Genomic DNA, 72,089 nt, shown 5'->3' with positions numbered 1-72,089 from the left:
GGCTGGATTAGTCAGGGTTCCCTGGAGGAGCAGAACTGATAGAATGAACTTATATATACTAAAAGGGGATTTATCAGAGTGGCGTACAGGCTGTGGTGGTTCAGCTAGTCTCAAAATGACTGCCTCCCAACAGAAAGGCTGAGAGTCCAGTGGTTGTTCAGGTCACAAGAGTGGATGTCTCAGGAGTCTTCAGTCTTTGTTGGAACCCGGAAGAATCAGGGTCTAACACTAGTGAAGGAACAGCTCAGCATCAGGATAAATGAACTTGTCCGTGAGACTAAGGGCAAGCAGGCCAAAGCAAAACCTTTTCTCTTCACGTCCTTTTATATAGGCTGCCATCAGAAAGCGTGGCCCAGAGTTAGGGTGGGTCTTCTTACCTCAAAAGATTCAGTCAAGGAAATCCTCCACAGGTAGTTTGAGGGGGTTGGGTTTCAGTTGATTCCAGATGCAGTCATGTTGACAAGCGAGATTAGCCACCACAGGGATATATATGCCAAACCCTCTGAGGACAGGGCCTGGAAGCAGATTTGAAATCTTAGTTAAGGGTTTCTGAGGATCCAGGTGGGATGATCCACCTTTACCCCTAAAGCACAAGTGAGCCAAAGTAGGGCCCAAGGCAGGTGTCCTTTGGGGCTCCGGTCTGAGGTAATCATTCTATATTTCCTATATACAAATAGACGGGGTGCTGGGACACTGTTTTTTGAACATCAAAGTGCAGTCAGAATATCTTAAAAAAGCTGCAGAGAAACTCTGTCTCGAAAAACCAAAAAAAAAAAAAAAAAAAAAAAAAAAAAAATATCTAGGAACTTTTTAAGAAAGGATCTCCAACCCTAAGACCCAACTAGAAGGGCAACCAGGGGTGGGAAGAAGGACACAGTAAGAATTACAGGCAGAGAGAGCTTCAGCAAGGTCCTAGCAGTTAAGGGAGCATTTCTGGGTGGAGACCACAGTGAGGCTGAGAGGAACTTGATAGGCACGGGATGGGGGCGGGGTAGTATTAAGAAACCTCTGCCTGCCAGGTGCTGGGATTAAAGGTGTGCACTACCACCTGGTCTAAAGTATTTATTTCAAAAGTACAAGGACCTGAATTTGATCCCCAGAACTCATGTGGGAAAAACAAAAACAAAGAAGCCAGGCACAGTGATGATCTTGTGATCCCAGCACTAGGGAGACAGGTGAATTCCTGGGGCTCATTGGCCAACCTGCTTAGATTACCTGCTGTGTTAAAGGCCAATGGGAAGGCATGCTTCAAAAACCAAACAACAGGGGAAATAATACCTGAAGTTGTCTTCTGGCACACACATGCACACACACACACACACACACACACACACTCATACACATATACACATACACACCACATATACACACATACATACACCATATCCATACACACACATACCCATACACACATACACACACACCACACACACACCACACACATATCACATAACATGTGCACACACCACATACATACTACACATACACACCAGACACACATACCATACACACACACCACACACACATATCCATACACACATACACACACACACACCATACACATACATCACATAACATATACATACCACACACACCATACACACACACTGCACATACACACTAGACACACATACCACACACACATATACACACATTATACAAACATACCACACAACAAATACACATATCATATACATAAAATGCATGCACACACACCTCACACATTCGCAACATGTACGCACACTGCACATACCACACCCACACCAGACACACACATCACACACATATGCATATACACCACACACACCTACACACACATAGCAATCCCCCCAAAATCTCCATCCATACACACACGTACACCCTGCACATGAAAACATGTATGCATACACAAATGATAGTGAAAGACTTTTGAGTCACATTGTGTTATTCTAACCATGCTCTTCAAACAAATCATCTGCAACAACAAAGAGGTTTGTGGATGGATCTGATCACTGTTGCCTGAGATCGTTCATGCCTGCGAGTTGAAGTCAGAGTCTTGCTATTTGAGCACCATTTTGCTGTGTATGTTTGTAAATATATCTCCCTAGCATATTTTATGCTTCAGTTAATTTGGTTGACATCTAATTTAGTTGACATATAAAAATAAAATCAATTTTCAGGCAAAATACCCATAAAATAAGTGAAATGGTATAATAGGTTTCAAGAAATTAAAATGTAATATATTTAGGCTTCTAGTCTAAAGCAATTTCATCTAGAATAGTAGATACTGTAGCTGTAATTTAAAAGAAAAATCCCTGTCAGTTGCACAATAACAAATGTTGCTACACATTCAAAAATTTATAGCTTGGAGTACTTTGTTGTAAAAAATGAAAATTTTTGTTCAAGTCAAATGTCAAAAAGCCTAAACAGGAATGCTTGGTGCCTTGATGCGCAGGCTGTGATTAAGCTGTGACAATGATTATTACTTTGGATATAAACACTATCACATTTCACTGGGTGAGTTCTTTAATTAATGTCGGGTTCTGTTCTGTTTATTACCCTGTGTGCTTATGCTTCCTGTCATTTTCCAGTTGTCTGCTTGAATCCCGTTTTTAAATAGTGATTTAGCAACTGATAATGTGTATTGATTTCCGTGTTCCCTCTCATTTACATTTTTATCACTTTGCTTGGCATATTCGGGTTTAATCATTTTATTTTTATAAACAGTCATACAGTGTGCTAATTTAGCTGCATGATTAAGTTTAGTTTCCAAAGAGAGTTTGTCTTAGAAACTGGTCCCCAAAGCGACTCGGAGCTGGGCATTTTGTACGAGCGAAAGGGCCTGCTCTCCTGCTGATAACTGGGAACATAATTCTCAATTTTCAAAAGTGCTTCTGTCCTCTGAGGCTTACAGCACCCTGTGTTCCAGCAGGGGGTGCAATGTGATTTAAAGCCAGGGATGAGATTTCAATGTGTCTTCTCAGCAGCAGACAGAGGTCTCTCTAAGGAAAGCTAGTCCGAAGGTTCCATCCTGCTGATTACCGCCCTGGGGAAGTGAGGGGAGAAACCAGAGAGGGCTAGAAAAACCAGAGGATCTGCTAGAGGTCACGTGCTGGGAGAACATTTGCTCATGTGCTTCAAGTCCATGATGCCTTAGAGTATTCACTTTCATGCTTGCAGGATGGCGTGGATGGGGTGCTCAGTGCAGCATATTTTGAAGAGTCAATTGTTTACTTTCTTACTTTCCTTTTTGAGTTTTTGGTTTTTTGAGACAGGGTGTCTCTATGTAGCCCTGGCTGTCCTGGAACTCGTTCTGTAAACCAAGCTAACCTTGAACTCGGACATCCACCTGCCTCTTAGAGGCCACCACCCCCTGTACTGGGATTAAAGGCCTGTACCACCAGTGCCGGACTTCGTTTTCCTTCCTTGCAAGCATTTGTGTAATCTGTGGCCATACAGGATGCCTAAGCGGAGGGACAGCTCTGGGGTAGTCTGCCTGAGAAGGAGCTTGCTACAGCTCTAGGTAGCTGCTTCCTTTCCAGTATCCAAAGCTCCCACATAATGAGCACATAGGCAATGCATTTAGAGCATGGCGGGCACATAACAAGTGCTGTATGTGTGTGTGTGTGTGTGTGTGTGTGTGTGTGTGTACGTGTGTGCAGAGGCCAGAAGAGGATGTCAGGAGTTCTGCTCTCTTATTCTCCACTTTATTTGAGGCAGGCAGGGTCTCTGATTGAACTCAGAGCTAGGCAGGCAGCTGGCAAGACGCAACCGTTCTTTTAACTTCGCTTCCAAGAGTTCTGGTGCTGCTGACACGCCCCACTATTTCTGACTTTTTATGTATGTATTGGGATCTGAACTCAGGTCCCATTCTTTTTTTTATTATTATTATTATTTTATTTTTTTTATTTTTTTTGGTTTTTCGAGACAGGGTTTCTCTGCAGCTTTTAGAGCCTGTCCTGGAGCTAGCTCTTGTAGACCAGGCTGGTCTCGAACTCACAGAGATCCGCCTGCCTCTGCCTCCCGAGTGCTGGGATCAAAGGCGTGCGCCACCACCGCCCGGCAACTCAGGTCCCATTCTTGTGTAGCAAGCACTCTTAACTACCGAGCCATTTCTCCAGCCCCAACACAATATTTCAAAAGGTAAAACAGACAGATGTGGAGGTCAGAGCTATGCAGAGAGGCCCTGTCTCCAAAAAGCCAATAAATAAAATAAAATAAGTAAAAGAGGGCTGGAAATGGCTCAGTGAGTGAAGTGCTTGCCCTGCAAGTATGAGGACCAGAGTTTGAAGCTGGAGCACCCAGAAATGCCAGGCAGCAAGGTGGCTCACCTGTAATCCCAGATCTTTGGAGCAAGTAGGCTAGCTCAATAAGCCTAAGTGGGGAGTCCTGGCCTGAACTGAGAGACCCTGTCAATATATAAGGTGGGACTCTGTAGAAACACAGATCCTATGCTTCTCCTGCCATTTGCTATCACAGCTTTTAAATGTCATCCTGTCTTTTAAAGCCATTCAAGCCACTTTAGTCACCTTTAATGGGTAATTTAGTAGCGTTAAGTACATCCACGGTGTCATGAAATTATCTGCTGTTATCCACTTCTAGAAGTTTCTCACCGTCCCGAAGTGAAATTCTGCCCATGAAACACAAGTTCCCTGGCTCCCCTATCCCATCCCCAGTTCTATTTTCTGTCTCCATGAATATGGCTGTACTAATGGCCTCAGGGAAGTGGAACTAGACAATATCTGTGCCCTTGTGACTGGTTTATTTAGGGCGTGTCAGAGGGCATTCCTCTTTCTGTGTGTGTGTGTGTGTGTGCGCGCGCCTGTGTGTGAAGCTCCAGAGGCTAACATAGGGTGCCTTCCTCAATCATTTTTTTTGATAGGGATTCTAAGTGAACCTGAAACTTGCTGTTCCAGCTAGCCTAATGAGTTCCCAGGGACCACCTGTCTCCACCACTTAGCAACGAGGTTATAGGTGTGTGCTACTGTGCTGAGCTTTTTACGTGGGTGCCCATGCTTGCGCAGAAGCACTTTACTGACTTGGCTTCTTTATAAGACTGGATAATATTCCATCAGTGGACAGGCCATACTTTGTTGATCCAGTTCCTTGCCATTTGACATTTAGGTTTCTCTGTCTGTGGCTATTGTGAAGATGTTACATGCCCCTGCTTTCAATTCTTTCAGGCAGGGATTTCTTGATTTATCTGTTGTTTTTGTTTCTTTGGTTTTAAATCTTCCAGACATGGCATGTTAGTCAAGAAAGAATGTGACCTGGAGTCAGCCTCTTTCCTTTTATCCACAGAGGCCCAATTCCCACCCAACATTGGTACCAAGCCCATTTTATTAGGATCATTAAAAATATGGGTTCTATCTGAGGTTTGTGTTTTGAACCTGTTTTTTCTTGACCATGCACTGCTTTTTGCTGGAGTTTTCCAGCATCAGCTATCACGTGCTAGGTCTGTGTGCCACCAGATCTCATGTGCTGTCTCTATGTGTCACCAGATCTCATGTGGGGGCTCTGTGTGTCACCAGATCTCATGTGGGGGCTCTGTGTGTCACCAGATCTTATGTGCTGACTCTATGTGTCACCAGATCTCATGTGCTGGCTCTGTGTGTCACCAGATCTCACGTGGGGGTTCTGTGTGTCACCAGGTATCATGTGCTGGCCCTGTGTGTCACCAGGTATCATGTGCCAACTCTGCATATCATAAGTACTTTTCCTTCAACACTGAGCTCCATGTTTAAGAACAACAAGTTCAGGTCAATCAGACAAGGTAGTTTGTAGTGGCATTTCAACTGGATTTTAATAAATAAAGACTGCCTGAAGATCTGAGAGTAAAACAGTCCCACTGGTCAGCCTTACAGACCAGATTATGGTAACACACACCTTTAATCCCAGTAGCCACAATGACACGCACCTTAATCTCAGTAGCCACACTAGTTGCCATAGAAACTGGGCGATGCATGCCTTTAATGCTTTTAATTAAAGGTGGTGCCCACCTTTAATCCCAGCTGTAGAGAGGAATATAAGACAGGGAGAACGGAGAGATAGCTCTCAAACATGCAGTCTCGTAGGATCACCATTTCGGACTGAGGTCAAGGTAAGAGCCAGGGGCTTGCTGTTTTGCTTTTTGGATCTTCAGGCTGAGCTCCAATTCCTGAGTTTTTATTAATCACGTTTCAGAAGTTCTTTTCCTGCTTCTCATGTTGTCTTGTTTTCTTCTCCCCACCGCCTCCAACACAGAATTCTGCCATGTACCCTCACCATGTCAGTGGGTACTCCTTTGTATGGCTGAAATTCTGTCCTCTTCTCCATTGTCCCAAGATGTCCTCTTTTATTTTTTTTTAGATTTATTTCTTTCATTTTATGTATATGAGTATTTGCTTGTATGTATGTATGTATGTATGTATGTATGTATGTATGTATGTGTACAACATGCATGCCTGGTGACCTTGAATGTCAGAAAATGGTATTAGATCCTCTAGAACTAGAGTTACAGATGATTGTCAATCACCATCTGGTGCTGGGAACTAAACCTGAGTCCTCTGCAAGAGTAACAGGTGCTCTTAACCTCTGAGCCATCTCTGCAGCTCAAGATGCCCCTTCTTTTTGATGTTCACCACATCACATCTTTGTTGCATCAAATACACCTTTCAATGACTTTCCAAGAAAAATAATGTACACTGGAGATCAATATTTTGATGTCTCAATTATATTAAATGTATTTAGTCACTATTTTAGAAGGTTTTACGACTGAGAATAGAACTGAATGGACAGATCACTCTATTTAGGACACTGTGAGGGAATATTTTATTTCCCCCCTTGGTCAGTCTAGAGATTGAACTTGGGAGTTAGCACACTCCAAGCCTATGTTCTGCCTCCAAATCATATCCCCAGCCCCTCTTGCTCTTAGTTCTCAATGTTGCTGGTGAGAAATCTTATGGAACTCTTGGTTTCTGTTTTATTTCATGATATTACAAACCTACAAAAACCAACCAAACAAACAAAGGGCACCTGAAAAGCACACACGTGACTCATTACACACATGTGACCCGTTACTGTCACCATCTTGTTAGGCACACCCTCTGTGTTTTCTTCTCTCTTTCCGTCTTGTCTGTTTCTATCTGCTATGTGATTACTGTCTGTCCTAGTTTGCTTTTTGTTACTGATTAAAAAAAACTGACCCAAAGCAGCTAAGGGCAAGAAAGGGTTTGCTTCATCTTACAGCTTATGGTCTACCGTCAAGAGAAATCAAGGCAAGAACTGAAGAAGAGACACCACAGAGGAATGCTGCTTACTGGCTTGCTCCTCGTGTCTTGTTTAGTCTTCTTCCTTATACACCCCTGTACAGTGCCACCTGCCCAAGGGTTCAACTGCCCACAGTGGGCTGCGCCCTCCCACATCAACCATTAATTAAAAAAAGCCCAACAGGTTTGCCCACCAGCCAATCTGTTGGATGCATTTTCTCAGTTGAGGTTCCCTCTTCCCAGATGACCTGAGCTTGTGTCAAGTTGATAAAAAAACTAACCAGCACACTGTCTATGAACAAGCTCTTTGCTCATCTGTTGAGCATTTGAAAGGAGCACCCATTGTCATGCCCATCCTGAATACTTCTGTATGGCTTTTTGAAGGAAAAGGACATTCTCTTACATTTACACAATATTATCACCATGGTAAGACACTGAAACAGACACATAGAGCCCAGCATAAAGTCTGTAATTCAGAGTTCCCACATGAGCTCAAATCACCTTCATTCAGTGCCTTTATTCTTTTTCTGACTCCCGATTGAGGGTAGCTCTCAAGGCACATATGATGGCTGAAAAGGATGCTGTGTCCTGCCCAGAGCTTGGTTCTCCTAAGTGTGCATGCCAATATGCAGTCGTCAGCATTGACAGGCCAGTGTCCCAGGCCTCATTTCTCCTCGTATGGAAGCAGTTTGCCTGGCCAGAGTTAACTTTGAGAACTCCCTCCTCCACTGCCCTTGGCTCTACTGCAGGGGAATAGAAGCTGTGCCTTGGCCACCCTGCAGTAGATTGTCAAGCAGCCCTCTGCTGCACTCTGCTGGGTCCCACACTCCTCCCTTGGTTTTTGTGTCTCCAGGTCTCAGTTCATGTCACCTGGCTAATGTCCTCTTGGCATCTGGGATGTAGCTGCTGCCCTTTGCGATACAGCTGCTGTTTCTCTTGGTTCTCTTGGTTCTTGTGGGTCCACATCAGCAGTTCTTGACCTGTGAGTTGTGGCTCCTTTTGGGGGGGGGTCCTATACCCTTTCAAAGGGGAAAATATATCAGATATTGACAACAGTAACACAATTGCAGTTATGAAGTAGCAACAAAATAATTTTATGGCTGGGGTCACCACACATGAGGAACTGTATTAGAGGGCTGTAACATTAGGAAGCATGAGAACTACTCTGCTCTACATCTTTCAAAACTCCCTTTCTGGAGGACTTTCAGAAGCAACTAGAAGAGACACAGCCATCTTGCCAAGAATTTCTCTGTGGTATTTCTTTTTACTCGTGCCGGGGATTAAACCCAGGGCCTTGCACAAGCTAGTTAAGTGCTCTATCACCGAGTCACAGCCCTGCCCCTCTTTCTTTTCTAACCCTGAGAGAAGGTCTTGAACTTGAACTCACTGTGTGGCCCAGGCTGAACTTGTGGTCTTTTCCTCTCTCTCTCCTCTCTCTCTCTCTCTCTCTCTCTCTCTCTCTCTCTCTCTCTCTCTCTCTCTCTCTCTCTCTCTCTCTCCAGAGTAATTGAATAGCAGGCCTGCACCCCCAGTCCCTGCATCTGTGGCTTATTTTGAATGGACAGGCATTACGCACTCAGGACTACTGAGAAGCTGCCATCCATCAGGCCACTGAGATGTGATGCACTAATGTGATGCACTGAGATGGTGGGCACTAATCTAAGGATGGCCTTTGCTTTATGGAGATCACTGTCTGGAGTATGTGTGTGTGCACGCATGTGTGTGTGTGTGTGTTTGTGTGTGTGTCTGTGTCTGTATGTGCATGCATGCATGTGTGTGTCTGTGTGTTTATTCATGTCTCATTGCAAACTGTGGTAGAGGATGGTACTAGTTTCTCTGCTTAATTGGGAGAACTGACCTAGTCCAGAGGAACAGAAAGATGACGGGGAGTGGAGCAGGCGAAAGAGTGCTATGGGCTTTGGGAATCAGTGGAACGATGCAGAGGCTGTGTGGTGGCAGAGGGTGTGGGGCATGGAGAAAGCACAGAGTAGGAGGGTTGATGGTGTGAGGAGACATGGGCCATGCTCCAAATTAAGGGCTGTGTCTTAGTACTCAGGGCTACCCAGGCCATTGAAGAGATCTGAAAGCATCAGCAGAATCTTCTTCATGTTCTTCAACAACTATGGGGTAAAGAGTGGCTTTGTGGACCTAGGGACCCAGGGAGGAGGCAGTCTTTGATTTGATAAATAGGGGTGACTTCCAAGATATAGCAGGACTTGGGGAGTGGGCGAAGCAGGCACCATGAGGTTGATGCCTATGCCTTTGGTACATGGAACTGGACAGATAATGAGTGAAGGGATAGAAAATTCTGGACAATAACTAGGTTCAAGAACTACCAGAAATGATATTCATCCAGTTGGTGCATACCTGTAATCCCAGCATTTAGGAGGTGGGAGCAGGAGGAGCAGGAGTTTAAGGCCACCCTCAGTAACTTAGTAAGCTTAAGGCTGGCCTGGAATATTTGAGACCCTGTATCAAAACAAAACAACATTTAAAAAAGACCAGATTTCTCCGTCAACAGAAGAAATAATGTCAGGTAGGCTATGATGGAAGGGACAGCAAAGGCTGTGAGGAGCCACACAGACCAGGAAGAACTTGATCATGAGTCTGGAGGATAGGCTAGGGGTCCAAAACCACAGAGCTTCTGATCAGCCAAAGGTGCAGCTGTTAAAAACCCAATTCCAGTCTTGAGAGAACAGTGTAGAGGAGGCAGCCCTTGTGGGTGTTTCTCCTTTGCAAACTGGGAACTACTGTTTGCAAGGTAAGCTGTCTGCATAGCTGCATCATCCAGGATGACCACACGGGGGTGCTGAGTTGGTGTTCAATACTGGCTTGAGAACTAGGTGAATACAATTAATGTATGGCTATGCAGGGCTGGCTGACTGCTAAACAAAGGTAAGCCATTGGCTTTCGTAAGATTCAGCTAGTCAGGGGCTGTGCTGTAAGCAGGGCTCCTAGGTACCTGTCAAGAACCCCACATCTCCAGCCCATATTGCAGCCTTACCCTCTGTTTGTGGAGCTGCAGATGGGAAATAAAGAGCTTGACCAGATGGCTTCAGGAAAACGTTTTCATGGAGCAATGATTCGGGGAGATATGGGCAGGTTATGAGACCATGTGCATGGCAAGGCTCTGCCACTATTCCTGGGACTACAGGACAGGGAGGGAGCTCAGTGGAAACCAGAACCCAGAGAAGAAGTAAAAGAAAACAACCATCTAGAGAGATGCTACCATATCAAAGAGGAAGCAGAAAAAAAAATCCTAGTTTCTTTCCCAGTTTGTTTCAGCCTGTGGAACGGTACTACCCACATTTAGGGTGTTTCTTTCCACCTCAATTAACCCAGTCTAGATCCTGTCATATTGCCGATCAGTGTTAACTATTACGACTTCTAAACTGCTCTTTTCATCTTCTGCTGCTCTTGCTGCTACCTGGGAAAGATTTTCCTCGAGTCCAGCCTGCATCTGGGGCTCTGCTCAGCCCTCTCCTAGCATATGCACACGGATCTCCCATCCTCAGAACAAGCACAGAAACTTCTCCTAAGGCCAAATACAAATGGCTTTTGGATTCCCCACCATTTGGCTGGATTATCTGCACCATTGCTTCTGTCCGTCACTGAGGAGAGCCAGGAGGTGTCTGGACTGTCCTTGGTTTTCCAGGATGACCTTGTGTAGAGCTGATTACAGTGTGTGTGTGTGTGTGTGTGTGTGTGTGTGTGTGCTCACAAAGCTGTGTGACTGTCATTTCTTTGTTCCCTCTGGTTCTGCAAAACTTAATCTTTGCCTTATGACTGGACCCCTGAACTGAAGAGGCTTCTATTGCTCGTGGGCTTTCTCACTCCAAAGGGAGTAAGTGGACCCTGACAGTAAAAGACTGAGCACATGCTATGAACTCCAGGGAGATCTCTGTCTGGACGAGGAGGAGGGAAGAGCAGAGGCTCACTGTACCAGGTGGAGGAAAAGCCCAAAGAATGGGACAGAGGGGATGTCATGGAGGCCTGGGGCATTTTGAATGAAGTTCAAGTCAGAGTAGGCTGCTTGGTCCCACCAGGACCAGGGAGCTGGAATCCTAGCCTTTTGCTTGTTCCCACAGGAGCGTAGGTCTCCACAAGCACTGTGGAGAGTAAGGGCTGAGACTCTTACTCTCAGCCTTGGAGAGGCAACAGCAAAGGTGGCCAAGGGCCGATTTGTGCTCAGCCATGGTGGACAGACAGGCCTGGAAAAGCCACACTGGAGGAGAGACAAGTGTCCCTGGCTTTGAAGGCTTCAGTCAGATTTCTATTAGGGCTTTTTGATGCTGGAGGGTCCCTCCCCGCCCCGGACTCTCTCTACTCGTCATCAGTGAGGCCTCACCTTCTTTCTTTCCCAGCTTCCCTTTGGATCCTCATTCTTTTTTATCTCTTCCTTCCTTCCTTCCTTCCTTCCTTCCTTCCTTCCTTCCTTCCTTCCTTCCTTCCTTCCTTCTTTCCTTTCTTTCTTTTTCTTTTTTGACAAGGAAATATCACAGGTGGGAAGGCAGCAGAACCAGCCTGTGTGGGTTCAGATTCAAATCTGTCAGTGAGGACTGAGGTTCTCACTCTGCTCGAGTAAGAATTCCAGAGCCGGGTTTGATCCATGTGTTCATGCTAGACCCCACCATCCTTCCCAGAACAAGGTGATGCTCTGATGGGTTGGTGTTGGAGCGAGGAGTAGAGCTGCCTCCGCCTAGACAATACAGAGCGACAGTGGGGTGATTGCTGGAAGGACAAGGAAGGCGATGATCTCAGAACTCCAAGGCCCAGGTATCCCTCTCTATAGCCTCAAGTCCGTCTACTTTAACTTCACAATTACTTCATTATATTAAGATCTGGTCACTGGCACCTCCCCTTTAAGGAGGAATCATTTAGGATGCTTATTTACTCCTGGACACTCAAAGAATAAGGCCAGTAGGCTTTTCAGAACTCAAGGGAGATACACACATTCAATCTTCAGTGGACACTATCTGTCTATCTTTGGGGAGTCTGATTCTTTTTTTTTTTTTTTTTTTGATTTTTCAAGACAGGGTTTCTCTGTGGCTTTAGAGCCTGTCCTGGAACTAGCTCTTGTAGACCAGGCTGGCCTCGAACTCACAGAGATCCGCCTGCCTCTGCCTCCCGAGTGCTGGGATTAGAGCGGCGTGCACCACCACCGCCCGGCTTGGGGAGTCTGATTCTTGAGAATGAAAATTTAGAAAGTTTCACAGTTGTATTCAGAGAAACACATGAAGACAACCTAGACGGTCTCGGCTTCCTGCTTACAGATCTCACTGGGGATTTCCTGGAACTCAGCTCTTATTCTTCACTGTCAGACTCCAAGGCTTCCCGCTTCCAAGTCTGGTATAGGGCCAAGTATCAAGCCTTAGCAGATCGGACGCTACGCAACTTCACTTTCCATAATGCAAGACTTAATTAAAGCGGCCCCCTAGGAGCTGATGGGAGAACTGCTCTGCCTGCCATAAGGGTGGATGGCAATGGTTCCCTGAAAATGTGGACCCATCCCTCAGGCTGTGAGCCCTTGAGAATAGGAGCTCTTTAGCACTGAATGCAATTTGGTGTGTCATCTGTAGGTAGCCCTACCTCTGATCTGGCATCCACTGTAGCTTCCTCCCACTCTGGCCTGGTTCCTGAGTGACTGAAAGACATTAACCATACCACGGTTTGCTATGTTTTCTTTAAAAAAAAAATCCTTAGATTTTGCTTCCGGCCACAAATAACAATATATGTTCATTATAGAAATTTGAAAAAAAAAAACCCCAATGCAGTTAAAAAGAAACAATTATAAAATATTTATGTAATTTCCACTAACCTATGCACATAACCTTTTTAATGAGATCATTGTGTAGAAATATCTATCTTTCTCTTTAATTATGTTTTCTGTACCATTCTTTCATATTTTTCAGGATTTACTATCCTCCTTTCAGTTGCATTTAAATTATGACACATTTTTTTCTCCCGTACTATAATGAGTATTGTATACTTAGGGAGAAATCTGTGGGAGTGCACGGCTGTTTTCTTGGGATACATTCTCAGAGGTAGAACTGCTGGACTACAAAATCTGGGTATTTGTACAGCCTTGGAGGGCTTACTTACTCTTTGATGCCAACAGTAGTTTCTTAATTCTTGGTTCTGGTACGAAGACTGGCAGCACCACTTAACACTGGGTGGCACTGGGGAATGCCCATACCAGCACCAGCCCTGACAGAGCAGACTCTTTGTTCCTTACAAACAAACATGCCTTCTAGGGCTCAGTTCTTCCCACTGCTTGTCCAATTATCTCGTGTGTGCATGTTTGTGTGTGCACACATGCGTGCACCTGCACAGATGTCCATGTGTGGAGGCCAGAGGAAGACACCTTGTGTCTGCTTATCCCCTTTTCTTCCTTATTCGTCTGAGATGGTCTATCACTGACTAGCTCATGGTTTCATCTAGGCTTGCCCTACGGGTCCATTTGTAACAACCCCATTCAATGCTGGGGTTACAGGCATATATAACCAGTATTTTATGTGGGTGCTGGGGATTCAAACTCAGGTTCTCATGAATGCACCCCAAGCAAGCACTCTTTTCTATTGAGCCATCTGTTCAGTCCCTAAACATCTCTGTTAACATTGAGGTGAATATGGTCTCCACCATTTTTGTATGTGTGTATGTTTGTGTGTGTGAGGGTGTACCGTGTGTGTGTGTGTGTGTGTGTGTGTATGTGCATGTGGAAGACAGAGGTCAGCCTCTATGCCTTTCTTTCCTTAAGTACCATTCATTATTTTTTTCTCCTTTTGGAATCAGGGTCTTTTGCTGGCCTAGAACTCACTGAGTAGGCTGGGCTGGCTGGCCAGTGAGCCCCATTCTAGGATTCTAAGCATGTACCATTATGCCTGGGATTTTTTTTTTCATATATGTTCCAGAGACTGAACTAAGCCATGTCCGCAGTCCCCTAGCCCCCCACCTTGAGACCCTGATGTCTGAAACTCGTGGTGTTTTGTGTCTTTGTTTCATGGCTCAGCTTTTGTTCTGAGTCTGTTAGGGAGGGGCTGCAGGTCAGAACAGCCGTTCTTGAGAGAAAGTCCATCTCTCCAGGCTTTGCCATTTGGATCTATTCCAACCAGGAGGGTTAGTTCACCTTGACAGCAGCCTGGTCTCTGGGATGGCCATAGGGAATTTCCTGGGAAGTGATCTGAGGTGCTTGAGCAGGACATTTTTATTTTATTTTATTTTTAAAAAAAGAGAGCTGACTATTCTTTGTGGCCTTTTCAGATGTCAGTGATAACTGGCCAAAGAAGGAGATACTTGCTGGAACATTCCCTGGGCTAGCCAGGCGAAAGTCACAGCTGTTCTGGCCAATGGGAACAAGAGCTAATTTGCTCCAAGGCCCTAATTGGCTGATGGTGTAATTACGTGCCTACTATTTTAAGGCTGTGTTTCTAGCCCCAGCTTGGCAGGCTGTCTTGAGGCATCTGGCGGCAATGATCAACGCCTCTTTTTTTCAAGGAGGCTCACAATCGATTCATCTACAGACCCACAAGGACAGACTCATTTAGTAGGGCCAACATGTTTCAAAGAAAAGTATATTTTCATTAACTAGCCTCAAAGCGGTAATTATATGTTCAGAGAACACAGTAAAATTTTATTTCTAAATATTTGGCAGAGAGAAGGTTGAAGGCAGTGTGCGTGTGTGTGTCCAACATGCCGCATGTGTTTTAAATAAGCCCAGCATCTTCCCCTCCAAAAGGAAGCAGGATATACAATCACATAGACATCTGAAATTTAATTTTTAGCAACAGGATGTGTTTCTAAATACCACTAACATATCAAAAAGAGAGTGTGTAAAGGCTTTAAAATTGTTATCAAAGCAATTGCAAAGCAAATGAGGCACCTTTCATTTTTTTTCCTCTCCTGTCTTTTTTTCCCCCTCTTTTCTCTGAACACAAAACCAATCTCCACTGAGAATCAAAAGCAACATTGGTGTCTTTGCCCGAGATCCTGCTGAACTTGGACGCTCCCCCTGATCGGATTCACAGTTTATAATCACAGTTATCACAGAACCATTAAAAGCCTATTAACTTGAATTCCCACAATTCCTTGAGGGCAAGGGCAAAGAGAGAGACAGAGAAAGAGGGAGAGGGAGGAAAGAGAGTGAGTGTGCGAGCAAAATAACTTGAATGTAAATGTAACACAACACTCGAAAGGAGAGAAGCTCTTAATTATGCCACCCAAGGAAGAAGTCTCATGGATGTCTCTATACAAGCAGATGGCTGAATGAAAAAAAAAAAAAGCCACACGAAGACTTAGGCACAGGGGTTGCCACAAAAATGCTTTTTCTGGGAAGAGACTGGTGTAGTACTGTAGTGGGGGCGGGGCGTGCAATGTCCAGACTTCTCGGGAGGAGGATGCAGGGATCTGTAAGAATGCATAGCTACTGGTTAGCTTGGCTGAACAAACATATTTTGGTGGCTGATGGGATCAGCCTGAAAAGAATGTTCACCATATTTGGTGGGAGCAAAAACCCAGAAGAGATTCGAGCTATTGTCATGTAAGAAATTTGATTTCTTGTTTCTCCACCCTCCAGTGCCTTCGCTGACATTCCCTCTAACAATGCTATTATGGGCCACTCCGTAAGACAGTGCAGTCAATAAGGTGTCTTGTGACTCAAGATGAAACAGAGTCCTTATCTCACCAGGAACAATTAGACACATCAAATTACTTTCTAAAAATCATACCGCAGTGAGCCTCGTGCATACCAACGGCAGAGCCTGATCCCCAATATCCCAGCTGCTCATGCGAGGCAAAGATGCTCACCCTGCTGGGTCCCCACACTCCCAGTAATTTGGCCTCAGCCCCCATCTTGTGTTCTTAAAGGAATATTGGCGTCATTTGAGGAGGGGCTGCACATTCTCGCTGCTGTCTGAAATACTGAAGGCCAATCAATCCACCCTCACCTTAAATGAGTCCTTCCTGCATGGATTACCCACACTCACTGCCCAGCTTGATCTCATTTCTGCAGTGGATGAAGCAAATGACTCAGCTCAGAGGGAGTGAGTTATTGACTAAGTGCTTAATTGGGCACACAACCCTGATGTGGTCATTCTTGTACACTCAGAACGACTGGACCACGGTGTGGCGAAATCATGACTCTGGCTAACTCTCATTTGCTCGAGCCACAGTGGAATCAATGGGGCAGCAATCTAAATTAAACATTAACACAGCAACACTTCAGCTTGTTTACGTAACTGCAACGAAGCAGCATGTATCATAGGACACTCTGGGAAAGCATGGTACTGACGTTCTGATGTGCCCATCGGGCACCCTGGAAGGTGGCTACGGTGCAATCCAGAAATGTTGTTTCATTTATTTGTTTGTTTGTTCAGGAATCTTGTTTGACACAAGCTCTAATTGAGGTATAGAGCATGGCCAAGAACCTGTGCTTCTGATGAACTCCGAATAATTTCAATGTTCCTGGGCCAATCTCCACCATAGGCACCAGAGGCCTAAGTGGAGAGTTCCCTCCCCCAGCCCACTCAAAACATCAGAAGGAAGTTGGGTAACCCTCACAGCTGACAGTTCAGTGGCAGGACATGTTGGGAACCAGCATGGGAGGCCATGTCTGGGTCTTCTTCATTGTTTTCTGAACTGAGTATCAGGTGGCTCAAGTGTAGAGACCTGTGCAATAGGACTTAGCACCCTGTCCACTCCCTGTCAGTCTTGGAAGGCTCACTCTCCAGGCCAAAAAAAAATCTTGGAATGTGAAGAAAGAGCAAAGACAAGAAAGGACAAATTTGTGGTCATCCACACGATTAACTCAGTTGATGAACCCTGTGTCCCCATGGAGCTGCAGAGCAAGGCTGAGAGCCAGGACTCTCAGCCCAAGTCTGTCTTTTATGACTTTGTCTTATTGTCTTTGTAACAAGGCTCTTTTATTAGCTCACGATTTCCTGCCAACTTGATGAAATCTCCATTATGCTTTATAGTTGGAAATAAGAGGGTAAGGTGATTTTTTAAAAAGTCTTCTGTTTAGAGACCCTGCTTCCCCTGCTTCTCCCTCTGTGTCTCTGCAGGGGTGGAACTGAACTCCTTGCCACGTTCCAAGCCACTGTTTATTTTCTCTTTAGCTGAAAATAGATATTTATTTTGTTGGTTTGTTTCAAAATTCTAGGGCTGCTGTTCTCCATCTTAGAGTGTCGTTTTGAGTCACACGTGTAATTACTGCTGTCATTTATTCTGGGTTTTTGGACAGCTATCCCGTTCGATCTATGAAGACAAAAACAGCGGTCATAGCGGCACGTGCCTGTAATCCTGGCACTTAGAAGGAAGAGACAGGCCGGCTTAGAAGTTCAAAGTCATCCCTAGCTGTAGAGAAAGTGTGAGGCAAGCCTGGAATACACGAGTCCGTATCTAAACAAAATCAACCAACCAGCCAACCAAACAATTAACCAACTAATCCAACAGACAAGCGTCTGTCTTTCTAGAGGTGAAGCAAGCTGGAGCAGGATGCTCCATTCAAACTCATCCAACACTGAACCAGAGAAGCAGAGGGGTGATGGAAATGAACTAGACATTCCCACCTGCTGCATTTTAGGGTAAGGTTTCTTTCTCTCCATAGGAGATGTTTTTCATCTTGGGCCTGGCTCAATGGGTTAAGGGTTCGATGACCTGAGTTCATATCCCCAGTATTCACATAAAAGTCAGGAGTGGTGACCCACATATATAGCCCCAGTACCGGAGGAAGGGGTGGAAACAGGATTATACTTGGTACTCCCGGCAAGCCAGTCTAGCTGAAATGGTAAGCTCCAAGTTCAGTAAGAGACCCTGACTCAGAACACAAGGTGGGGAGGGACAGGAGATTCTGGAAGTAGACCCTACTTCTCCAGCCCCCACACATGTGTACATACATGTACCCCAATATGTTCATATACATGCACACATACTTCCCCACACATATGCATACCGACACGCACGTGTTCACACCAAACACACACGCACACCCCACGTGTGCATACACAGGCATACACACAAGTACATGCACATAGACGTGAAAAATATTCCCTTGAGAAACTAAAGCTTGGTTTGTTGCCGCCCATTCTTTTCTGTTTGTGTGTGTATGTTTTCATGGGAGGGTACACGTGTGTGTGGATATTCAAGAATATGTGTGCTCATGCATGAGGAGGCTTGGGGACAACCTTGGGAGCCACTCTTCAGTCATGATTTGCCTTATTTGGAGTCAGGGTCTCTCCCTGACCTGAAGCTTATTTGCTGGATATAGCTGACTAGTCATCGAGAGCCAGGGATGTTCTCTCTAGTTCCTAGGTACTGGGATCGTAAGCATGCCAGCACTCACGGCCTTTGAAAATGTGGGTTCTGGAAATGATTTCTGATTTTCCTATTTGTAAGGCAACTGCTTTACAGACTGAGTCGTCTCTCCAGTCCATCTCACTGATTCTGGAGCCTCTGCCTCCCGTTGACCAGCAGATCATGGTCACAGAGGTCTAGGTGCCTGTTTGTTGCTATCAAGGCTGCCTGGACGACCTACCTCTTTGCTCTCCCATCCAGCCTCCGCTCCAACCCATGCCTGGCCTTCTCCAAAGTGTCCAAGCTACCCTGTCCTTTTAAAGAACAGCTCTTCTGCTCTTTAGTGAGAAAACTCCTCTGGATATCAGGCCTCCAGCAGGCTGTCCATCTGCCTGGACTGTTTTCCCCCTCTTTCCTGAGCTCACTGAAGTCATTCTTTATTCTTTTTAATTACCTTCCAGATTCAGGCTTCTCTGCCAGATAGTTCCAGGAACCTGTACCTCTCATGGTTATAACCAGCTACCTGTGTAGCAAAGCCTGTCTCTCTATCAGTGAGAACCGAGACAGCATCTACAGCATTTATCACGGCATTTGGTATACAACAGCTCCCAGCCAAACCCTCTCTGGAAAGCTCTTAAAAAGTGTAGACTGCCAGGCATGGTCCACATGTTTGTGACTCCAGAACTGGGAGGTGGAGAGGATCAAATCATCCTCTAAAACAAGGGACAGCCTCTGGCACTAGAAACACATGGCAGAGATGGGCATGCGGGCCTTCTATAGACCCTTGGCTGCTCTGGGCAGAGACTGCCTGAACTTCAAAGTCATCTATGAAGAAACGCGGGGTGAAACCATTTGCTGTAAATGTTGAAGACAGTTCAATGAAAACAATGTGGATCACTCAGAGATTAGGGACCCTGCTCCTTGGATGTGCTGCTGAAGCCACGTTTGCTGTCTAATGAGGGCTGGTGCTGGTGACTGCAATGGTGCCGGCCCACAGTGGGTTTGCAGTACTATTTGTGGAAGTATCATTTTTTTTTTTTAAAAAAAGTTAAGACATATTCTCATGGATGCACCATCTTTCTGTCTAAGCACGTGGAGGACTGCAACTGAGCGGTCCTGCTTGATGCTTCCATGCAAAGTGGCTTTAGCACATCTGGTCCAGTGGGATTCTATTACACATAGCAGCCGTGTGCCCATGCTGAGTCACTCCCCTCCCTTGCCAATGGAGATAATTACTAGTACCTGCTTCGGTTTCTGTCAATGTCTCACTGAGGAGACTGATGCATTCCAGCACAGAGGAGGCAGGGATGTGAAGATGGCTCAGTGAGTAGCGCTTGCTGAGCAAGCGTGAGGACCCGAGTTCAGATGCAGAGCATCCGGGTACAAATCTGGCACTGTGCTGTGCATTCATAACTCCAGCTCTGGGGAGGCGGACACAGGCAAATCCTAGAGACTTTCTGGCCAGCTAGTCCAGCCAAAAACACAAGGAGCTTCAGGTTCAGTGAGAGACCTTATCTCAAAAACAAAAAACAAACAAACAAAAAACAAGGTAGCAAGTGATAGAGGAAGACATCCAACATTGGCCGCCAACCTTCATATGTGCACACACATGTGTATATACACACATGTGTATATACACACATGTGCACACAGATAGAGACAAAGAGGAGAAAGGGGATGAGGGATGGAAAACAGACACAGCTTACTGAAGTCTCTTCTAAGAGCTGTGGACAGCATCACAGGAACTGACAAAGAAAATACAGCTCCTGGGAGCAGCAGTTGCAGGAGGCTTGGTGCACCCTGAAACCAAAGGGTACCTTTAAACAGGGAGAGCTGTGGTTGTGGGGACAGAGCCATGGATGCAGGTAGAGATGCTTAGTTGCTTCCAAAACAAGACTTTTTGGGGAAGGAACCTGGAAGCTCAGCAATTTGACTCAGAAGTATATTAGAGACTATCATATATAGCTCTTCCCTATCCTGTGCTCAGTGATATTAGTGTCTTGAAACCCACCAGCAGAAGCCCTCACACCGTAGAAATGAACAAATCCCACCACAGATCAGGCTGATAACCTCCCAGAGAGCTGAGTACCACCTGCCAGAGGAGCACAACCCTCCTGCACCTTCTGCCTCTGGCCTTTCCAGTCCCCATCAGTGCTTCCCTTCTGGATGAATTAAGCCTGAGACAAACACTAGGGAATAGATTATGCAGTTTTTACACATCAAACCCCTGGGTGCACAGCAGGATGGGATGGAAAATGAATTGGCAGTGGGTTAGCACACGTAAGTGGAAAATAACCAGCATAGCTCTTAGGGGTGATGTGGAAGTCATTTAAGTAACAGCTAACATGGAAGCACTTAGCACACATTGAAGTACATTCATTGTGTCCGTTCTTAATTTTCCAGTGTGTGCTTTTGAGTTACTAATGTTTCCTAGGGTCCTCTGACCATAATGACCCCAGGAAGAGATGGCAAACTTCTTCCGTTTCTGCCACACTTGTACTATAAAGAATGAGTCTGCTGGTCAGTGGTGGCACATGCCTTTAATCCCTACACTAGAGGCAGAGACAGGTATATCTCCGTGAGTTCAAGGCCAGCCTGGTCTACAGAGTGAGCTCCAAGACAGTCAAGGCTATACACAGAAAAACCCCGTCTCAAAAAAAAAAATCAATCAATAAATGAGTAAATAAAATAAAAGCAAAAAATGACAGTACCCTTTTCTCCATTAGAATCTAGAGAACCTGGAAATTCAAGATCAATCAGGGTGGCATAGCTGACTGACCTTGGGTCTTGGTTCTGTCTCTTCCATTCTGATAAAACTTTGAGCTAAACAATGTTACAGCACCACTCTGCCTGACTCAGTCCCCTGTGTAAAAAAGTGTGGTCATGTCTTTCATCTCTGGGCCATAAGAGAAAGCATTGTAATGGTGGCTTCCAGGGACTTTTTTTAGATCACTGAGACCATGACAGATGTGAGCTAGGACTGATCTAGTATAACACATGGGTCCCCCAGTTCCTTCTTCTCATCCTGCATTGTGATGCTGGAGTCAGATGCCAAATACAAGGACCAGGAGAAAACAGCTGCTTTCTGAGTCTGGTCTGCTGGTGACAGGCAGGAGGGAGCCCCAGTATCCCAGTACCCAACTTCAGCACAGCTACCATGCTGAGCCAGTATTCAGCTTTGGATGTGAAAATCCCATGTTTGTGTCACAGCTGCTGCAGGACTGCGGAACCTCAGGCATCACACCCAGGAACTCATGTTGAGAAACCTTCAGTACTGGCAGAGGGTAAGGTGGCTTGCCACTACCATGGCAACTCTAGTTAGAACCAGAGATGAGATGATTTGAGAAGGTGGGAGACAAAGACACAATTTCTTAACGCGAAGAATAGCTGGAGTCAACCTCCTGTAGATGTCCACTCTCATCGGCACGTGGAATTGTCAAGAGAATTGTCTGGGTGACATCCAACAAAGGAGACAGACAAGCAGGAAGAACATCACGGAGAGGGAGAGAGGCAGTTCTGTGTCCTGGCCCAGGGAAAGATTTCAGGAGCAGCCTTGGCAGCTGAAGAGTGGTAGCAGTCCTTGGGGGTGCTCATGATTTCTTTCTTTCTTTCTTTCTTTTTTTTTTTTTTTGTTTTTCGAGACAGGGTTTCCCTGTAGTTTCTAGAGCCTGTCCTGGAACTAGCTCTTGTAGACCAGGCTGGCCTCGAACTCAGAGATCCGCCTGCCTCTGCCTCCCAAGTGCTGGGATTAAAGGCGTGCGCCACCACCGCCCGGCTTGGTGCTCATGATTTCTACAGGGAACCCATGACCCCGCTTTGCCCTCTAGTGCCCTATCATTGATAACATGACCCTCATGGAAAATAAAGTAAAAACACAGAAAAGAGTTTATTTCAGAATAGCATCTGGTACATAGTTGTGTACAAATGTTATCTCCCTGTGGCTTCTATGCTGTGCCAGGCAGGTGAGTGAGTGAGCCTAGGAGTGTGTGTGCCATGATTAGGTCTGAGCTGGGGAACAGAGAACACCATGGCAGGAGATACTGGCTGCTTTGGTTCTGGTGCAGCAGCATTGCTGATGTGAACAAGGTCAACTCCAGCCCAGGTAGGTCTCAGTTTTCTGAAAACTAGAGATTGAAACAGATGGTTGCTTTGAGGACATTAATGAAAATATTGGTTCTAGGAAGGTGCAAAATGCTTGCCATGTTCCCAGCATCGTCTTGTCCTTACCTTTCTGGCTGCTTTCTGGGAGTTTTTCAGCCGGGCTTGGGCTCGGGTGGTTGGAACCCTGGACGTGCTTAGGGAACCTGATGCAAGGAACAAGTGGCAAGAACCCTCCCTCAGGGCTTAGAAGGCTCCGCCCATTGTGACATGAGCTCCGCCTCTATGACAGCAGTGGGCATTCTCCTCCACCTCCCTGACCGGGCAGCAACTGAGAAGATCAGAGACAGGGGGTGGAGGGCTTTCCAGATGTGTCAAGCTTGTGAGGCCATGGAGAGGTGAGGAAGCCAACCTCAGTACATTCAGCTCTTTGGAGAGAATGACCAAAGGGAGGCGGTTCAACCCGCCTTTGGACAAGGTTGGAAGATGGGTAAGGAAGATGGCCTCCCTAGAAGCTTCCTCATGGAATGTGGCTGTCACTGAGGGCGCAGAACTGATCAGATTCCCTTCTACTACCTATGGGAGCATAGCCTTTGACGAGTGCCTTCCTTTGGCCTTGGTTTCTCTACCTGTCAAATGGGAAGCTCAGCATTCTTTTGAGGACTGAATGAATGCACGCGAATCTGGGGGAGGCTGCCCAAATCTGTAATCCTAATACTTGGGAAGCTGAAGCAGGAGGATTGGGATCTTCTAAGACATCCCAGGTTGCTTAATAAGACAGAGTTTCAGAAAATAAAACTAAAAAAGACAGAGGAAGGACACGGAGAGAGAAGAGAGGCATGGGGAAACAGAAGGGAGGGAAGGATGTGGGAATGAAGAAAGAAGGAAGGAAGGAGAATGAAGAGTGGAAAGGAGAAAAGAAGAGGAGAGAAGGAAGGAGGAAAAGCCAGAAGGAGGAAGGAAGAAAAGGGGAAGGAAAAAGGAAGAAAGGGGAAAGAAAGGAAATGCTTGGCATAGTGTGGGCTCTTGCGAGTGCTCGTCGGGCAGCAACTGTCACCTACGCAGGCGTTCCCATTTCTGAACACCTGTCTTGTAGTACTACATCCCTCCCTACATTGTGAGCTGTTTCTTCCTCCTAGAGAACCAACTCCATGGGGCCTTTGTCACTTTTCCTCAATGGCGTTCCATCAGTACCTAGGGTAGGATCTGGTGCAGAAGGCACACTCATTATTTGTTGAATGAAGAATTCTTAAACTCCCAAGTCCTGTCCGATTTCCATCACCAGACGATGAAATGGACAGAGCCTAGGAGCGTGTCCTTGATCACAACTGGAATCTCCGGACTTGAGCTATCCTGGCACGACCCCTGTCTATTGACATCGCAGACAGCCCAGTTTAGGCGTGCTGTTGTTCTAGGGTCGTCTAAAAACATTTGCAACTGTCTCCAGTGTGAGGTCTTTTCTTTGTGGCCCAAGGACTTTTTAATATGTACATTCCATGCATTCTCAGTTTCCCAGGTCCAACTTCCTCAACTTGTTCAGAAAAGGGGAATTCCTGGGTCCCCTTCCACTTTCACAACCAGAGGCAGATTCTGAGAGAAGATGGGTGTTCAAATCACTTAATCAATAGCATGGGGGGAGATTTGTGAAGTTCTTTTTTTTTTCATGTGTATGTGAGTAGTGTATGAGTGTGTTCACATGTGTGGGCATGTGTCTGTGCACACGTGTTTGTGGGGGGCCCAAGGCTGATGTCAAGCATCGCCCTAAACAGCTCTTCCCCTTGTACACTGAGGCAGAGTGTCTCACACTCCAGAGTGCTCTGGAGATTCCGTGTCTGCTTCTTGAGGGCTGGGTAACAGGTGAGCTCCCGCTCCAGTCTGGCTTTTATGTGGGTGTTAGGGATCTAGTCCTCAAGCCTGCACAGCCAGAGCCAAGCTCTTTAATCAGTCATCTCTAGTTCCCAAATGGAAATTTTTGTTTGTTTAAAAGAAAAAGATAAAGGGAAAAGATGTTGGCAAATTTGGGTCTTTAGAATTTACAACACCGATCACACTCTCTTCAGACTAAGGCAAACAAGTTTTGTCTAATCTTGGCTTTTTAAAATGGAAAATGAAATATACCAAAATTAGAGCGCTGCCGTGAGACTAATTCATTCTGAAGGGCAGAGGTAGGCAAAATAGCCAATCAGCACTTCCTAACTGTAGTGTATCTGTATCTCATATTCATGTATTCACACATACACATACACACACACGCATTCACGCATGCACACACACATGCACGCACACACACGCACGCATGAGCACACACACCGTGAAATTTCCTTAATTCTATTAAGATCAAAAGTAATATGTGGGGTATATAAAATAAAACAGAAAAGTCTAACTAAAATAAAATTTAATAGCAGTATAAATATAAGTTAGAATAAGAGGCTGAGACTGAGCAAAAAATTTAATCTGGGTTCCCTGGGAGCCAAACTCAAACGGGAAGTAGTATCAGCCACATTTTAATTTTGTTCTATTTTAGTTTAGTTTAGTTATTTATCTTTTGAGATAGGGTTTTACTATGTAGCTCTGACTGGCCTGGAACTCACTATGTAGTCCAGGCTGCTTCAAACTCACAGAGACTTGCCCGCCTCCGCCTGTGTCAGCCCCATCGTCATAATGGCCCATGCTGAGAAAAACATTTCTTGGATTAAATGGCTACCCTTTTCTGTCATCTAAATATCAGTTAGGTTTGCGTTTGACTGACTACAGGAATGGAGATGTAGCCCATCTATATATAATATATAGCCTGTGTCATATATTAGCATGTGCAAGGCCCTAGGTTTGGGCTCTGGTCACCAGCATGGTGGGGATGAGACCGATAGTATCTTAATCAGACACAGATTTGTGTTCCTTGTTAAATAACAGCAAAGTTGGGTACATGTCGTTGTGGCATGAGTGAGCATCTTTTGGGTATATACCCAAAAGTGATATTGCTGGGTCCTGAGGTAGACTGTGTCCTAATTTTCTGAGAAATTGCCATACTGAAATCCAAAGCAGCTGTACCAGCTTGCACTCCCACTAGCAATGTAGGAGTGTTCCCCTTACCCCACATCCTCTCCAGCATAAGCTGTCATCAGTGTTTTTGATCTTGGCCATTTTTACAGGTGTAAGATGGAATCTCAGAGTTGTTTTGATTCACATTTCTCTGATGGCTAAAGATGCTATGCATTTCCTTAAGTGTCTTTCAGCCATTTGAGATTCATCTGTTGAGAGTTCTCTGTTTAGGTCTGTACCCCATTTTTTAAATTGGATTTTTTTTGATGTCAAGTTTCTTGAGTTCTTTGTATGGATATCAGTCCTCTGTCTGATGTGGGGTTGGTGAAGATTTTTTTTCCCATTCTGTAGGATGCCATTTTGTCTTGTTGACCACATCCTTTGCTTTACAGAAGCTTTTCAGTTTCAGGAGGTCCCATTTATTAATTGTTTCTCTCAGTGTCTGTGCTACTGGGGTTGTATTTAGGAAGTGGTCTCCTGTGCCAATTCATTCAAGTGTACATTCCATGTTTTCTTTTATGAGGTTCACTGTGATTGGTTTTGTGTTGAGGTTTTTGAACCATTTAGGCTTGTGCTTTGTGCATGGTGATATGGATTTATTTTACATGTTAATATCCATTTATGTCAGCACCATTTGTTGAATATTCTTTCAATATATTCAAACATATGTTGAATATGTTTTTCTATTTTATATTTTTAGCCTCTTTGTCAAAAATCAGGTGTTCATAGGTGTGTGGATTAATACCAGGGTCTTTGATTTGATTCCATTGGTCCTCCTGTCTGTTTTATGTCAATACCAGGCTATTTTCATTATTGTAGCTATATAGTAGAGTTTGAAGTCAGGGGTTGTGATACCTTCAGAAGTACCTTTATTGTACAGGATTGTTTTGGCTATGTTCATAGCAGCATTATTTGTAATAGTCAGAACCTTGAAACAACCTAGGTGCCCTTCAACCGAAGAATGGATAATGAAAATATTATACACATTGGAGTACTGCACAGTGATAAAAAAATGACATCTTGAAATTTGTTGGCAAATGAATGGATCTAGAAAAATCATATTGAGTGAGGTAACCCAGACCCAGAAAGACAAATATAATAAATACTCACTCACAAGTTGCTTTTAGTCATAAAGCAAAGCAAAGCAAAACAAAACAAACAAACAAAAAAACCAAGCCTACTGTCCAAAACCTCAGAAAACCTAGACAACAAAGAGGACCCTAACCTAAAAGAGACATACATGGTTCTACATAGGAAGGAGAAAAAGACAAGATAGTTCAAGTAAATTGGGAGTGTGGGGGTCCCGGAGATTAGAGGGGAAGAAGGAAGGAAGGGAGGGGAGCAGAGAAAAATATATAACTCAATAAAAACAACAAAAATAAGTCCCTTCTTAAAAAATAGCAGCAAAGTGCAGAAGCAGGCAGATGAGAGGTGGGACTCTGCTCCAGGAAGTTTTCCGAGCCCTGGGTTCTTTCCAGCATTCTGTTCAGCCATCTTCATCACCGAGCTAGTCTTCTCCATGTAGTAGGGAGTCTACATTCCAGGCAGGAAAACAAGAACAAGGGACCACAAGAAATAAGGTATCTGTTTCTCAGGAAAACAACCTTGCAGGCTCGTGGGTTTACATAGCCAATACAGCTTCAAGGGAGTATGGGAAGTTTTTTTTTTGTTTAAATCAAGTACGTTGACATTCCAAGTGAAGTCAGCTTCTGTTATGAGATAAAGTGAGAATGAGCACATCGTAGGTCAACATTTCATGCCTTCCCCAGCCACAAGTCCAGCAGGGCAGCCTGGTAAGGAGGAGTTCGAAGGAGAGGCGCAGTCCGTCCACATCTTAACTGGAGCTTTTGGCAAGAGTCCTCCCTGCTGTCAGCACCTAAGAGCGTGAAAGGAATAGTGCTGATCGTGAGGTTTCCGGAAGGAACTCTAGATGAGTGGGGAAAATTAAAGAAACCGTTGGCTGTGAGTCAGCTGCAGCCCATCTGCGAGGACAGTAATTGTCCCATTAGAGGTGACAGTCATTTTGCAGTTGACCTTGCTGCTTGTACTCGGGCTGTTGCCGGGCAGGAAAGGCTTTCTTTCCCTCCTACTTACTTTCATTTTCCTATTTAATATTTCAGTCACTGACTGACGGAAGGCCGAGAAGATTTCACCACCAACTAGTTAAAAAAGCTGTATTTCACAGTTACACTATCCAACAGAAGGGTTTATTCCACAGCTATCGTGTTATAGCCATTAAATATATATTTTAAAGGAGTGAAATTAAAATGCCAGAGCCATATTTTAACAGTGATTTAGTCCATAGACTTGCAGAATATAAGTGAACTCAAGCCAGTTGTCAGCTGATGTGAACCATCATCCCTGCTGTCAAAGCAGCCTCCGCACCAGCCTGGGGCTCAGGGCTTTTCCGAGAGGGTGGCAACATAGTGGGATGGAGGGAAAACAGAGAGAGGCTCCACTTGGAGCCTGTCTGCACTACTTATATTGATCTTTAAAAGTGATTGTCGGGGGGGGGGGGTTACTGGGGATGAGACGGGGGATGGGAACATGAGGGAACGATGGCCGAGTGGGGCATGGAGAAGGAGAGCGACTAAAGAGATATCCTGATAGAGGGGGCCATGATGGGGTTAGGGAGAAACTTGGTGCTAGGGAAACTCCCAGGAATCCACGAGGATGACCCCAGCTAAGACTCCTAGTGATAGTGGAGAGGGTGCCTGAACTGGCCTTCCCCTGTAATCAGATTAATGACCGCCCTAATTGTCCCCATAGAATTTTCATTCAGTAACTGATGGAAGCAGATGCAGAGACCCACAACTAAGCACTGGGCCGAGCTCAGCTGAAGAGAGGGAGGAGGGTGTGTGTGTGTGTGGGGGGGGTGTGTGTGGGTGGGTGTGTCAAAATCATGATGGATAAATCCACAGAAGTTGACTCAAGCTCATGGGAACTCACGGACTCTAGACGGACTGCTGGGGAGCCTGTATGGGACTGACCTAGGCCCTCTGCCTGCGGGTAACATTTGTGTAGCTTTGTCTGTTTGTGGTGCCCCTAGCAGTGAGACCAGGATATTCCCTGACACATGAGCTGACTTTTTGGAACGTGTTTCCTAGGATGGGATGCCTTGCTCAGTCTTGATGCAAGGTGGAGGAGCTTGGTCCTGCCTCAATTTGATATGCCATGCTTTGTTGATTCCCGTGGGAAGCCTTACCCTTTCTGAGGAGTGGATGGGGCTGAATAGAAAGGAGGCAGGAAGGAAATGGGAGGAGAGGAGGGAGGGGAAACTGTGGTTGGTATGTAAAATAAATCTTAAAAATTTAATAAAAAAAGCGACAATCTAGAGATGAGCTGGTAAAGGCATTTACCACACAAGCTGACGACCTGAGTTCAATCCCTGGAATCTTGTCAAGGTAGAAGAGAACCAACTTCACAAGAGCTTTCTTTGACCTCCACAATGTGCACTTTACATGCACATACCATGCACACACATGCATGCAGTAAGAATAAGTAAACTGTAGTGTTTAGGGCCTTGGAGATCGCTCAGTCAGCAAGGTGATTTTTTGCCTTGCAAGCATGAGGGTCCAAGTTTATTTCCCTGGCCCCATAGAAACAAATGGTTACAGCAGCGCCTATGTGTAGCCAAGCGCTGGGGAGGTGGAGATGGGCAGATTTCTGAGGATTACTACCCACTTAGCACACACTTGCACAGATGCCAATCAAAAGCCCCCTGAACATAGAGTTGTATTCTAACATGGAGGAATGGAGAGAGAATTCCAGTTAGCCAATGTCTTCAAAAGGGAAGAGAGTAGTTGGGGAGATGGCTTGGTTGGTAAAACACTTGTCTTGAAAGTGTAAGACCATGAGTTTGCTCCCCAGAACCCACATATGAGGCTGGGAATAGTGGCACACAGTCGCAATCCCAGTGACAGAGAGATGGAAACAGACACAAGATCTGCAGGTTGGCCAGCTAGTCTAGCATGCTTGGCAACCTCTAGGGCTGAGAAATGGGCTGGACACAAGGCTCCAAGTGCCAGGGCTCCCAGAGAGGACGTCAGACCACACAGTTCTGTGGTCGCCCAGTACCTTCACTTGTACTAATTTTTGCCACTCTTTGCCAGAACATGGAACATTTCCAGGTTCCCTGAGACCTTGAATAGGAAGAGGCCCTGGTGGCTTGAAATGTTTTTCTGGAAGGAATACTTCAAAGTTACATGGGTTCTTACCATTCCCTTGGCACACCAGAAGTGCTCAAACCATCTTTTATCACTTTGCAGAAAAAGCCCATATTTGGCACACAGATTCGGCTGTGTCTGGTTCTAATCAAGGCGTGTTGTGTTTCCAGTTCCCTCACATTGGACTGGTACAGAAGACACCAGAATCCACCACGAGTGCTACCCTGAAGGAGATCCACTGCCCACACTTGTCTCAGCAGGTAGAGATGAAGCTGCCGCCAATATACAAAATCCGAGAGAAGGTAAGATAAATGCGGGCCCCACTTCCAGGATCCCGGGGCTTTTCTGAGGAGGCAGCATTTTGGTCGGACGATGAATTCATTTGCCCATGCCATACCCAGGTTCCCTGTGATGCTCCCAAGTGCTCTACAGCTAGAGCTGCTTCCTGCTCTAGCCGAATGAGCCGGGATTCTCCACCTGAACCTTTAGTCATTGACAGCCATGGTCTGCCTCCCTGGTCAGTTCATGAGTGACTGCCCCACCTCAGTAGTGTGAAGGAGGAAGCAGAAGGGTTTTAATAGTGACCTCAGTGGCACTCACTGTGAGCCTCAACTCAAGCTCCAAGCTTCTGGGAACCCAGCCTCAGGGGCTTCTAGGATCTGGTTAGGTTTCCAGGATTTGGTTTCTGCCATCCTTATCAGTCAGATAAGAGGTTGGCTCCTGTGCCGTCAAAACTCCTTGCCAGCACTGGGTTCTGTGCATCTGTGCCCTTTTGCATCTCTATCTCCGAAGACATTTTGAAAGGGAATTATTCCAGTGTCAAGGATTTGGTAATAGGGTTGAGTTTGGAAGTCCCATGCCTGTGCCCACATCCCTCCTCTGGTGCTGTTCGCTCCATGCTGGTGATGGATCCTTGGTCCCACCCCTTGTCCTTCCCCACCACTGTGCCCCAGTCTGAGGGCATCCCGCAGTTCTGACATGTACCTTTTCATCTCTCTCCTCGTTCTTCTCCAGCAAGCAGCAAACAAAAGTTTCCCCTTCTCTGTGCATGACAATCGCTACAGTTTTGAGAACTCTGGATACTATTTTGACTATGTGAGTACTTCTCGGCAAACTGGTAGGGCCTCCGCGATAGCTCAGTGGGAGTGCTCTTGCCTAGCGAGCAGGAGGCCCAGGGGCCCATCCCTAGCGCAGCCAGCAGGCAACTGGTAGAATGGGGAACAATGATGGGTCTCTTAATTTCTAAGGTGCACAGGTTACAGAAAGTCCTGGGTTCCTTAAACCTGGAACTATGTAAAAACAGCTAGGTGTTTTCAAGAAGACTCACAAAAGGTCGCAAAACAAAGGCCCTCTCTTGAAGCTCTCTGAGTTGGGTGGAATTAAGCCTTCTGCCTCCTTACACGCACAGGCCAAGCTTACTAAGTGTCTGCCTTTGGAACTGTCTCTTTTGCGATTCCTCGAGTTATCCCAGGGGTGCCAAGTTTCCTGCCACTGGAGAGCCTAAGGTCTGACAGCACTTGTTAGCAGCTTAACAGAGCATTGGGTGTAGAGCAGGCGTAATTTTCAAATTCCTAGTAGTGACAGGAACATTTAAAAACCCAGGGAAATTGATAAAACAGATGTTCTACTTAAAAAGTTTCAACTTTATGTTACTATGAAGGTAACAGATTCGATAAAACTTCAAACTTAGAATTTCCCTTTTCTTGGGCTGTTGCCAGGCACCAAGTGTTTTGTATCTTTGTTCCTTTCGAGGCGCTGTCGTAGACATTAGGTCACAGCTCCCAACAAGACCCCACTAGACAAATCTAGTTCTCTGCAGTGTAATGCGTTGCCAAGCTAGATCACACAGTCAGCTGCATCTTGTTTCTTTATAAAAAAAATAATTACATTTTTTATTGTTTGGGAATTCCATACACGTATATAATGTGTTTTGATCTAACCTACCCCAATCCTTCCCCTCCAGTTCCTCTCCTATCCCTGTGCCCACTTTTTTTCTCTTAACTTCGTGTGCTCTGCTTTAAACCCACAAAGGCCACTCCAGATGCACTTTGAACTTAGAATATTTTCAGCTTCCATTGGGTTTATTGGGTCCTAAATCTAAGGGCATTTGCATATTTTATGCAACTCAATATTTCTTCTGAATTATCAATTCAACATGTAGAGAAATTCATATAAAATTACATATACTCGTGTGTGTGTGTGTGTGTGTGTGTGAGCAGAAGCACGTGTGTATGCATGTGTGAAGGTCAGAAGACAACTTGCAGTTGGTTCTCTCCTTCCACCATGGAGGCTCGATGGAAAGAACCCTTCCCTGCAGAGGAATCTCATTGGCCCCAGAAAAATTATTAACCAGTTATTCTACATTTCTTTTTTCAAACTAAATCCTTAAAAATATGATTTACATGTTCCTAATCTCAGTTTAAACTGCACACATTTAAATGCTCAGTAACTAGCGGCCAGTGGCTGCTACACAGGACGCCACAGGTTAGCATATATCAGGCAGAAGAATGTGTCAGGCAAGCTTCAGGAACACTTCCCAGACTTGAGAATCCACTTGACAAAGGGGCTGTTAGCAGCGCCCTTTGTTCATCAGGCCTTTACTACACACCGGTGTTTCCCACTATCTTGTCGCACTCCTATGGGCTAATCGCTCATATCCTTGATACAGCAATGAGCAAACTGAGAACCACTGAGATGAAACATCATGCCCCAAGAAACCTTTCCCTCCACACAACCGTGTTCCAAGTAAACAGAGGAGTTTAACCTGAAACCCACTTTCCTTTGACAGAGTACTGAATACAGAGTCAGAATTTCCACCTTGTCCTCTCCAAGTGGCGTCTTAATATTTTCTTCACAATAAAAGTTTATTTTTATTTTACTGTTTGTGCATGAGTGTTTTGCCTGCATGAATGTCTGGGCACCATATCACCATGTGCATACCTGGTGCCCATGGAGGTCAGAAGAAGTTGCCAGATCCCTGGAACTGGAGTTATAGATGGTTGTGAGCCACCATGTGGATGCTGGGAATCCAACCGAGGCCCTCTGCAAGAGCAACAAGTGCTCTTAACTACTAAGCCGTCTCTCCAACCCCACTTAATACACTTTCCAAATTGTCACAATAGCATATGCTCATCAAAAAAAAGTCTAATAAGTGATGGTGACATGACTCAGCGGGTGCTTGTTGCCACCCTGGAGACCTGAATTTGATCCATGGGACCCACACAATGGAAAAGATCAAACTTTCACAAGTTATCCCCTGCCCTACACACACACACACACACACACACACACACACACACACACACACACACACACACACACACACACACATTTTTTAAAAGCCAACCAAGATTTATGTAAAATTACAAATAAAATTTACATTCTTGTTTCCCTTTTCAACACCTTACCCTGATGACTAACTGCTGATCAGGGTCTAATGGGCAGATCCACCGAAGTGTTATCTTGTCAATGGCACAAGCAGGCTTCTTTCCATGCATCTTAGGAGGGTGATGAGAGCCTCCAGGAAGGTTCCAGAGGTTTCCCAGATTTCTCTGTGTTCCAGAAGAGTTTCCATCACCTTAACGTTTGAGTCTTCAGTTTATGGTGATTTGGTAGAACAGGACCTAGGACAGCGCCAGTAGGTCAGTAGCATGGTTTGCCTACTGCACAGGTAGTCCTAACTAAATAATTTGGTTCACAAAACTGCTTAGGTTTGATGCACTTCTTTAGAATGAGGTTTTTGAATTTTTATCTTGACTACTAGTCTGTCTATTTAAGCCTCATGCTTCCCATTGCATAGAGTTTAATGATGTGTTTGCCTAAAATTTATCTTGTCCATTTCAAATTTAATGGTATAATGCCAATCAAAGTACCAGTACTTTTCTAGTCTTTAAAATGTTCTTCAGTTGACAGTTGAATTCAAATACTTGTCATTTTTGTTAATGAGATTATTAAAACTATGAATATCCTCTAGTTCTGGTTATACCAAGAAGATACTATTATTCAGACCTAACTAATAATGCTAATATTGTTTGAGTATTTGAACAGAGCTAAGGCTCTCTGCAGGGGTTGCTTTTTTCTTGGAGAAATCTGCAGGTGATCATTTTTATATCCAGAAGGTTGTGCCTTGTTAATACACTTTTTAAACATTTACACTTGAAGGTAACTACTAGGGAAATATCAGAAGTCAGAATGAGCAAATAAATGAACAAATAACATTTAGGCAAACACATTATTAAAATCTGTGTTAATCAGACCTAATTTGTCTGATTAGTATTTGCCTCCAAATACTCTTTATTTAATTTTTAAATTCTCCTTTAACAGAGCTATTTGGAAGATTCCTTGCATTTCTAATGTGGCCAGAATTCATTAGGTTACATATTTGCTGCTGATACCTGATTTTGGTGTTACATTAAGTTTGATGGAGGACACTCTGTGATTTTGACTTCCTAAGTAGTAGAGATTATTTTTGCATGTAATTAATTTTAAAGTGTCTCATTAGTGATTAAAAATGTTATATAGTCCCTCATTCAATTGCAAAATTATTGTCTGAGGACTATTAATTATGTTATAAAATATTTTTTACTGTTTGTCTTGGCCTGTCAATTTCTGTTTCTAAGAGTTCCTCCTAAATTCAACACTTTTTGGTTTTTCTTTAAATAGTTTAGTATCATGTCTTGTTGCATAAAAATTCATGATTGCTTTATTTTTATCTTGATGGCATCGCCATTTACCACTATGAGTTTCTGTTGTGGGATTCTGCACACTGTGTAAAGAGGTATGGCTGTGATTGGTGTCATAAAAAGCTGGACAGCCAATAGCTAGGCAGGATGTATAGGCAGGATTCCAGGAGAGAGAGAGAGAGAGAGAGAGAGAGAGAGAGAGAGAGAGAGAGAGAGAGAGAGAGAGAGAGAGAGAGAGAGAGGAGAGAGGAGAGAGGAAGGAGGAGGAGGAGGAGGAGGAGGAGGAGGAGGAGGAGGAGGAGGAGGAGGAGGAGGAGGAGGAGGAGGAAGAGGAGGAGGAGGAGGAGGAGGAGGAGGAGGAGGAGGAGGAGGAGGAGGAGGAGGAGGAATAAAGATTTGCAGGAGACACAGTGAGGAAACAGGAGGTGCAAGATGGAAGAGAGCTAACACCACATGATAGAACATAGATTAGTATAAATAGGTGAAGTTAAGTTATAAGGACTAGTTAGGAACAAGCGTAAGCTATAGGCCAAACTTTTATGATTAATAAGAAGTCTCCACGCCATTATTTGGGAGCTGGCTGGAGGGACAGAAAACTACTTGTTACAAGTATCCATCAGCCTATGTGTGTGTCTCTTTTAGCCGTGACTCCTGCCTTGCTGTGCTGTTTTACAAAGTGTAGTTCCTTCGTCTTTAGAAATTAAAATTTTTATTTTTACTAATCCTTTGAGCATTTCATATACACATGTGGTGCATTTTGATCATATTTTCCCCATTCTCTCCCCTAACTCCTTCCAGATCCACCTCCCAGCTCCCCACCCCTTCCCAACTTCATGTCCTGTATTCTCATGGCTATATGAGAGTATCCCCTGGAGCCTCTTGCCTACCATGGCCATACCCTTAAAAAAAACAGACCCTCTCTCTCCCAGGATCCATCAACTCTTTATCCCTCAGCGAGGGGTGGGAGCTACTGAGTCCCTCCTTACTCCATGCTGACCTGTTGACTAGCTTGATCTTGTCCAGGTCTTATGCTGACAACCGCAACAGCTGTGAATTCATAAGTGCAGTAGTGCTGCCAGGTTCAGGCTATGCTTTAGTCCAGTCCTCCCTGATCTCTGACTCTCACAGCCTCTCTGCTGTCTCTTCTACAACTGTCCTGGAGTCTTGGTGGGAGGGGGAGAGATACAGATACCGCATTTGTGTCTTCATGAACTTTTGTCATGTTGCTTTGGGTTTGTCTTCCTATATAAACAGGGTGCAGCCAATGAAAAGGAAAAGCGATACCCGAAGGCCACTGTTTCTCTGTGTAAGAATTTAAGCCATTCACGTTATTAGGACAGTTACGAGTTTCGGTCTTATACCTGTCACTCACTTTCTAGTGCTTATCCATCACAGTCTTGCTGTCTCTTTTTTCCCTCTCTTCCCACAGTGCTCTGGCAATTGAACTTATCTGCTTATTCTCTCTTCTGCTGACTTTTGACTAATAGCTACCTTCAAATACAAATGTTTAAAATGTGCACTAGCAAGGCACTACTCTGTGTGTACAAATTGAACACCTGCAGACTTCCCCTAGGATAAAGAGCCCCTTCCAAGGGCCTTATCTCTGTTCTTTTCTCCCTGGGGCTGCCAGGGTGGTGGCCTTGACTGGCTTCTCTCAGTCTTTGGATAAACCCCATTTCCATCTGTTGCTCAGCCACTGGTCCTGATTGCTCCAGTCTGACTAAAACCCTACAACTTCCTTCCAGTCTCCCCTCACCCCCTCTTCTGCTTTCCTTCCCCCCCTTTCCCTTTCCATGACCAAGCACTTCCTGCTCGCTCTCTTTTGTTCCTTCTTCTGAGTTTTCCATATATTTTATGGCCACATGTGCAGAAAGTGTCTTGACTTATATTGCCACCCGCTTTCCTTTCAGCTCCTTCCTATATTATTTTTTCTTTTTCTTTTTCATTTTCCTAGAATATCCTCAGATAACTTCTCCAAAAGATGCCATGTGCCCAGCCCTTCTTTTTGTCCCCCCAGAGCCTCACTCAGCCTTTCTTCCCTGCCCTGACTCACAGGCTGGTCTGTACAGACTGTTCAGCAGGAGTCATCACACTGCCCCTGGGTGTTTCCCACACTCTTCCTACAGTCTGTAAATGCAGTCATCTGGGTATCGGTGGGGGTTGGTTCTGGGATCCCCTGTTGATATCCCAATCAGTGGATGCTTGTCTCTTCTAGACAATGGCGTAACACTTACATATTACCCATGTTACCCTTGCTAGACTACTTACGATGCATCGTAAATGCTGCACAAATAGTTTTAATATTGTTTAGGGAATTATGATAAAGAAAAAGCCTATCCACGTTCAGTTCAGATGTGATTGAAGTATTTTTGGTATACACACACACACACACACACACACACACACACACGCACTTTCCATCCCCAGTTAGTTGGATTTGAGGTTGGTTTAAGTAGGGAGGCAGATGCCAGCTCTGGTTTTACGTAGACTCTCTTACATTCTGATTCAAGCATCCTATCAGGCTCCGTTGCCTCCTGACTGATGGGCCCTTGTGAACAGCCTTGTTTTTTTGGGTGCAGACTGTGGAACCTCTGGTTTTACCTTTCTTGTCTATAAAGTCCAGTCCCCTTCGTGGCAAAGAACACTGAGAACAGAGATAAGGCACTGCCAGGATGTTGTCGACTTTTAATGCTCAACAAGTTGGCTTTTTATAACAATTGTCTTATGTATGCCTTTAATTATATGCATGCTGTTAGCTGGTTTCATTGAAATCCTCAGAACTATGTGGCCTTGTGCATCTCTCCCCTAATCTTGTCTCTCCTTCCTAGGGCTTGGGACGGAAGAAGATCTCACCAGAGAAAAGGCAACACATTTCTAGGAATTTCAATCTCTGGGCCTGCGACTTCATCCCGTCACATTTTGATGGCCTTTCAAATACCAGAACATCATATGTACACAAGGAAGCCATGGTCATCTCAACTTTCCGACGCTTCCCTAGATGTTACGATGAAAAATGGAGTGCCTTCAAGTTTGTTCCCCGCAAAGCCTACACAGAGTTTTTGGAAAACCAGCCAAATGAGGAGCTTTCTGATGACACAAAGGCTGTCTCTCCACAGGAGCCCTAATCCTTCCAGAAGATTCTTGATGAAGTTTGTGATGTCATCTCATCAGCCATTCATAAAGTATATGTCTCTGATCCAACACTTTTGTAATTTTCATAAGGTTGAAGATATTCAAATTCTTACCAAGCTGTGCAATGCTATACACACATGTAAATAAACTACTAAGATTGTCACGTTTACCTTTGGGGGAGTTAAAAAAATGTGTACTTCATATATGATTAAATTTTCATTCTGAAATTCCAAACAATGCAGAGGAGGCAAAAATCCCCTCATTTCTGTTTTAACTCCAACCCTTGTCCTGTCATTAAAAGTCATTCAACTACTTGCTTGAATTTAATGCATGTGCATCCAGACATATGCATATAGATACATAAAAACTTGAGCGGATGCTACGTCTCACCATATGTAACATTTCATAGCTCAGTTTTGCTATCTAGCCATGTACTTTGGTTTTCTTTCAACATCATATAGAGCTTGATTTCTTTTCTTAAGAACTAGGTGATGGGCTAGAGAGACGGCTTAGTGGTTAAGCGTGTATACTCTTCGTGCAAAGGAAACTCGTTTGAATCTCAGCACTCACACTGGACAACTCAGACCCCTGGAACTCTAGCGCCAGGGGAACCTCATGAACTGGGGCCTTCACAGGCATCTACACTCATGCGCACCACCCCCTACACACATAAAAACAATAATGTGACTCTTTAAAAAGTTTTTAGAAAGAACTAGTCATGCTTCATCTCCAAGTGTGGGTTCCCACTATGTTTCTAGAAATGATTTTCTTTTTAGTAGGCAATTGGACTGCTAATAACTGTTGGAGTCCTTCTGCAGCAACTGTAGTCTCCTAGAGAGAATGCTCTGTGGATACATTCGATCAGCCTCTTTGGGTGCATGCTTGTGTGTACCTCAGAAGCACATCACAAAAGTTTAACTCATGGGTGTGGAATTGGAAAGAATATGTAATCCAACATCATGACTAAACTGCTTTGGAAAGACTGGGACCCATTAATCCCCTGCCAATTGTATCTGTGAGTCTGCATTTTTCTCCCCTCCCATCATCTTTATGGGTGTTTCTAGGTGAAAAGACAATGATTTTGCTTCTATTTTCCCCTTTCTTCTTTGCACATGTATGTGTGTGTTCATGTTTATTCAAATGTGTGATCAGTTGTGTGTGTGTGTTTGAGTGTGTGTGCGCGAGCATGTATGTGTGTGTGTGTGCGTGCCTGCACGCACGTGTGCAGACCAGAGGTTGACCCTTTCACTTCGTTCAACGAGGCAATATTTCTAAATCAAACCCAGTGCCCCCTATATGGCCAGTCTCTCTATCCTGTTTCCCCTGCCTCCACCTTTGGAGACTGGAATTATAGGTGAGCTGCAACACCATCCCAGGGCATCCACACAGGCCTCCTCACACTGGCATGGCAAGAGTCTTAACCAATGAGTGCCTCCCTAACCTTAGTTTCTTAATTTATACCATAATGTTATTGTTTATGATGGGATATTTTTTATTTGTAACTTCAGAACAAGATTGTCACGTAAAAAAATAAAATCTATTGTCAATTTAATAGGAATTTCCTCAAATGTAGATGCTAATTTATGGGGAAATTGCCAACTTTATACTGTGGTGTATCTCCCCCTTTATTTTAATCTTTAAAAAATTCTGAAGCCCCCTATCCATGCTGTAGTGTTCTTGTGCAGGCCTTAGGCATACGGTCGCAGCCACTGGGAATTAATATGTGCCATCACTCTGTCATGTTCTGAGAATACAGTTTCACAGCAGTCATACACTACCTTTGGCTCTTACAATCTTTCTACATCTTTTTCAATGGTGATCTCTGAGGCATGCGTGCACACGCATGTGTGTGTGTGTGTGTGTGTTGATATAGATATTCCATTTAGAGATCAGTACCCCATAGTATTTTATTATCTGAACATTGACCAGTATTGGGTCTCTGTATTAATTGTCATCTATTGCAAAAAAGAAGTTTCCCCGATGACAGTTGAGAGATACATAAGAACTTAGGGAAGAGTTTATTGCTATGCTCATTTAGTAGACTAGCAGTAGTAGGTTCTCCTAGAGGACCTATGTCCTGGTTTGTCATGGGTTTTTGTCTCAGTTAACAGTACTGGCATGAATTCCATCTTATGGAGTGGACTTTAAATCCAATCAGAATGTCACTGGTTACTTCCATAACATTTGTGCCACTATTGCACCATCGACCGTATCTTGCCAGGCTACTCACTGCTGTAGCTTGGAGCTGGATAAGACAGATGATAATTTTCCTCTTTCAGTAGTTGTCCATAGCATCCCCATCACGATAAAAGTGATCCAGGAGCGATAAAGCTTCCAGGTAGGTACCAGCTTGACTTTTCTGTCCTATGACTCCATTAAGAGGCATCTTTAGCAATCAGGGCTGGCTTTCAAGTTATGGAAGGTAACTAAGAACAATGGCAATATCCCGTAACGTTTGGGTGGGGGTCTATGGTACCCCACTGATCAGGATTTCCAAAAGCCCACCTGTTACTGAGCTTTTTATTTGATAGCCTATGGTGTCTAAGAGGAGGATTGCTCCCTGTTACAGGATAATTCCATTTAAATTCCACATACGAACACACACGTATGCATGCATGTGCATGTGTATATGTGTGCGTTTTAAGAAAATTTTTACCATAACAGGCTTCCACATGGCATTTTCAAAGGTCTTTAGTGTTATCTCTCTACACACTCTGTCCTGTGTCCTGTCTTTCCATCCCCCACCCCACCAAGTCCTTTGTGCTACACTGTACCCTAAGCCCCTCCATACCACCTGTGATGATTCCATCTCTCTTGAAATTCCCCCATAGCATCCGCATATGAGAGACAACATACACGTCTGCCTTTCTCAATCTGGGTTTTGGTGGTAATTTTTAATATTTTTTTTAAAAGATTAACTATGATTAGGAAGCAGTTAATGGTTTCCATATGTAAATCTTGCATTTGTCCGCACAGCTGTACTTCTAATAAAATGATCTAAAGAAATAAAAATTAAGTTCTAGTAATTTTCCATTTGCTTCTCCCTTCTTTTCCATGTAAGCAATTTTGTCTTTGGCTAAGTAGTAACTTGGTATCATTTTTGACATGTTCTTTGGGTAGGTCCAGATATACTTTTAACATTAGGATTAATAAGACTTTAATTTTATTTCTAAGTTTATAATGGAACCCAGAATCCCAACTTCTATTGTAGGTTTTATAGAATTATATATATTATCTAATTGAACATAATCTCTGATACTATTATTTAATTTTTTCCTCTAACGCATTTTTTTGGGTACATGCATGTTGAGTTGTTTTTTTTCTAAGAAATTAGGACTAAATAGTGACAACAGCAACCATGTTCCTCGGGTTCTGACTATAATCCTTATTTTTCTCCCAGGGCTGGCTCTAGACTGACTTTGTGTTCCTTCCCCAGGCAGCGTATGTATAGATTCTCTCATACCTCCTTTCTTTATCAACAATACCATAGTAGACACCATCCACTCTTGTTCCTTGCCTAGAAAATACACTTATAATTTGAAGTCATTTACTAGTATTTACAATTTACTCTTTATCTGTGTGCATGTGTGTATGTGTAGCACCGGAAGTCGATGCCAGGAGTCTTCCTTGACCACGCTCCACTTTTATTTATCCAGACAGTTTCTCTTTCTGATTTTTATTTATGGATCGATGCTGCCTGATACTAATTTTAGTGGCTAATGTTCTGTCATTCCCCTCCCCTCACTGTCCTCCTCAGGTACAGCACACACATTTTGATTCTCGTTTTTATGTTCCTGGCTTTTGAGGGACATTGTGTGCTGTGTGTGTGTTCTCATACTGACTGTGGCGGGGCTATGGTGAGAGACAGGACAGATAAGTAGCTCTGGCTGTGGCTACTAACTACGTGGAGAAAGAGCTTCCAGTTTATCTAATACCTTCTTGGGACACTGCTTTGACCCAAAACCAAGTACCACTTCTCAGTTCATCCACCTCAACAATGACTTTGATTCATTTTAGTACTTAGCAGAGAGAATGGTGGGGACCAGACAAGGCAGAAGATCTCTGTAAGTAACCCCACCAAATGCCCTTGCTCCAATATCTCCCCAAATCCTTGCCAGGACCAGTGGAACCCAAGTTCCCATATTTGCTGGAGACTTGACTTGGGGTCTGTCTTCTTTGCCTTAAGAAACCAGACACTCTGGAAGTAATCTAAACATAAACACGATGGGAGACAAGCACAAACAGTGAGATGAAGTTCCGCTGTGTGTTGCCTTCCAGCCGCTGCTTGTCTGAGGCCGGCCCTCCTCCTGTCGGAACTGGAGATCAGTATGGGTCAGAGGGGTGTTAGCCAAGTCATCATCAGATCCCAGAGACATTCTCCTTGAAGTCAGCAGGCTTGAGAAGAAGAGAAAAATAGAGAACTTTCTTAATGTGTGGGTCAGTGTAATTGCACGCTGCACCTTGGTTGTAACCGACACTCTTTTGTCTCCTACACTGTAGGAAAGGCAGGCTGAGGAAATTTCATGTTCACAAGACAGACTCTTACAGATGGGCTCAAAGAAACAAGAGGACTAGCAGACCCTGTTTTATGCATCACGATCAGGTAACGTGGTAGTATCCGCCTGCTTCTTTGCTGAGGGTACCTTGCAGGCACACTCTCTGGTTTCCAGTTTCAAGAGGACTGTCTGGTTTGGTTGTGGTTCATTGAATAGGACACGGTGGTGAGACCAGAGCCTCTTTTGAAGTCTAGTCCTACTTTGTGCGCCACTCACCTGATGCAGATACAGTCATTGGATGCTTGAAAACCTTGGACTTGCATTATACTTAATTCCCAAATTCATGTCCAATACCTACATCCAGATGTGTGCACTTGCACACACACATGCACACACGTTACTAAAACGTGCTCAGAACCAAATCTGCAATTACATGGCGATTAATGAATGGGGCGGGCACGGTTATCGTCATGGAAACACTCCTCAAAAGTAGTCTTTCTTTACTTGTCTCCTGTGTAAAACAAATAACATCATCTAATTACCCACAATTCTTAATGCAGTGAACCAAGAACAAGGGGATACTTGACTTTAATGGAGGGTGGAACTGAGGATTCTAAACACAGTTCACTTTATGCAGATAAAAGTCTTCCAAAGATTAACACTATTCTAGTGAGTTGCTGTAGCCGACTCTTGGCTTTAGTGGGTCGTTTTGAACAGAGAAGTAAACAAGAAGTCAGTTGCAGAAACCCCGACTCACTAATCAATTCCATGCAGGTGTTTATAGATTTCTTTCACCTTAATGGATTAGCTTTGGACTTGTGCCATGCTAGAAATCACTTAGTCCCTAAGAGAGCAACTGATGGCCCAGCGGTCCCATTGTGGAGAGATGCTGCCTGATTCTTGTTCTAGAATAATACCAGGAAGCTCCTGTTACTTCCTTTGCATGTAGCAGGCGTATGCATAACCAATGAGTCTCATTTCTGCAAAAATGGGGCCTGGAGGTCCATGCGCAGCACAGACAAAGGGACAGAGTGGTGGTTTGCTGTGTGGCATGCCCTCTTCAGTGCTGTCTACTTTTGAACAGATAATCCTCTGTGGTTCATTTGAACATTCATGATTGTGTTGAAAAGATTATTTTTGTTACTTCCTTTTTTAGTATGCATGTGTCTGTGTGTGGTATATGTAAATGTTACAGAAAGGTATGTGTACATGCATGTGTCTGTATGTAGTGCATGTACATGCTCAGAAAGGTATGTGCACATGCATGTGTCTGTGTGTGGTGCATGTGCATGTTCAGATAGGTATGAGCTCATGGATTCGCATGTATGTGGAGGCCAGAATCAACAAGGTCAAGGGTTCACTTTAGGTATCTTTCTGTGTGGCTCTCCACCTATGTTTTAAGGCAGAGTTCTGCAAGGAAGAAGCAGCAACTTACTGTTTTGGTTAGGTTGCTTGGTCAGTGAGCTCTAGGGAGCCATTGTCTGACTGCCCCCACCCCAATACTGGTGTTTCAGATGAGCTCTGCCACCCACAGTTTTTAATTATTTTTTTAAATACAGGTTTGGGGGATTTAAACTCAGGTCCTCATGTTTCTGCTCAAGGCTGCCCCAGCTCCTGCTCAGTGACTTGGGACTGCCTTTGGCCAAAAGCGTTCTTCTGTGTGGCCTTGTTTTCTGTCTTCTACTAAGGCTGATATGACAGTGTTCTAGGAGCAAGCTTCACAGAGAGACTCACCCTAGTCACAGCTCCAGGGTGTAAGACATGTCACCACTGCCTCAAGGGTCAGAAAGAATAGACATTCACCCAATTCAGCTTTCCCCCCACCTACATAATGGGTCCATATTGAGGACTCCCAGGGAGAGAGATGGGTGTGGGGGAGGAATGGTGAACTAAAAATAGGATTCCCATATGTTCTGCTGAGTTCAGGGAAGGAACTGTGCTGTTATGGTAACACCCTAAGAACATCATATAACAGGCGAGAATAATCAATTTATTCCTTCGGGTTCTTGGAGGCTGCCCATCATCTTTGTTTGGATTATGACAGTGGGAGCCAAGGGTCTGGGAAGAGCCCTTTCAGCTCTGCTGTGAGCTTTGAGGCTTGGGGGTCCTTCCCAGCTCTGCCTTTCTCTGGTTGAAGCAGCCCCACACTTAACAAGCACACAGGGTAGTCGCTGCGCTCATCCTCCTGCTGGTGGAGGATGGAAAGTGCTGGGTAAGTGTGAAATGCGGAGTAGTGCCTTCAGGAGAACCCATCAAAACAAATGAAAACATCTTGTTTAACACCCAGAATTTCAGCAAACATGTTCCCAACACACCAAAAGGATCCCCCCAAATATTAAACAACAAATCAGCCCCCTGCCAGAGCCTGACTCACCAAATAAACGTAATGGGGAGAACTAGCTAGCTTGCTTCACCATGCCGGTCTGATAGCGTTGAATTAACTGCCGTGTGTGATTTCTGCAGAGGAACAGGAATTACCTCATTGTTCTGTCTCCTAATCAAAGTCAAACCTCCACAAGTTCCCAAGCCAGGTAGTACAGGCACAAAAGTGCAGACAGATCCTGTCCCTTGTCCCTTCTCTTCTTCAAGATCAAAGAGGTGCCAGCGAAAGAAAGGGACCACCACCTCTGCTTCCCACAGACACCCACCTGACTACACCAGCGTCATCCACCAGGGACAATCCTGCTTCCGGGGAGAAGAGCAACTCCATTCATCACTCACGTTGATGATGATTATGTCCACAACAGGGAGGAAAAAGAGAACATCGTTGTGCAATATTACAGAGTCTTCTGTGGCTAGAATTTCTGTTCGAGATTCCATGACTGGCCTCAGATGGAAGTGGAGAACCCACTCCTTCTCCAGCAAATATTAATGAGATTCCAAAAGAGCAGCAGGAAGTCCCCCATTTAATCGCACAAGAGATACACATTCTTGTTCCTCGAAGCACTAGTTGGCCCTGGTGATAAAGGCCTGTGATGATAACACTTGGAGGTTAGGAATTCAAAGTCATCCTTGGGTCCATAGTAAGTTTGAGGCTAGCCTGGGCTACAGTAGGCCCACTCTGTCTTAAAACAAACAAAACCCCAAACAAATATCTGGAAGCTTCTCCATCTTTTAAGGAAGAACTTGGCTTTGCTAGAGCATATGGATCAAGCATTGGGTATCCTTGACCAATTAGAACGGTTCAGGTAAAAGCAGTTGCTGTTTTCAGCTGAATGTGAGTTGACTGAAAGTTTATTTTCTACCATCGCGTTGTCCCTTCTTACTCATAACCCCCATCGTGCACTAAGCTCCCTCCCAAATGCCCCACTCCCTTTGAGACCCACTCTATATACCTACGCCACATGGACAAATGCTCAGGTGTTTAACCATTTGGTGACTGCTTAGCATTATTTTTCTTTAAAAAAGTTTTTCATATATTTTGATCGTATTTCCCCTCCCCCAGCTCCAGATCTGTCCCACTTCCCTATCTAACTTCATATTCTCTCTCCAAACAAGATAGACAAAAACATCAAAAAAGGAAATCAAAACAGACAAATTAAAAAAATAAAAAATCAGTAAGACCAAAAACTAAAAGTCTAAAGAAAACAAAAGACAAGCGTGTGTTACACACACACACACACACACACACACACACACACTCACACATTAAAAAAATAAACAGAAAAACATGGAGTCCTTTGCTGTTGACCAGGGACACGGGCCCTGCTCTGGAGGGTGGTTGATATACCCAGAGACATTTCATTAGAGAAAACTGAGTTTCCCCTTCCCAGCAAGTATCAATTGCGAATAGGCTCTCCGTTAGGGTTGGTGACTGCTTTGGGAGCCCTTCCTTGGATTTGGCACTGCTCTGGCCTCTGCATTACAAAGGCCGGCCATAACAGACCCCATCCTTGCTTTGTATCCAGACCTGATGACCTGTCAAAGGACTGCCCCTGCCCCTAGAAAGAGCCAAGATTTGACGCTAAGGATGCCACGTCAGTGTGGATCAGGTGAGGACGCTTTGAAAGGTCATAATTATAATTTTATTAAGCTGTGATCAGGGAGAGAAGATAAATGTCATAGCAATGAGATTAATATTGGATACATATTATATTACAGGATGATTATGAATTTGTGTTTCTTGTGTACATTCAAATTTGGATATGTATGAGGGAGAAAGCCGACTTTAATTTTTTTTATCTGCTGGGTAAGGAATTGATTTTATTCCTTTCTCTGCTAATTAAAGGAAAATTAGAAAAACAAGCTACTTACTAAAGCACTAAATACATTTTGATTACTTATGGAGATAAGCAGTTGTGTTGGTTTCATTTATTTATTTACTGAAAGCCTAATGATAGGTAAAATGAAGAATTAATAGTGTAATAGAGAGGGATAATGGAATTTTTCGGCAGCAGAATGAGGTCTACTGTTTTCCCAGCTTCCAGCCAGGAACACAATGCATTTGGTCTCGACCCATCCTAGGTAGTGTACAGCCCCTGTTTGAATGGAACCAACTGTAGGGAAACTGTGGAGGGGCAGGGAGGGGGCAGCAGGTGATGGCTCAGGTAAGTTCAGTTTAATGCACCTTAAGGAGGTTGAGGGAGTGTCTGGCATACAGCTGGGTGTGGTGGTTGTGATAGTTAACCTTCATGGTTTAGACAGTCTCCTTGATGGTTTAGAATCACCATGGAGACATGTTTCTGGGTACGTCTTTGAGGGGGTGTATCCAGACCACTCTGAATGTGGATGGCACCATCTCATGGCCTTTGAGGCCTCCAGACTGAAGAGAAAGGAGACGGAGAGCCGACCATCATCTCTTTTCTTCTTACCAAGGATGCTGTGTGACGAGCTGTTCACATTCAAGCCCTGACAGCATGGGAGACTGGGACAAGATGAGAAAGATGTTAAGAGAAGGGAGGGAGAGAGCAGAGGCCCTCCGAGATGATGTTTTGTTGTAAGGAGGTGGACCCAGGATGAGGCTGGAGGAAGTCCAGCAGCAACGGTCGGTCCGGAGATCCTCTGGGATCTTATGTAGAGCTTGGCAGATCGATAAAGGGGCAGGAGAAAATGGCTAAAGTGAGCAGAAACTGTTTCCGGAAGGAGAATGGAGATGTGCGTGAGACGAGGCTGGAGGCAAGACTGTTCCCTTTAAAGATTATTTTTACTTATACGCGTATAAGTAAATAAGTATATATATATATATATATATATATATATATATATATACTTATATACTTACTTATATCTGTATGTGGGTGCCCAAGGAGGCCTGGGGAGGACATCAGAACCTTTGGAGATGGACTTATATAGGCAGTTGTGAGCTGCCTGATGTGGTTGCTAGGAAGTAAACATAAGTTTTAAGCAGTAAGCACTCTTAACACTGAGCAATCTCTCCAGTCCAAGTGTGTGTGCTAAGACCTATGATGCTGACTGTTCTTCAAATTTCCTGAGGAGCCCAACTGGCATCCATTAGAGCCAAGGTCCCACTAGGCCAGCGTAGGTAAGATTCTGGAGGTGGGGATGCGTCAGCCTTTACATAAAACTCTCCAGGTGATTCCAAGGCCATCCAGGACTGGTAGGAAAACAAGATCCAAAAGAATTGAAATCAGGATCTCAAAAATCTGCAGCACTGGAAGTTAGGGATATAAGGGCCAACTGCACAGCGGATGAATAGGTAGATGTGACAACCCACAGAGATATACCACACTGCACAGCCTCAGAGAGGAAGGCACTGTGATGACATGAAGCAGCCTGAGGGAGACTCTGAGGACATGTGCTAAGTGAAGTAAGGCATACACAGAAAGAGAGATGCTTCCAAGTATTTAAAACAGTCAAATTCATAAAGCCAAAGGCTAGACTAGTGTTTACCATGGACTGGGGAGTTAGTCATCAACAAGCCAGAAATTTGTGTTAAGTGAGAATAATAAACTCCAGAGATGTTCTGTGCAACGTGATGCCTGGAGCCAATGATGCTGCACACCGTACTCTTAAGACTTAAGAGGAAAGATCCATACTAAGTACCAGAACTTCTGTAGATGCTAGAAGTAGCTGAGAAGGCTATGCCGGGAGGGAGGAGGTGAGAGGAGAGGGGCAGATAGGATGGGTCACAATGTGCACAGCACTTACAGAACCAGAATTCAGATTTTGTAAAAGTCGTATGTGTGAACTGGTTTGGAAATTTCGTGTAGCCAACAAAATTGAATATAGATTGGCCATTCCATTAGTGAATACAACATAATCAACAACCAACAGAAGAGTCTCAGGAGTTCAGGCTACAGGTAGACTCTCCTAGCCTGCAAATAACGTGTGCATGACATGGATGCTGGCTGGGATACCCAGAAAACCAGGATGAAAGGAAAGAGAGCAGGCAGGTCCAGGAGATGCGGGGACACAAAGACAGCCACATTCTCAGACCTGGAGACTCTGTTCTCCCCTTTCTGCTGCACTGCTGATACCAGCGAACACTTGTATTGTCACAGAGGATGACCAAAATAACATTCTAGAATGCATGTGCATGGGACTGTGATGAAGGCTGCTTTTAGCTCACTGGTTGAGGAGTGAAGCTTTGATGCCCAGCCTGCCCACATCATCTTTGGGATGGCAAACAAGTTCCTTCCAAGTCCTAGTTGTTTATAGGACTTACCTGTTAGCACTAAGTGTCACATGAGAAAATACATGTGGAATGCTTTCCAAAACACTAGATGCAGGGTGGACGTTCTACACATAGGAATGGAGCTCATTGACAGACCACTTGCCTAGTGTGTGTGAGTCTTAATCCCTCGCAGTAGAAGGCAAAAAGTGACGATTATCAAGAGGTCTGGGCCGGGGAGATGGCTCAGTTAGTATTGGCTGTGCAAGCCAAAGGACCTAATTTGATGCCCAGAACCTTCATTAAAAAAAAAAAGCCTGGTATGGTGTACACTTGGAAGCCTAGTTCTGGGGAGGAGAAGGCAGGTAAGTCCCAGGGGATTACCGGCTCTTTATCCTAATCCATCTCCAGGCCAATGAGAGACTCTGCCTCCCAAGAAGATGGACAGCCTTTGAGTAAAAGCACTTGAGGTTGTCCTCTGGCCTGCACACTAGAGCATGTGTGCCACCCCCAACATGAACATGCATGTGATGTATATACATATACACACATCAGGCTGATCTCGCAATGGCTCCTCACTTGATAGATGGAACACCAGGATGGTGCTGGTATTCCTATGTGCGCACATTATTTTCTGATTATTTGTAGAGAACCAGGGAGTGTTAATAAGGCGGGTAGTGGGACTGGGTCCATTGTGACTGTAGCACCTCTTCCTGCCTTGTTTAGGGAAAACCCAGTTATTCCATTCGCAAATAATGTGAACTCTCCCTCAGAGAGAGCCCTGAGCATGGCACTTGGGACGTTAGGTCTGTATGTAGGGTCTGTTTTCCTCAAAGACTACAGGCGTGGGGTGGGTAGGTTCCTTCCAAACCTTTCATCTTCAGCTGGCCATGGGCTTAGTGCTCTGTGTCCCTCTGGCCCCAGGAACAACTCACTGTGCTAAGGAATGAGCGTTTTCAGAACAAGTGACCACTAAACCAAAACCTGAAGAGCTGAACATTTTGAGCCTTCTGGGGTTTTGTTGTTTAGTCTTGTTTTGAACCAAATGGGTGTTATCCAGCTCAGCCAGCAGCCACTATCATTTTGCTGGCTAAAGTCGCAGCAGTGAGTAAAGACGCATCTGTAAAGGTGACAGCTTCCCGCTCGGGCTGTGTTTCTCTGACGACAGATTCCTGTCATTTGTTTATTTAATAGCTGTGATCACAGGTAGAGGAGAGAATACATTAGCTCTAAACTAAGCATACAAAGAAACACATTTCACAAGGCATGGTGTCCAGAGCTCACACACTACCTCCTCAGGATTATGGGTAAGACCAACGACTTCACAGAGCGTGCAGAAGCAAGCAAGGTCAGAGTCCCTGCAACGACCCGTGTGGAAGAGAGACCCCGCAAAGCTGGAGATGGGCTCTGCTTGGCTCTCCAACAGCTCCTCCTTCACACTAGAAGCTGCCAGCCCGTGGGTGCTGCACAAGACCCAGAGAACCACGGCTTTTTAAAATCACTTAGTGGCAAACTTCCTTTACCCTTTTCTTAAGTGACTGTGAGAAAATCAGTTGCTTGTTTTTAAACACCTGGACAATACTAAATGAAAACCAGGTAGGGCAATTGACATTCCCCAGGAGCAAATATGAATCTGGAAGGTGAAAAGACTCTCTCTCTCTCTCTCTCTCTCTCTCTCTCTCTCTCTCTCTCTCTCTCTCTCTCTCTCTCTCTCTCTCTCCCTCCCTCCCCCCTCTCTCTGAGAGATGGACTGGCCAACTACCACCACCCCCTCATAAACTTCCATAAACTTCCACCCTACCTCCGCCTAGCTCCTAATTACTCCATGGCATGTCTTTGTTCCCTGACCTGTGTCCGCTTTTATAGCGCACTCAAACAAGGTAGAACTGTGTCCACTTACTAGCAAGTTAAAGACCAGTACATAAAAAGTTTAATTTCCTGATTCCCCAAAGACTGCAAGGTTTAGAGCCTTAGGACTCACCAAGCTTTTTGGCCATAGTCTTCTTTCAAAACAGCAGTGACCAGCCTCTCAGATCAAATTTCATTGCTCATTAAAAAGAAGAAAAAAAAAGGAAAGAATTAGATAATGCTCAGCGGAAGGAAGCAGGCGACAAGACACATTGTGTTTACAACTAAAAGGCCACCTGCCTGTGGGGAAGACAGAGAGGGTGCAACCACTTCCACATCGGAGGTTCCCAGAAGGCCTGGAGACCTAGTGTGCTGTTTTCCACATTTTGACTTTTACACTGATTTTAACACACACACACACCTCCCAAAGTCTCCCCATCTATTGGCTTCTTTCAGGTAATAACGCGTAAGAAATTGTCCACCTGCAGAAATCAAGCAGAAAAAGAGACAGCTGTGCATGGAATTTTCTCTAGAAAGAAAACGGCTTGAGAGATACTGCAGTCAGATCGCTTTCCATCCTCGGAGGAAGTCAGCCAAACCTATTCCAACCCAGTCTATGTACACCAAGAAGTCTTTAGGTGTATAGAAACCCTGGCTCTGAGCCTTTGAAGTCTTCTGAGACCCCAAATAACCCCTTCCCTGTTTGACTTTGTCACTCAAAGAATGGTTATTTGGTAGCACTAAGTTTTGAGGTAACTAGTTACAAGTCCCTAGTACACAGAGGGAAGTGAATGGTGACGCACAAATGAAGGAATTTCGCCAAATGTGAGCACCTTCAGGGCTTTCACACCCAGCAGGGCAGATATATAGCAAATGTTGGATGTGTGGGAACGAGAGTCTGTGGTTAGAAGCATGGAGATCCACTTGGATTATCGCTTAGGAAAAGCCATGTCTTGGCTTTACAGTGACTGTACAGATGCATGCCACAAGAGGGCAGGTGCACATGCTGAATGGTTCCGGAAACTTAACCTCCGTCTCGCCGAAAAACATTCACCAGTGGGTTTTATGTCCTATCTGTCACTGCCTACAGACAGGCTTTGCTTACAAAGAAGCAAAACCACATTGCCAAAGAAACCCAGACATAGAGGAAAGCCTCCAGAAGAGCCTTCCCCAGCAGGGAATTTAACTCGGCTATGTTTGTGTGTATTACGAAATATATTTTCACAGTGAAAACACCTCCAATTTCACTACCGCAAAAGATGGAGCTGCTATTTTTACACGTCGGTGGGGTAAACATTTCCCGACTCCGTGTCACCACACGAATGCAGATGTAGCATTTCCTCCATCTCATTTACAGAATAATGGGATCGAATAATGCTTCGTTATTTCATAATGAACAAAGCAATACGGGAGTCTGAAAAAAGAAGCAATTACGCTTATTTTTCTTTCACCCCAGACCCTCTCTCCCAATTGCATTCTAATATTACAATGAACTTAACATGTTGGGTAATTCCAAGACCTTGCTTCCAGTTCTCTGAAGATGAGGGTTCAGGCTTCTCAGAACTTGAGGTTTTCTGGTTACAAACTATTTTCTCTAAATGTTTCTTAGAGCCCTTAGCCAGCCTGGCCCAGGGACGGGGGGGGGGGGGGGGGGGGGGGGGGGGGGGGGGGGGGGGAGGTGGGGGGCACTTACTTTCTGCATACTGAGCGGTCTGTACTGATGCTGGGGGAGAATGGTCAGTGTTAGCTCCGGAGCAGGGTTTGCCTAACTACGACACAGACAGCAATGAGGCTCAAAGTCTGGCTGCTCCTTGAAATTTGTTCTGAACCGCTTTGGAGCTACAGAGTCGAGATCCCAGTGTGTTCACTTATAGGGATCTAGACGTACCTAGGAGACAGCTCTGTGAGCATGTCTGTGAGGGGGTTTCTAGGTTTAGGGTAACTGAAGTCGAAAGATCCTCCCTATAAGTGGACAGCACCATTTCTAAGACTGAGGTCCCAGACTTGATAAAAAAGGCAGAAATGAGCTGAGCATAGGCGTTCATCTCTCCGTGCTTTCTGACGGTGGACGCCGTGGGAACGACCGATTGCCTCAAGTTCCAGCTGCCATGGCTTCGCCAGCATGGTGACTGGCACCATCAACTGCGAGGCAAAATAAATTCTCTCTTCCAAAGTTGCTTTGGCCTGGTGCTTTTTCGCAACTCTGCCAAAAGTACCTAATAGGCTGGGCGCGCGTCACGTGACTTTAGGCCCTTCGCTGTTTCTTAACCATGGCTTTTCCATCTATAAAATGGATACCACGTTTTATTTTTCCAAGAGGATGGACTGAAATAACGAAGGTTAAGCACCAAACCCCACGCCTGCTGTAAAACTATCACTCTGAAACAGGTCCATCCTTACCCAAAGCGTTTATGCTCCCTAAGCTCATGTCTTCTGTGGAACGTCCCCCAGGCCCGGGCAGGGCAGACACAGTAGGCTGTTATCTACTGCTACTTATCACCCCACTTTCTGCTCGGTAAACATAATTTTGAAGACAACCACAACTGAGAAATGCTAAGTCTCCTTTAGCAACTGCCGACAAAGGCATGACCTTTCTGACCTTTTCTGGAAGAGTCCTCATACCATGCTTCTCACCCAGTTCCTTATTGTACCCAGTAGCTGCAATCTAGTCCGTCTGGCACGTTATCACTAGGAAGAACCACAAAGCGAACGAAGCCATCTCACCCTACTCTCTGGGTTGACATTGAGGCCCCACACACTTAGGGACTCCAGGAAGAAGCAAATCGTCAAGCAGTCGCTGTGTTCTCGGACATAGGTGCCCACCAGCCCACACCAGTGCTACAATAACAAGGAAGATAGAGTGCCAACATTAACTGTGCTTCCGGGTATGAGGGACCAGGGTGGCGATTGTGTCTGACAAGACACGCATGGCTGTGTTGCTTGTATGGAACAGGCCCCTTATGCAGTGGCTTCAGATGGGGCTCTCGCAGGCCTTGCTTCCTCCCAAGACCAGCACTGCAATGTCAGATGTTTTTATAAGGGCCGTTCCTCTGCTCCCGATCGTAAAACCCAGAACTTGCAGTTTTGTTCCTCTCTCAACACAACAAATGTTTCTTATCATCGCATCTATTCAGACACATTTTATTACTACTAACCCCCCCTCTCTTCTTTTTTTTTTTTTTTTTTTTTTTTTTTTTTTTTTTTTGGTTTTTTCGAGACAGGGTTTCTCTGTGGCTTTGGAGCCTGTCCTGGAACTAGCTCTTGTAGACCAGGCTGGTCTCGAACTCACAGAGATCCGCCTGCCTCTGCCTCCCGAGTGCTGGGATTAAAGGCGTGCGCCACCACCGCCCGGCGTCCCCTCTCTTCTTTTAAAGGTACCAATAACTTGAATAACATTTAACCCAGGAACGCACACACACACTGCGTTTGTACAGGTAGTAAATTACAACAAGAAAGTCATTTGGATTGCCTGGACGGTCTCTTCTGTGTGTGTGTGTGATGGGGTGAATGCCAGAGTTAGCTTGGGTATTGCTCCTCAGATGTCCATTTGTTTCGCTTTCTTTTTTTTATTACATTATTTATGTGTGATGTGTACACGTTCAAGTACATCCTTTCCCATCACAGTCTGAGTGTAGAGGTTCAAGGACAGCCAACAGGAGCCAGTTCTCTCCCTCCACCATGTGGCTCTTGGGGACCTAACTCAGGCTGTTAGGTAGGGTGACAGGAATATTTAATCTCTGCGCCATCTCACCGAGCCATAATATTGCAGAATGTTTGTGTGTGTTGGGGTGGGCAGTACTTTACCACTGAGCTCCAGCCCCACCTAGGTTATTTTTTTGAGACAGGATCTCTCTAGGTCAGGCGCTTACCACGGAGGTTGGGCTGACTGGTCTTTGAGCCCCAGGGATTTACCTGAAGCTCTCTCGATCATTGTGATTAAAAGCATGTGCCCTCATGTGTGACATTCTTTGAAAACGTAGGTTCTGGGACTCACAATTCAGAGGATCGCAAAGCAAGCTCCCTACTGACTGAGCCATCTTCTTATCTTCCTAGCCATGGACATGACTCTGAATTTTTCATTTGAATAAGCTTCGAAGAGTCTCTTGCGGCTTTAATAGTTGCGATCAACAGTTCTCAACCTGTGGGTCACGATCCCAGGTTTGGTGTGTGTGGTGGGGATGTGAATAACCCTTTCCCAGGTGATATTTAAAACCATGAGAAAGCACAGATGTTTACATTAGGACTCATCACAGTAGCAAAGCTGCAGTTATGGAGCAACAATGAAAATAACTTGATGATGGGAGTCACAACATGAGGAACTCTTTTAAAGGTCACAGCGTGAGAAAGGTTGAGAGCCACTGCTCTCCAGGGAGGTTGGTTGCCTTCTCTGAGCACTCAGGGGGCCCTGAGCTCACTTTCACAGCTTCAAGGGCTCTGTTTCACCCCATCTCCAAAGTTTTACCCACACCTGGACCACTCCTTGAGAACACAGCATGAATGGTGTCTTCTGTCCTGTGTGTAACACGGGCACCCAAATATTCGCTGAATAAAAGAAAATGAAATGTATTATTTCGGACACAAAATATTCATTTTAATCATTCTGAATAAAATTAAGATCAGGGTTGTTTTTAGAATAAGGCAAAATGCGATGCTTAAATAGAAAATGACATTTTAAATTAAAGGCACACTTTCAAAGAGCTTAAGTTAATAGTTTTTTTTTCTTGAATGACTTTAAGAATGACTTAAATATTCTAACAGGCCAATGGTTTATTGATCAGAAAAAACTTGGGTATTACATTACCAGCTGAGTATCGCCCTAGGAATCCCATTTGTCTTGTGATTATAGGGTGATTAATTTGATAAATAGCCAAGATCTATTTTCATCTTTGTGGCATCTTGAAATGCATCCGATGTCCACTGTTCTTCTAATCAGATGCTTCTAAAAAGGTACATCTGACCACACCCCTAAGACTTTGCATTCTGCCCCTCCCCCTCCCCAGGCCCCCAATACAGTCAAAGGCTAACATTGCACTCACATCTGTTTTATTTTTTTATCTATTTCTCTAATTTCTTCCATCAGGCATACAAACTTTAGAAAAATCGTGCTGACTTTGCTAAGTGGCAAAGGAGGATTTAGACCAGTGTATGAAGTGGGACCTGGGGCAGTTTGCCAAGATCAAACATTCATTCCTTAGCTAGAATCCTACCACCTATCTATCACTTGGGATCTCCTTCCTTCCCTTCCACTCCTCTGTCTGTCCGCCCAGCTCAGCTTCCTGGATCCCAACCGGTGATGGCAGTTGGCAGAAGGAGGTACAAAAGGGAAGCAAAACCTACTGGTTCTACTGGGTTCCTCCCATCCTTGCTGCCCGGCTCAGATCAATAGAATCTTCTGGGTGCAGTAATGCTCTGTCAAGTGGGATAGTGAGGATCAGGCCCAGGGCTGTGTTGTTTGCTCTCCACTTGCTAATTCCATGTTCCACACAGCTGCCTTACTCCCCAGGATCTCCGCTCAACTGCCATATGCTTTGTTCCACTTTGTGGCTCCTGTGACCTCTGCATCATGGCCCTTAGTACCCGGGAGACTTCAGTGGGTGGGTATCAGTCTGCTATGCTGGACTGAAAGCTCTCAGAGGAAGGGAAAGGTATATTCTGCCTTATCTCTTCACTCCTGCGTAGAGCTGGCACTCCGTCATGTCATTAGGGTAAAGACGTGAGTGAGTAGATGAGACTTGAAACCCAGAAGAGTTTGTAAGCACAGTTCCTGGAAAGGGACGGTCAGTAATGGCTGCTGTTTACACTTGGGAGCACCCAGAGCCTCACTTGCACCTAGAGGGCTCAGAACCATCTGTCTAGGGTAAAGGAAAATGACAGAAATGAAAAGAGTCAATCCAACCATGGGTCACATCCCCGGGATAGCCTGAGGTGGAGCCCCAGGCTGCAGGATATTTACTAGGGATGCAATGGGACCGGCTTTTGGGAAGAATGGGGAGAGGGAGGGTAAGGAAGAGATAGAAGTTGCCCTTGATGTTGGTCAGGGACAGCTTGGCTCTGGACTCCAGTGACCCTTCAGAGTTGATCTCTCTGAGTTGGACCCAAATAACCTAACCTTCATATCTGACGCTGACTATCCTTGGCTGGGAAGCTCCCTGGAAAGGGTGATGACCTAGGTGAGGTGGCTCTAAAGGTGCAGCCCTTTAGAGCTGTGTCTGATATTTCACTGGCTAGTGCTTCCTTCCAGAAGAGGATCTGGACAGCAGCACATGGCCTGTCCAGCATAGCATGACCATAGGGAGCTAAGAAGGCTGGGCCCTGTGCACCACACACTAGAGATGGCTGCAGCTGGGCAAACAGCCTTGGGAGGGACATAGAGTGTCTGTGGCCAAAGGGCTTCTGCATCTGGGTCAGTGGCTGGAGTCTAAGTCCAGGACCTCTGGCATGATGCAGTGTTCTGAGTCTTGCTCTGAGCGTGGGGTTATATTAAGTTGTACACATACGTTATTTTTATATTGCATATATATGTCCATTGTGAAAATTATATCTCAATAAAGATGCTCAAATTAGTTTTATGTTTTAAGTTTAAATTAAGTTTCTATTTAATTCATTTTTACAGGTGTGGGTGTTTAGCCTGCATGTAGTCTGTGTACCGTTTGCTTTCCTGTAACCTGCAGAGGCCAGAAGAGGACATCAGATCCTCCTGAACTAGAGTTACAGACAGTTGTGAGCTGCCTTGTGGGTGATGGCAATAGAACCCGTCTTCTAAAAGAGGAGTCAGTGCTCTTAATCACTGATCATTCAGCCCCTAGTTTAGCATTTTGCAGTAACTATGCTGTATTAAACCATCCAGCTGGTGCTGCCCCATTCTGTCTTATATATCTCAGGCTGATCTCAAATTTGCTATATAGCTAAGAAACACCTTCAGATCCTCCTCATCCTCACCACCTATAAGCTGGGATTACAGCCGTGAGCCACAACATCCAGTTTAGGTGACCCTGGCGGCTGAACCCAGAGCCCTGTGCAAACAGTCCACCAGCTAAGCCATACCCCCAGACTTCATGTTTTTTTTTTTTTAAAGAAAAAATATGACAGGAGTTTGACTGTTCAAACCCCAAGAGGAAACAGGTATCTTAGAGTTAAATCAAGCTGAGCAAGGCCATCACAATTATCTGAACTTGAATCTGACAATAAACTTGGACAACTGTCTGTCCTTCACCCTAACCCTTCGGCAGCCCTCTGACGTCACTGAAGGTAAAGAGTCAAACAGCCAGGGAAGAGTGAAGCTATTTCCCATTTCTTTTGCTTTTACCCGAGTTTAGCTGAGCATTTCCATAGTGTTAGCACTAGGGAAGCTCTGAAAGAGGGCTGAACAGGGTACATCTGACCACATAAGGACCCTACTGCTGGGAGACTTATATACTCACAGATGGTCCACATCGAAAGAGTTCAGTGGGTGCTGAGCTGGCATCCTTCAAAGGAGGACAAAGATCAGCATGGCCTCTGTGGAAGAGGTGGGACCCTTGCAACACTGTGAGATATTGTCATCTAAAATGCTTGGCACACGCCCTGGAAACTGCTTTTTGCTTGTGTGTGGTTCTCCTCTAAGCATCAAGGTCACTGTGACCTCCTTGGCCAATGAATTCCTAAAGTTTCTGCTCCTGCCTTCGGACCTATTCCTTATGTCTCTGTGCACAACGGTGGCTTGTTCTTAGATCCCAGAGTCTGTTTACTGGAGGGGGTCCTCTGCCGTTGGCCTCTTTTCCCAAATGCTCTGTGCCACCCACTTCCCTGAGTCTGGTGTATAATGTTCTCACAAAATCCATGATTTCTTCTATGTTTTCATATCTTTTCAAAAACAACTACAGCCCTCTATGCCTTACTAATATTTTGGGAGTGGTCATTTCTCATGTTCCACCCACAGGAACAAGATGCAAGGGAAATAGAGGAGCCCCTAGGACCAGATGGACTCCCTAACTGACTGCTACTCAGCTTGACTAGTACTGCTCCACCTCATCTCGCCTGGCACCCCTGATCTCTCACAGGACAGTAGCGAGGACCAACTCCTTCCATTTTTCCGGACCCCAAGCAGCTTGCCTAGGCTTTCACCCAGGGCAGAGTCACACGTGCCTTGTCTCACAGGTGGGAGCATCCCACTCATGTTCACAGAGACATCCTTGGCCTTTGCTTCCACTGACTCCTTAGTGAACTGCAGGGAGGTCTTTGGAGAAGACCGTGATACTCAACAGCTTGGGTGTGTTTTGCTTCCATAAACACTGCAATGAGCTTGCCTCTTTGAGCCTGTAACCACATACAGAAAAGGGAAGGGAGTTGGGCATGCAAAGTTTGCTGAGGATCTAAAATCCGGGGAGAAAATTCTGAAAGCAGCGATGTGTAAGAGTTGTCAGCAAGAAGGAAAAGAAAAAAATGTCTGAGAAAGCCTCTCACAGAGCCAGGCATGCTGTCACACATCTCTAATCCCAGCACTTCAGAGGCTGAGGCAGGAGGATCGGGAGGTCAAGGTTAGCCTTAGCTAAATAGTGAGTTCAAGGATAGACTCATAGCCTGATCCACACACGACCCTGACCCAAAATACAAAACAAAGCAAAACAAACAAAGGAAGAAAGCTTCTGACTCCCACGGGTCTTAATTTTGCAGACTCTCACATATGCACCTACTCTGAGGTGAGAATAAGCTGGTCCCAGTGAATACATCCCCAGACTTTCAGACCCAAAGCACAGAGGTGATTGTAGATTCACACTGCCTAGACAGCCATTCCAAACAATTTACACCCAATCCTTTCTTAATGCGTTGTTAAATCTCTGGGTACATATTTGCTGATAAAACATTCACAGCAAGGCTCCGGGAGCTGGGAGGGACAGGAAGGGCTTTTCTTTCCAGACTCACTTCAGCCTTGCTTGTCAGAGCCCACCAAGGTCTCACCTCAGTATCTCAGCATGGGTGCAGGACAAGGTGGACCAGGGACCCACGCAGCCTTGCCATCCATTGTAAAGTTGGTCAGTCCTTTTGATGGGTTAATACCACAGGTATTTACTTCACTGATTGAGTGACTGATTGGTTTAGTGTGAGTCTGTATGTGTGTGTTCATTTGTGTGCATGCACTCCTGTGTGTGAGGCTGAAGGTTTACATGTGTGTGCATGCGTGTGCATGCATTTGTGCATGGCCTGGCACTCAAGAGCACGCACATGACACGTGTGGAGGTCAGAGAACAACTTCTTGGAATTAGCTCTCTTCTTCTACTCCAAGTAGGTCTCGGGAATTGAACTCAGGTTCTCAGGCTTGGCAGCAAGCACCTTAACTTCCTAAACCATCTTGCTGACCCCACTGCACACAATTTATGGGAATAGAAAGTGGTGCAGCTGACACAAAAATAGCATGAAGTTAAAAATAAAACTGTCACATGATTCCACAAGTTTGCCTATTCCAAGATAGCCTTCTGGATATGTACTCAGAAGATACTTGCAAAACCATTGGCTTGGCAGTTTTCTCTACAATAACCAGAAGGTAAGAAAAAGTCACAAATTTTTGACAGGTGAACAAAACATGGCCTGCAATATAAAGGAATATTACTCAGCCTTAACAAGGAAGGACGCTGCCACCTCTTTTAATGGGACAGGATTTTGAGGACATCATGTTAAGTGACATAAACTACACAGAGAGAAGCTCTCTGTGTGATTCGCACGTAGCAGGTCCCAGAGTAGAGAAATCCATAGGGATGGGCAGCAGAAGGCTGGTCAGCAGCATCTGAGAAAAAAACGACACAGAAAGCTTTGTTGCCATGGGGACAGAAGTTTGATTTTACAAGATGAAACTGTTCTGGGCACAGGTTACACAGCAATGTGGATAAAACTGCTGAAGTAGACCTTGAGAAATGGTTACGGTGGGGGCTGCAGCTCAGCAGGAGCACTTGCCTGGCATGCACAAGGCCACGGAGTCCATCTCGAGCACCACACATACACAAGATGGCTAAGATGACAACTTTGATCACTATGGAAAGAAACAGTGCATACTTGCTTCCTTGTAGCGATGGTCACTGGCTGCCAGGGAATGCTTGGGTTCCAGGTGTGTCGTGTGTTCCCCTCTATCTCTTCCTGATCCACATTCCCCACACTCAGGGTCAGGCAAATGGAGGCTCAGCACATCTTCACTGGATGTCATAGGGAAACAGGGAGTGGTTAATGGAGGAAGGAAAGGAAGAAGGAACAGAAAATCAAGAGATAAATTATAATGGGCAGTAACTCAATGAAGCGACCTTCAGTGTCTCTGATGCTCCAGGGAGAACGCATTGAAACAAAGGGTCCACGGCTCGCCATAAAATGAAGGAAGAGTTTAGTATCACAATTTAAATACCTAATGGTGGAGAGGATTGGATAACTTCAGACAGAGTCAGCACATTTCTTTCCATATGTCTGTGGTCATGTATGTATATATATATATATGTTCATAGGTGTGTAGCTTCACGTGAGTATGCTAGTACATGTGCAAGTATGTGTTCATGCATGGTGAGGTCAGAGGGCAACCTTGGATGTAATTTCTCAGGTGGCATACTCTTTTTTTTTTTTTTACTTTTTAAACCAATATTTTTCTTAATTCTTTGAAAATGACATGCAATGAATTTCTATCATATCCACACCCAACTCCTTCCATATCTACCCACACTCCCATACCCACCCAACTTTGAGTTTTCTTCTTTCTTTTTTACATAGAGTTTAGTTTGTATTGTCCAAATACACTGAAGCACCAGACCTTTCCTAGCATGCAGTTGACCAGTATTTTGAGGCAGGGTCTCTCACTGGCCTAGAACTAACTAACGAGGCAAGGCTGGTTGGCCAGTGATCCCCAGGAACCTGCTTTTAAATATTGTGTTTGGTGGCTGATAAGCCCAGGAGGATTGCTTAGAAACCTACTGCAGCTCAGAGAACAAGACGGTCAATGTCCATAGCAGAGTCCTGCCTGGATGCAAGCTCACAGAGGGCTTTCTAGGTTGCCACTGTACGTACACACTCATATGCTTACTGCTATATGCCTGCAGTGTGTTGACTCAAGCATATGCCTGCGTACGTTTGTGTCTATACGCACACTATATGTTAGCTCTCACATGTGTGCATATATACACTTATGTCTCTGTGGTTCCTAGCTGAGCCAAACAGCTGCAGCAAGGGCTGGTGGAAACAGAAGTCCTCAGGTGTCTGAGTGGGAGTGCAGGTGCGGAGGCAGGTGCCTCAGATGCATGCTGGAAGGCAATTGTGGGACCAGATAGAGCGCTTGCCTCCATGGGGCTTCACGGTGTAATAGGACCCGGATCTTTCCGAAGATTTGCATAGCTGGACAACTTGACAACCGGTGTGTAAAGTGCCAGGTAGAGAGGTAAACGGTGCTCTGTGAGAGTCACACCGGGGTCCCCAGCCAGGAGAGGTCGGGAAAGGTGTGCACAGCACACCCACTGGGAGCTGAGTGAAACTAAGAAATGAATTAAAGGAAATTTTTTTTTAAAAGTAAAGAAAGAGGGGGCTGGAGAGATGGCTCAGTAGTTAAGAGCAGTGGCTGCTCTTCCAAAGGTCCTGAGTTCAATTCCCAGCAACCACATGGTGGCTCATAACCATCTGTAATGAGATCTGGCGCCCTCCTCTGGTGTGCGGGCATACATGGAGGCAGAATGTTATATACATAATAAATAAATAAATCTTAAAAAAAAGTAAAGAAAGAGAAAACATAGAGGGATAATTGTGTGTGGGAATAGGGCTTACTTATTTTTCTTTTCTTTTCTTTTTTGCCATGATACTAAAGACAGCATTCCTGGGAGTGGCGAGATGGCTCAGCAGATGAAGGTATGCTCTTGCCACCAGGCCTGAAACCTGAGTTTTATACCAAGGACCCACCCGGTAGAGGAGAAACCCAGCTCCTGCAGCTGTCCTCTGGCCTCCACACACATGCCATATGCACATCATGAGCACACAGTAGCAGTAAATAAAATTGAAAATGTAATAAAACTTTTAAAAAGAAAGCCCTGCTGAATTGGACCCTATTACTACTGAAGCTTCTGCGCTGAGAAAATGCTACCAGCAAAAGCAAAAGGCAGAGTGCAAACTGCAAAGAGAAACAAACAAAATCAAAAAATACCCTGCAACAAACACAAGCAAGGGTTACAAACCTCATAAACAAAGAGCTTTGTCCATCAATAAATAACTCCTCCCTCTCAGCAAATGGATTGAAGACAGGAAGTCTCACATGCGTGCCCAAATAAGTCAATACAGAAGGCCGATAAGCAGAAAAAAAAAAAAAAAAAAAAAACTGCCTTCGGTGGTAATCAAAGACACATGAATTAAAACAGTCATGTGCCTTTATTTCTTTGTTTATTTTTGCTGATGAACTCAGCAGGGATTTAGTGCTGAGGCATTAGGATTTGAAGGAAGCGGCCGGAAGCAGGTGGGAATATAAATTGGTGTAACTTTCCCGGAAGGCCGTTTGGCGGTGTCCCTCAAATGCTTCAGAAGTATGCTTGCTTGGTCATTTTACCTAAAGAATTTATTTTTGGGAAACCAATGCGCAGATATTAGGTGACAGATATCAACTTCAGCATCGCTCCCAACAGAGCAAAACTGAGAACATTGTAGTTCTCTAACAGAATCAAATGGGACAGGATGATAGGCAGTCATTAAAATTTATGTCACCGAGGGCACCTAATGATAGGGGAGAATGGCCACAATATATGGTAAACAGGAAGGAAAACGGTTTGCACAACTGGGACATTCAAATTGAGAGGCCAGAGACATAAATCAGTCAGGTGTGGAAACCTGAGAGACTGCTTGGGACTGGGCTCACATTGCATGTCAGAGGAGAGTGGGAGAAGAAGCCAGCGGGCGGCTCAGGGTCACTGATCAGCCATATGAGAAAGTAAATGAGAGCATCATAGTCCACCACTGACAATCACAGGTCCCAGGTGCAGGAGCAACAGGTGAAAAGAAAAACCAAATGGTTTAGAAGGAAAAACGGCACGATAGCCACATGGCCTCAGACAAAACAATGCCTTAAGTGACAAGATATACTCAGCCCAGAGTTTAGAAAGAAAAAAAAAACCAGGAAGTTTTGTGAATTCAGTCCCAGCTGTTGTGAGTTTATGCCTAACAAATACCATCAGGAGCTGGAGGGGAGAGAACAGGATGATTTGAATTCAAACGCATTACATCCATACCCATATATGAATATTAAATAAGTATTTTCAAAACCTGGAAAATAGTACAATTAATGAATTCAAGGCATTTAGAACAAGGAAAGTTCATCTTAGAACACGCGAGGCAGCGCACACGCCACTTGAGTGTGTCTGGGAATCACGGGTGGATCTGTGAATTGACAGGTCCACAGAACACACTTTCAGTCACAAGATATGAAGGGGTATTACAGGTAAATAAAAAATAGAATCGACACCTTAGGCTAAGCCTGGTGAAGGGTCTGAGTAGGCAGTCCTTGGAGAAGAGAAACTAAATGGCCGGTAGACACGTTACATTGCTTAGGACGATGGGATGGTTGATATACATGGCTGACTAGATGAATTTAGGATGGCCTAGGAGATTCACTTCTGAGTGGGCATTTCCAGAGAGGTTTGATTAAGAGCGAAAGACAGAAGACCCTGAACAGGAGGCGGGAACACTCAATGAGTTGAGAAGCCAGACTGAATGAAAAGGGAGATTGTCAGGAGGATGCTGGATATCTTCCTGCTTTGCTCAGTGGCCAAGGACCAAGCCGCTCCTGTCACCTCCCCTCCCCCGCACGATGGACTGCAATCCTCCAAAAGATGGGTGGAAATCCATCCTTCTTGCCCTCAGTTGCTTTTTGTTAGCGATTTCGTCACAGCCACAAGAAAAGGGAATGGAGAGAAGCAGGCTTTATTACGATGTAGTTTGTTGGCCTTCCGAACCCGAGATGGGAGAAATGCGGGAAAGTTTGAAGCTGCCTGTGAGGTATAGCTCTAGGGTGCTATAAGAAGAACTTCACCCCCAGTGGGAATTTGGAAGACCAGAATGCCGGCGGAAATGAAGTCAAGGGCCTCCAAGATTCAGAAGGGAACAAAGATTCTATTGAGAATTGGACCAGAGGGTGTTGATCTTGTATTATGGGGGAGGAGGGGACACATCCTTATGCTTGGATGGCACACTTCTCTAACATCCTTAAGCTGCTTTCTGTCAGGTCTTTGGCACAGATAAGGTTGCTGCTGCAACTTAAAGACTTGATTACAAGTTCATCGCTTAACTAAACAGGCCCAGTGTTCTAGGTTGTTGGAGGGAGTGTAGGGTTCTGCTCTTCACAGTCTTTAGGGTCTCAGGCTGGAGTCTCAGAGGCATATTTCTAAGCTGCCTTAGGAAACTTGGTAGTTGGAAAAACTAAAGAGCACTGTCCTGGGGGAGGTTTCCACAGGTTAGACCAAAAAAAACGTGTAGAGCTTCCGTTAATATCCATTGGTTCGATGCTAAGGCCACAGCTAACTGCAGGAAATGCTGGGAGTTGGAGTCAAACTGTGCCTGAGAAAGGGGAGAACAGTTGGGAACCAGATAGCAATCTTGGCCACACATCTTAAGAGACACTCAGCTCCCGCTAGCAATCAGGGAAACGTAATTAAAGCCATTTCCATCACCAGACTGGCAAAACAGATTATCAAGACTATCCCCAGCCAGCAAACAGCTTCACAGAGAATATCCCCCAGCCCCCCCTCATCCTGTTTAAAATTTCTATTCTATGCATGTGCTGTCGCTAACATACCATTCATTTACTTGTTAGTAGTGTTTACTGTTTACACACTGTCTTCCCACTTTGCAATGCTAACAGGGTAGGGCTGTGTGAGCGGTACCTTAATGCACGCCCAGCATCCACAGCAGAGGTAGCACTGTTTGGCACAGAAAAGGATCTGCAGAACAGACAGGCATCATAGGACGTGGTCCAGATAGGCCCTTCCTCGTTGATTCCCCAGTACCCAAGAGTAAAGAAAGCTTCAACTCCTCAATCATATGGTCATTTCCAGGCCATTGGCTCAACCCAGCTCCAGTTCCAGCTTGCTCCTCCATACATTGATGAGCGCAAACAGCTCTTGTCTTCAGCCTCTATGTTTGCCTATTTTATATTTATGTGTGTGTGTGAAATTTAAATAAGATGCTATTTGATGTACAATTTGATGAGTTTTAGCAAATGTAAATCCTCAGTGAAGGGACTGGGTATTGGTTACTCTGCATTGTTGTGGCAGGATACCTGATACAAGCAATTTGAAGGAAGGAAGGGAAGGGTTTGGCTCAGGGTTTTGGAAGTTTTAGTTCATGGTCACTTGGCTTCACTGCTCCTGGGGCTGTGTGGTGAGTCAGAGAACCCTGAATGGAGCATGTGCTAGAGTGGAGAAGGAGAGAGGAAGGGGAGGGGAAAGGGAGGGAGGGAGAGAGAGAGGGGTGGAAGGGAGAGAGAGGCAGTATGTCCTTCAGTTCAGTGCCCTGCCTATGAAGTGAACTGATTTCTCTGACCAGGATTTACTTCCTAGTTTCCACACTTCAAAATGTCATCGAATTATGTCTCTGCCCATAGGTTAGTCTTGTACTGATGAGATCAGAGCCCTCATGATTCAGTAATTTCCTAAAAGCCCAGCAGAAGGCAGCTAAGACTTGGGAAGGGGCTTTGTATCCTAACCATAACTCATCACCATGAAGAGATATAGATGGTTGAACCCCGCAGAAGGCCTCTTAAGGGAGCAAGCTTTGAATGGCTGATTACACAGCAATAGGAACAGGAGAGGCACACACCCCTCTCCCTTCATTGTGAAGATGTTTCTAGTCTGTTTTTTTCTCCTATTCCCAGATCTCTTCAGTGATCTCCTAAGGGTCTGCAATAAAAGGCTCTTTTCCCCATCAGACGATGAGATCTTCAAGGGTCCCCATCTATATGACTTGTTCCTCATGGCTGCCCCGGTGTCTGGCACGGTTCCCTGCACCTGGTAGATGCTGAATAGAACATGATTTAATGGATAACGGAGTGTAATGATACCTGACGATGGGTCTAGAGATTTGGTTTCTCCTTCTGACTTCAATCTTATATGGGGAATGCATATGGCTTAGCTTTAGCCACGTCAGGGCTCCCTCAGTCACATATGGTGGCTCAGTTTCTTTTCCTGTCACGGTGATAAAATACCCATGTAGAAGGAAGCGGCGGGGCTGCATCCCGCCACCCGGCCGCTGGCTAGCTTTACACTCGAAATAATTACATGGAAACTGTATTCATTTAAATACTGCCTGGCCCGTTATCTGTAGCTTCTTATTGGTTGATTCTCATATCTTGCTTTAACCCATATTTAGTAATCTGTGTAGCACCACGAGGGGTGGCTTACCAGGAGAGATCTTAACCTGCGTCCATCTCGGAGAGGAGCAGCATGGCGACTGCCTGAAGCGGCTCCCCAACTCTTTCCCAGAATTCTGTTCTGTCTACTCCGCCTACCTAATTTTCTGTCTCTTAAAGGGCCAAGGCAGTTTTCTTTATTAATTAACCAGTGAAAGTAACATAGACAGATAACTCTCCTCCATCATACCCAGACAAAAGCAACTTAAAGAAGAAAGAGCTTATTTGGCTCCCAGTTCCCCGTTACAGTCCATCATCGTGGGGAAGCCGAGGGGCAGGAGCTTGAAGCGGCTACTGACGTGACAGTCAGTCAACAGCAGAAAGCAACACATGAAGGCACTCTTGCAATCAGCTTACTGTCTCCATTTTTGCACAGTTCCATCTCTCAGCCAGGGACTAACCCCACCTTGAGTCTTCCCACCTTGACTGTACAATCCCCACAGGTATGCCAAGAGGGCCATCTCCTTGGTGAGTCCAGATCGACAAGCTGACCACTAACACTGTCCATCACATTTGTTCAGTAAGTACTTCAGAGCACCTACTCCGTGCCAGACACTGCACTGGGTGTTGAGGAGACGAGGGTGACCCGAGCAGACACCATCCACATTCTCCCAAGGTGCTCACTCCTTGAGTGAGAGGTACGAGCTAGTCCAGCAACCTGCGCCACCGCCACCAAGGGGTCCGACAAAGCACGGCCAGGGCACTATAAACCTCCAGGCTACCTGCTTGAGCATTCTGCTGGGTTCTTTTTTTTTCCACACAAACAGTCCTGTTATCTTAGAAGAATGGCTCAGGAAACAGAATCCTTTTTATTCGCTATCAAGGTTAGAGTTGTTCTGAGGACCGCTGTGTCTGTAACAATAGCAGGCTCTTCTGAAATAAACACGGGATGGCAGAAATGAGCAAAACCACCAGGCTGTTCCTTTTCATAATCTCTGACTTCAAAACCGCAAAATAGACCTTTCAGATAAACCAACCAGCCTTGGAATTACTCAGAACTCAACCAGGGACACTTACTTGAGAACACTAGAAACGACAAACTCTGCCTCCCACGTCTCTTTCCACGAATTTATCGCACAGAGGGAAGCGCCCTGCCTTATAAATATTTCCCATTATGGAACTTTTTTGGTAAGCTCCTCGAGTAATTTCAAATCTCAGCCAGGTTTGTTCTCCCTGCTGCCCAATACAATATCTTCCAGGGCTGAGGCGCTGAAGGGATGGGGAGAAAAGAGAAATTAAGACAACTTCGCAGTGTTCCATAAGCAGGGCTGTCCTGCTGGGTCATAAATTTGATATGGAAGGGAACCATGAGTACCAAAGTTCACATCCAGTCAGGCACTTTAGCCATACGTCATGGAGGCTGCTACAAAAGGAACGCAATAATATCCTTGCGAATATAGGACTAAGGAGACTCCACATAGCACATCTGAGAGCGCTCAGATGTGTAATTATTGTGAGGATTTCACAGACACATAAATATAATGATCTTCAGCTAAGTAAATTGCTAGCTACCAATGAAATAAATAGGGTCCCTTCAGAATTTGAAATAATTTGGGGTAGGAGGGGGTGGGAAATGATTCACCTTAGCTGTTATCTTAGGAACAGTAATAGAAGAATCTAGCTGCCAACTCCGGAGCATTTGCATTGTTCTTTGTACCCTGTAGAGTGTGTCAGAAGCGCTGGGTCCCCGCTGACTTCCAACCCCCTATTTTGATAAGCCACAGCACAGCAAGGCTCAGCACCGGGTAGAGCAGCTAACACTGTTTACTGCAGTAGGCACCCCAGCCATAATATTTCCCCCAGAAATACTGATGTGTTTAAAGGTCAGGTTGATGCTGATTTGACAGGATAACATAAATTCATCTCTCTAGGAGGAAAATGGTATACATGACTTGGTTTAAAGGTTAAACTGCCTCCCCCACCACTGGATAGGTCAAGGGTACAGGACTTTCATACACAGTGTATAATTACTTGTTTGGACAGACAGGCGGAAGGAAATGGTCCAGGCTTTGGGTTTTACTAGGGATGTTTGAAAATTTAAGAATCTATTGACATGTCATTTTTGAATATAGTTTATTGTAGGGGAATAAAAACTCTACCATGTTGTTCTGTTAAGATATCCTGTCTCTGCCTTTCCTAACTATGGGAGTCTATGAATCTATTTCAGAGTGCTAAGACAGTTGGAGGCTATTCCCAGTTAGGAGTGTTCACAGGGCTAGTAAACTCTTCAGTGCCAAAGGTGTTTAGGAGGCAGTAAGTGAGGGCTTTGTAGATGAATAAAAGGAAAGCACTGATTATTTTTTAAGCTACATTTGTTTGGTGTGTGTGTGTGTGTGTGTGTGTGTGTGTGTGAATGTATACCCCATGGAGTATGTGTATGGGGATCAGAAGCCAACTTACAGGAGTTAATGTACTCTTTCCACTACACAGGTCCTGGGGATCAAACTCAGGTCACCAGGCTTGGTAGCAGGCACCTTTATCCACTGAGCTATCTTGTTGGCCTAGAATGTTCATCCACAAAGGTTGTTGGGTTTTTTTTTTTATTAATTAGGAGATAGATAGATAGAAACTCTCCCACTAGAAAATAAAAACAGACAAATCAGATTCAGAGAATTTCTTTCATGCATGCCTTCATCTAGCCATACAATCCATAATGTGTGTGTGTGTGAGTGTGTGTGTGTGTGTGTGTGTGTGTGTGTATTTTAAAAAGTATTGAAGTCTATACCATTTGCTGGATTGAGGGTAACTGGAAAGGCTTCGCCTTAACCTTATAAACTTCATAGCCAATCTGGGAAGGAAAATGAAGCGATCTCAGGATTAAGAAAGGCAGTTCAAGCAGGGAATGGGCACCGGTGCCTGCTCAGAAGAGCTAGGACTTGGCTGTACTCCTGTGTGGGGAGGGAGAGGAATCCCCTGTATCCCTTTGACCCCAACCACGGCAGCAGTCTCAGGTTTATAGCAGGACACAAATAGAGCAGGCAAGCAGTCAAGGTTTATTTTAGCAGATGCAACCACAAAAATGGAAAATGAGTCGTGCTTCTTGGGGGCGGGGGCAGGGGGCACAGGCAGAGCTGAGAGGCCATTTCCTCCCTCCTGGCTCACCTCCAAGGGGAGCTGGCCTCTTTTCCTAGAATAATTGAAAGCTTTCCCGGAAGTCCTCCTCACTCACTTCAGTCCGCGCTAACTACACTCACAAATAAGTATCTGTGTTGGTTAGTTTTGTGTCAACTGGACACAAGCTGGAGCCATTTGGGAAGAGGGAAACTCAACTGGGAAAATGCTCCCACTAGATTAGACTGTGGGAAAGCCTGCAGGGCATTTTCTTGGATGATGATTGATGTGGGAGGGCTCAGTTCGAAGTGGGTGGTGTCATCCTCTGTCCTGGGTGCTATAAGGAAGCAGCATGAACAAGCCATGAGGAGCAGGCCAACAAGCAGCATCCCTCCATAGTCTCCACATCAGCCCTTACCACTGGGTTCCCCTTGCGTGCCTGCCCTGACTTCCCTCAGAGATACAGTGTGACCTGAAATTTGAAAGGTGAATAAAACCTTTTCTCTCCAAGTTGCTTCTGGTCATGCTGGTTTGTTGTTGCTGTGGCTGTGGCTGCTTTTTTTTTTTTTTTTTTTTTTTTTTTTTTTTTTTTTTAATTACAGTAGTAGAAACGCCTAAAACAGAATAAAAACAAACTACTCATAAGGTTGAAGAGTTTACTAGGGGAAAGGGAGACAATGCCTTCCATATGATCCTGGAGAATCAGGATGGTGTCATGAGAGTCATTGGAATCTGGCCAGACAGGTTTTGTGGGTTTTTTTTCCCAGAACCCTGTCCTTGCTTTTGCCTGTTCAGCTCAGTTGTCTCATACCCAGCTGCAAGCCATACCGCCCTCAGCATTTCCCACCTTGCTGCTTTATCCCCACTATTCACTCGACCCTAATGTCTGTTTTCAACGCTACCAGAATCTCCCTGCGCATTACAGAACAGTTTTGTTTGTTTTGTTTTACAACACTATCCTTCCTTCCCTGTTTACCAACTCTCTCACACAGACCTTGGTCTTATGGGCATCAGTAGGTGCTTTTTAGGGGCCTGGGAGAAGCCTGGACTAAAGCAAAGCTGGGTCAAGGGTAGGCCCATTCTCTAGTGCCCAAGGACTCATCAGTCATGTAAATATTCATGTACACAGTATGAGAAATCTCATCTGCATCCTGAGGCACCTCGAGTAAGAGAGCGGCTTTCCTGTACCCACCTAAGAAACAGGACAGTGACAAGGTGGGGTGGAGACACAACCCCACCTTGTGGTTGAGAGCCCTGGCTGGCCTGTTGTCCTCTCCTGCCTGGTTTAAGACAAATCAGCCACGATCATTGCCAGAACTGTGGAAGAATGGTCTTTAGCCCAGTTGCGAATGATGTTCCTCTGAAACCTTTTGAGCTGGGTCTCCATAGCCCACATTGCTCTCAGCTCTACCATCTTCCAAACTCCCATAGGATGGGCCAATAAGCCCTGCTTACAGCTATCAATCGCGTTCCTAATCCAAAGTCCCAAAGTCTTCCACACTCCTCCAACCCCCAGCACGGCCAGGCTTGTCGCAACTATAGCCCCACTCCCCACCCTGACTTCTGTCTTAGCCACTTTTCTATTGCTGTGACAACACACTATGACCAAGGCAGTTTATAAAAGAAAGCATTTAATTGGGGCTCAGCCTTCTAGAGGCTTAGAGTCTATGCATTAAAAAACATGAGTCTATGGGGGCCATTCTTATTCAAACCGCCACAGATGTGTTAATCTTACCTTTCCAGAGGAACGAGAACTCTGTATAGTAAGGTGACATAATCAAGCATTTCAGAACCGGAAGGAACAGTTGAGGCTACCTAGACTCACCCCAGCCTTCACTTTTCCTCTCTCTTTTCCTTTCCTCTCTTTCCCATCTAGTGACGTCAGTGAGGCAGAGCTGGCACTCAGAGGTATTTAGTGAAGGAATGATTCAAACACCAAGCACAAGTCAGTCACGTGATGCGCGGGTGTAGGGTACTCCAGGAGGTCGTGGGTCATGGGAAGAAGGAGTCAGGACTGGCTTCCCCAGCTCCTGAAGGCGTGAAAGTGAGGAAATAAGGGGTGTTAGGAAGTGTTGAGGATCCCTCCTGGAGCCAACTGAGGTGACCCTGG

The 72,089-nt window shown here is 45.0% G+C and overlaps 1 protein-coding gene across 1 annotated transcript; it reads left to right on the top strand.

The window, feature by feature from the left end:
* The first annotated feature begins 23,052 nt into the window (after positions 1–23,052).
* Tex36 (testis expressed 36) lies at positions 23,053–37,625 on the top strand. Its single transcript, XM_038317705.1, has 4 exons — positions 23,053–23,103; positions 29,989–30,120; positions 30,833–30,913; positions 37,329–37,625. Exons 1-4 carry the CDS (start codon positions 23,053–23,055, stop codon positions 37,623–37,625), a joined length of 561 nt encoding a protein of 186 aa, XP_038173633.1.
* Positions 37,626–72,089: the final 34,464 nt, after the last annotated feature.

This window comes from Arvicola amphibius, chromosome 1 (genome assembly GCF_903992535.2).
Source record: "Arvicola amphibius chromosome 1, mArvAmp1.2, whole genome shotgun sequence".
Taxonomy (NCBI): Eukaryota; Metazoa; Chordata; class Mammalia; order Rodentia; family Cricetidae; genus Arvicola; species Arvicola amphibius.
Note: the sequence above shows the minus strand (reverse complement) of the source record. Positions and strands in the feature narration are given on the sequence as shown.

Excerpts from the sequence above, each read along its gene's own strand:
- Tex36 (XM_038317705.1), top strand. The coding sequence starts at position 23,053 with ATGACCAAAGGGAGGCGGTTCAACCCGCCTTTGGACAAGGTTGGAAGA. Across the intron at positions 23,104-29,988 it reads TGGACAAGGTTGGAAGATGG|TTCCCTCACATTGGACTGGT; the intron begins GTAAGGAAGATG and ends TTGTGTTTCCAG. Across the intron at positions 30,121-30,832 it reads TATACAAAATCCGAGAGAAG|CAAGCAGCAAACAAAAGTTT; the intron begins GTAAGATAAATG and ends GTTCTTCTCCAG.